The following is a 71,772-nucleotide window of genomic DNA, read 5'->3' as shown; positions in this document are numbered from 1 at the left end:
TGGGAGGCACATATACAAACTGTTGTAATTCCTACACTGTTCACCTGATTTGGATGTAAATACCCTGAAATTAAAGCTGAAAGTCTGCAGTTAAAGCATATCTTGTTCATTTCATTTCAAATCCATTGTGATGGTGTATAGAGCCAAAAAAATGAGAATTGTGTTGATGTCCCAAAATGTACTGTATATGCTTCGATTTTGTAACTGAAGTATGACTACCAGTATCTCCCACCCTGTAAAATAAATAAAACAATAAATATTGGGGAAAAGATTAATGAAAAATGACTGGAGAAATATTCATGGCCTCCACCATGTGAATGAAGTTAATGACAGAGACTCAGCATGACTGTTTATTCAGATACTGGCCTTTGGCAAATTTAGCATCAACTTGTCCTTGAATTAAAATCACTTATGTAAAATTATCGGACAGCTGAATTTTAATTTAACCTTATTTTTCCGAGATGAATCATGTAGATTGTGTAGGGTGACTATTGGCACTATTTGCTGGGGGTGGGGCTCATTCGTAAGCAATGACCATGTGGTACAGCTATACTGCCACCCAGCAGTAGCATAATACTACCTTCTGGCATAGTGTGTCCAGTAGACCAGGGTCAAATACAGATACTAATTCAATATTTGTATTTGAAAATGCTGTTTACTCAGCTTAAATTCAGCTGATTATTGAAGGCCATTTCAAAATCCCTCACAGTCGCAAGTTTACTATAGGACAGGATATCTTATTTGTAAATATTATTTTAAGTGTTCGACAGATCGTGAAATGTTTGAAACGCGTACTTCATCCAGGTCTGGTATCCAGACAGGAACTGCATGTCTGTATGGTGGCAGATTGTGTCAGAGCACACCATCTTACTCTTTATGAAATGATCCACAGGCGTTCCATAAGGGAACACGACAACAGGAATCAGATCAAGCAGCCTTCCAGCAGCGGCTACTCAACCGACTCTTAACATCATGCAGGATGCTCATACTGAACGACTGTGTCTGCACTGCGCACATTCACACAAAATAACAACTAAAAAATAAACATATCGACAAAAAGCAACTGATCTTGGCACTTTTAGAAGAATCTATTTAGCATAGTAAGTAAATGCCACTGGAGCTACAGGACGAGCTCATTGCCATTGTCGGGGTACATGGAGACATCTGTTCTTAAATTTGATGTGAAACAAAACAAAATTTTATTATGTTTTTTTTGTGTGTTTAGTTTGGGCTCACAGTTTTCAGGCTGATTTTGATCCGGAGAGCTCAGGGCAGTTATCCAGCTGATTCAAATGCAAACGAGCTGGATAATGACATTCCTGCAATTTTCCACCCGGGTGCCTGGAAAATATTAAACAGGGCCGAGTATAAAGATCGCAGTCCTGTCCATCACACACTGTTGGCTCTATTTAGTATTTAGTCATTTCATTCTGTTCTTGGAGCCTGGGGCCTGTAAGCAGAGGGGTGTGCTACCGGCCTGGGCCCCATCCACTTGCTTTCATAATGACGTACTTAGACGTCTGTGCGTGATTAACCAATCTCTCAATCACACTGTGGACACAACTCTTCATTTTACATCAACACAACCCACTTGGGTGTACCCTACAACAATATTACTTTATGTATCCCACATGGGCAATGGAAGTGCAAATAAGAGAGAATAATCCCCTTATGGCTTTGCATCACACGGAAAAGTCCTTTGATAGTTAAAACTATTATACATATACACCGATCAGCGACAACATTAAAACCACCTGCTTAAACCAGTTTTTTTATGATAAAAAATGCATTAAACTGTATAAATATTTAATATGTCATTATATGACATGTATACTTATATAAGCAGATAATTATAATTGAATTATTTTTTCCATTGGAATTACATGGTACTGCATGTGGATTCAAACATTTTGAATGCAATTCACTTATGATTATCTGCTCATATAAGTACACATATCGTATAATGAAATATTAAGGGTTTATTGCCAGGTTTATACAATTTTAATCCTGAACAACTGGTTGAAGCAGGTGGTTTTAATGTTGTGGCTGATCGGTGTATATAAACTAATATGCAATTTTAAATCTTACATTTAAAATGCATGACAACACTTGACAAGCTTGGAATGTTCTTATTTATCAACAAACTAACTATGAGACATAAAAAATGTGGTATTCTATCTCTCTCTCTTTCACACACACACACACACACAGGGTGGTTGGACTATCCTAAAATAGGATGCAATTACAGTGCAATTACGGATGTGGAAGAAGTTTTTCCACATTTGCTTTGTTCATTGTCTCAATGTTCTCTCATTAACAGCTCAGCAAACTGCAGGCTTTTATGATGTCATCATTTCTGCATCTAATGTTCCTGGATAGGAGAGTGCTCAATGCCATGGCCCTCTCTATCTGATCCGCTTTAGCTGTCGTGTGTGTGGGAGAGACGAGAGTGAACACATTTCACTAAATCACACAATAGCACTGCAACAAGGTAATTCAAGCAACAGAAGATAATGTAATGGTTGAGAGGAGCCATTTCATGTTGCATTATTCTGCACTAAATTAATGGAAATCTCAATTAGCCTTGCCATAAAAATGCAAATGTAACCCAATAATACCATGTCCTACTCTAACAGCCATAACTGCCAAGAAGTATATTATCAATCATTTATTATTTAGCAATGGCGTGGTGGTGTCTTATTGATGCAATAAGAGAACCAGTGTTTTTGTCTTTTTTCTTTTCTAAGAACAACCTTCACGTCACATCCAGTATTAAAAGAAATATCCATTCCAAAAGCAGACTGGGATAAAAAAAAAAGGATTTCTGAAAAAGTCTTAAGATCAGGTGTTTTAAATATCTTCATTAAAACAATGTATAAATTGCAAGCAGCGATTCCTGGGGTCCAAGCACCCATTCTGCCATTGATGTGTTTTAATGATGACAGAGTATATAAAGTTTGAGATCCATTTCAAGCATAGTGACTTCACTGACTTCGGCCATATCCTGCAGATTTAGCCATGGCATTTCATCCCCACCAGCTTTATCTAAATCAGGGGTGTCAAAATGAAATCCTGGAGGGCCCAGTGTCTGCTGGTTTTTGTTATGTGTCAACATTATTTTAAGCCACTGACCTTGTAGTCCACACACATTGTTCACTGTGACCCTCCAGGACTGGAGTTAAACCTGCAGACACTGTGGCCCTCTAGGACTGGAGTTAAATCTGCAGACACTGTGGCCCTCCAGGACTGGAGTTAAACCTGCAGACACAGTGGCCCTCCAGGACTGGAGTTAAACCTGCAGACACTGTGGCCCTCCAGGACTGGAGTTAAACCTGCAGACACTGTGGCTCTCCAGGACTGGAGTTAAACCTGCAGACACTGTGGCTCTCCAGGACTGGAGTTAAACCTGCAGACACTGTGGCCCTCCAGGACTGGAGTTAAACCTGCAGACACTGTGGCCCTCCAGGACTGGATTTAAACCTGTAGACACCCCTGCTCTAAATGTTCAGCAGCCAGAGGTGACAGTATTGAGGACGGCCCTCCAGGTCCAGTACCCAGAAGGGATCTTTCTGTGCATTCACCGCGCAGTGGGGGCCATAAATCTCACCTTTTTTTCAGAAGCCGAAGGACATCAGTTAACCTATCGAACTGCCCCCCACCGGTGACCTTAAACCCGTTCAATATCTGACCGTTATCAGCGGTTATAGAGCTGGAGAGCAGCAGAGCCACTCAGGGAAGGTTCAGAGTCCTCTAGAGACGCCAAAGATGCCAAAAGAGTCCCCTTTCTGTCCGTAACACAGTTTAACTATTACCAAAAGGGTAAAGCCATTTAAGGACTCTGACTTTTTAATCAGTTTTTATTTTTTCAACCATACCATTAGCACATAAATGCATGCCTTTATGAATAATGAATGTGTTTTAATTTGTGATTGCAATCCACATTTCATAACAGCATGCATAACATTAATAGTTTAATCTGTAACCCTCGTTTGTAAATGTGTGTTACAAGACTAGCATTGCTGTTGGTCTCACACACTGACTTTGATGGATTGATTTCCATGAGGAATGATAGTTCTGCAGTATATTAGAGCACCTCTGCCTCCCTTCTGGGTTCAGTTATGAATTGTGACACCTTTTAAAAAGCGTCTCTCTCACTCGCCGTTATGGGGAACATGTTCGTTCATGCATTTTTCATCTGGATTACTGATTTATTCATGTTCAGAGAGCTGGCTTGACCTGCTGGTTTAAAACCCTCTACATAAAACACCCCAGTGAAAATCTGGTCAAAATATTAAAAGAAAGCACAGAAGCACGTTTCACAGCAGTGGTCAATTATTGAAATGGAAGTCGGGGTCACCTTGAATATTTCACCTCCGTCTCCTGCTTTGTGCCGCACTCATGCCACCACCGCACTTCCTCTGACCACAGTAACTATGGTTACGATGGGCCATGGAGGGACAGAGGTGGGCAGGGAGATTCGGGAGGCCACTGCACTTCTCCGGTTTAAAAATGGCTTGAGTGTCGGCGAGTGTGGCTGAACCCAGGCCGTGGTGTCATTGTCGTTTTCATCCTAGTGTTGATTTTTCTCATCTGAGCGGTGTCACCGTGAAACAGTCCGCCGGTCCACTTCCTGCCTGTACGCCGCTGCTTCCTGCCCTGTTCCGTGTGCCACACATAATCAGCACTGTCATTCCAGCCAAAGGCCCAGACCAGGGGGGCAGACAGGCAGCGGAGAGAGAGAGAGAGAGGAAGAAACAGAGGGAACGGGAGAGAAAGAGAGTTGAAGAAACAGAGGGAAGGGGAGAGAAAGAGAGTTGAAGAAACAGAGGGAAGGGAAGAGAAAGAGAAATTAAGAAACAGAGGGAAGGGGAGAGAAAGAGAAATTAAGAAACAGAGGGAAGGGGAGAGAAAGAGCAATTAAGAAACAGAGGGAAGGGGAGATAAAGAGAGTTGAAGAAACAGAGGGAAGGGGGGAGAAAGAGTTGAAGAAACAGAGCGAAGGGGAGAGAAAGATAAATTAAGAAACAGAGGGAAGGGGAGAGAAAGTGATCACGAAAAAGAGGGAAGGGGAGAGAAAGAGAAAGAAGAATGAAGAAATGGAGGGAAGGGGAGAAGAAGAGAGAGATGAAGAAGTGAACAAAGGGGGAGAGGGAAATAGTCAGGGAAATGGTTCAGAGAGAGAGGGATGAAGAAACAGGGAAGGGGAGAGAAAGAGATATTGTGGTTCAACTTGTGGTTCACAAATGTTTGTGGATTTACTCCAAACAGGGGGAAATTTTAATCTTAGAGTTTGGATTATCTATATATATATTTTTTTTAAAGACTACCCACCATATTTCAAAATGCATGGGATGTTTTCTACATAAGTTCTATCACATGCAGTACCATGTAATTCCAATGGAGGGAAGAATTCAATTATAATTATCTGTGTGTGTGTGCTGTTCTCAGTGTGTTTAGTGCCCCAGGCCCAGGGGCCATGGAGGCAGGTGTGTGTGTGTGTGTGTGTGTGTGTGTATGTGTGTGAGGGCGTGTGTGTGTGTGTGTTTGAATTTGTAACTGTATGTGTGTGAGTGTATTTGAGTTTGTGATTGTGTGTGTGTGTGTGTGTGTGTGTGCTTGAGTTTGTGAGTGTATGTGTGTGAGTGTGTGTGTGTGTGTGAGTTTATGAGTGCGTGTGTGTGTGTGTCTCTGTGTGTTTGAGTCGTGAGTGTGTGTGTGTGCGTGCGTGTGTGCATGTGTGTGTGTGTATGTGTGTGTGTGTGTGTGTGTTTGTGCTCAGAGGGCTGTCCTTAGTGTGTTCAATGCTACAGGTCCAGGGGACACAGAGACAGATGGGACAAACCAAAAATATTCTGGAAAAAGAAACGGTTTCACTGAATATCTGAACTTGTTTGATCAAAAAGTGTGTGTGTGTGTGTGTGTGGCATGTACATTTCTTGTGAAGAGAATGTAAACTTAATGCTAGTAACTCTCGTTCTGCCAACAAACCTTAGGGGATAACCCCTGACTATTACAGAAGTCGAGTTCTATCTTTAGGACCAAACCGGCAGTGCAATTACCTACCTGTCATTCACCACATCCCCACCTCAACTCGCCTCCTCCATGCACTTTTCAGATGTCCCGTAATTACACACACATCCCCAGCACATTTCAGATGTCCACTACCCACACACACACACACACACACACACACACACACCCAGCACATTTCAGACAACCCCTAATTACACCCCCGCCCCCAGAACCATTCCTCAGGAGGGATACTTTCACAGACCTACAGTCCTGCACTTCTGATAAACAGGGGGGACCTTCTGACCTTCTGACAGTCATCATAAACATCATCGCTGCCATCCCGTTTATAAAAATTGCATTTTATCAATGCTTTATGGCGTCGGTGCGCATACAGCCAGTTCCAGTCACTCAGCCAGTGGTGCATGCCCAAGGGTGCATTGCTGGGACTGCATTTTCAAATGTTACTTTAATTTCCTCCTGCTGTTATTTTGCTGACAAAATACATTTTAGGTGGTTTTATTTTAAGCAGTAGGAAATGCTCAAAGAAGCCTCTAGCCTGGAGCCTACCCCTACCCTAGAAAAAAAGAACATCTTGTTTCCTAGCAAGCGAGTTTCATTTTCAGTCACTTTCCTTCTCTTCATTACAGTTGTTATTGCCTTCTGCTGAGACCGTCTCATTCCATTATTGAGTTTTTTCACCAGATATACTTTTGTATGGCATTCAAATAGAAAACATTCTCAATGAGCCAAACATCTGATATCCTCTGCCCTACAGTCTAACCTCGTCTGAGAACTGAGGTGTGGTGCATGTGAATAAGCAGTCCGAACTGCATGTCACACGGACCTATTGCTGCGATAATGGCGGCATTCTTCACAGAGGTGTTTACCGATTTCTGGTTAAAATGCTTGCGCTCAGTCATGAACATGATTTCTGTTAGGTTTTTTTTTTTCGGTTTTTTTTTCAAAAACACAATACATTTAATGAAAACCTGTAATGAAATCACCCAGAAGGCACGCAATAGGCCTCATGCAAGAACCACTTGTAAGAACAGATTTGTTCTTGAATTGCACATACAATTGATTTAATATAACTTGTAATTAGATTAGATTTACAATTGTATTCTATGTGAAAGTGAGTGCTTGTGTTAGAGTGATTGCCCATCTACAGTGATGATTCTGATGGACAATTTACCTGCCCTTCCTGGCCACTGCAGTAGCTCCCTACAATCAGCCAATTCCATAAACTTGTCTCAGCTGCATGTAACAACCCCAATTGGCATTAGGATTAGCCTTATGGCTAGGAAAACAGTTTGTTCACGCTTTATATGTTAGCCTGTGTGCTTGAACACCATGATTCTCATTTCTAGTTAATGAAAAAAAAAAAAAAGTATACAACCACCAGGCTGAAATCAATGAAACATTATCAATTTCATTAAGAAGAATCTATTTTACATGTAGTCTGATGTCCAAAACGAGTTTCCCCCAAAGAGAAAATGGTTTATTCTGTCACGTCCCATGGCCCCACATTCCTGTCATTTCCTGATTTCCCTGTTTTATGTATTTTCTTAGTTACATATTCTGTTTCATGTTTTCCGGCCACATCCCGTGCCCCCATCTTAGTTTGTTTCCTTGTTTCCCTATTTCTTGTTTTCCCTCGTGCCCGGTTACGTGTCCACACCCCCCGCACCTGACATGTGTCTCCTCATGTGTAATTGTCACACCTGTTTCTTGTTGTCTCATCAGTAGTGTTGCATATAAGCCTACCTGTTTCCTTTGTTCAGGGCCAGATTGTCTTGTCCCTAGCCTTGTCTCTTAGCCTCTGTTCCCGACTCCCTGCATGTTCCAGATACTCTCTCAGTTCCTCAGCTCTGGCTTACACCTCGCTCTCTACCCAACCCTCTGCCTCCTTTCCGGCTCCCAGCTCCTTCCCTGCTCCAACTCCCATTCCTACCCTCATTGGACTGACTTCCAGTTTTCAACCATCACTTATCCCGTTACCACATGTTTTTCCTGCTTTGACCATTATCTGTTATACTCTGATTAAAGCCTGCCATTTACTACATCTCTGAGTCTGCATGTGGTTCCGATTGGTTCTCTTCTCGGTAACATTATTCAACAACCATGGTAGAAAAAAAATAAAGCAAAACCCTTGTAGATAGTATTTCATTGCCAGACAGAGAGCACAGATGGTCAGGTGCAAAGAACAAACATGTATTTTACCCAGGGTGACTCGGGGGGGCTCCATACAAAACAGCTCAATACCTGTGTTGTTCATTTTAACTTTATAAAGAGTGAGAGTGATTCTGGACCAGAGTGCATGAGAGATGGCTGTGACTCAGTGTTTATTAAGATTCTCATCAGATACACCAGTGCTGGAGTGTCAACCTTTTCTTTTTTTCAGAGAAGAAAAGTGGTGTATGTGAAAGTAGCTGGGTGCATTAAAATAATAATTTCTCTGGCTGATCAGAATTCATATTTCCTGGCATACAAAGTAGGCTCAGATAAAACAAAATAAAAAGAAGAAGAGCAATATCAAAACATAAGTTTATACCCTAGGAATGTGTTTAAAATCACATTTCCATATTGTTTGATATTTTGATATTGTTTGTTATTGTGCTCAATTTATGGCACAGCTCCAAGCTGCTGAACAAGCTGTATATTACAGTTTTTTACAATCGTTTTCACACTTTTCTCAATACCATGTCCTCTTTTTCAAAACTCTTCACACAGTGTGCTTTTGAAACATACACCTGAGCACATCAGTTAACCTTTGGTGCAAAATGCACTTCAACCACCAAAACACTTAATATTTCACCCAAAAGTGACTCATGCTGCCATAACTATAGCATATGCTTTCTCCCATAAGACTACTTTGTCACTCAATGTTCAATGAACTACAAAACACAAACAACTTGAAGCATTGCTAAAGACATATATTATGTGTTTCCCTTTCCTCTATTTTTGCATCCACAAATATTTCAAGCCAAGCAGCTAAAGAAACTTTTGATCTGTTGGTTTGCCTCTCACAATAGATGTCATGACTGAGTGTGGTAAATTTACAGTAAACTGTAAATGAATGGAAGTTTTACTATATTGGAAACCCAGAATAACATATTTTTACTGTGTAATGTAAAACAATATATGATAAAGAAACAAATCACAAAAGCAACAGTATTCTTCAGAGGGTTTACAGTATTTTGACGTTTGTTCTCACAGTGCAATATACTGTAATTCAGAAAAGAAAAATACAATACAATCAATAACAAATACATCCCAAAAAGCAATATTTTGACACATGCGCACACACAAACACACATACACACGCACATACACACAAACACACGCGCACACACACACACACATACACACATGCACATACACACAAACACACACACACACGCACACACACATACATAAAGAGACAGACACGCACACTTATACCTGCTTTGTCATTGAACAACCTCCTTTGAAGCAAGACAAATAAAAAAATTACACAAAATGCAAGTTTGGTTGAACCCTCAACCTGCTTCCCTCAGGGACAGACCATGATTTATCACATGATCAATGACTGTGGCTCTGATTTCATCAAACACAACTGTTCTTGCTCTTCCACGACGTGCTCTTCCACGACGTCTTCTTCCTCAACCTCTGGCTGCATCCATTTTCCCCACCAAGGCTAAAGAATGCAAATGCCAATCCAAAGGTGGCCCCTTTTGTATATGTGGTAACGGGGCACAAACAACAAACACCTGGGTAGGTTGTTCACTGAAATAACAGCCAGGTGTTTCAGCAATACATATACAGCAGTAATCGTGGAAAAATCTCTTCAGTGACAACTACATCTATATTTACCCTATATACATGCACATTTCAATGCAAGTATGATCACTTTTGTATAGATGGTAACAAGGCTGCAAACAAAAAAAATTGAATAAACTGAATATACTTTCTGCTCAAATCAGAATGATCTGTCTTTCGTATTTCAAGCATATAGTTTAATTTATCTGCCAAAATGCAGCATATTTCCTTCCACAATGATCAGAATTTTATTGGGTTTTGAACTGAAAATTAACTGTTTTGAACAGAGTATCTAAATGTCTGCAAAATTTTCTGTATTTGTACAAACTTTTGCTGGTAGTGAACACTGACTGAGAGAGGTATTCATGAATTTTGGAAGAAGTGGTGATTGAATGCCTTTAGTATGAAAGCAATGCAAAAATATCCACAGTTTAGTTCACATAGTCTAATGATATGGTGAATGTGTTAAGTGTTTTGAAAAAGTGGACATGGTATTGAGACAAGTGTGAAAACGATGTAACATGCACACACACAAACACACAAACACGCACGCGCACACACACACACACACACACACACACACGCACACACATGCGCACACACAAACACACGCGCACACACACACACACACACACACACACACATACACACATGCACATACACACAAACACACACACACATACACACAGACACGCACACACACACACACATACATAAAGAGACACGCACGCACACATGCACATACACACAAAACATATATATATATATGCTGCACTGCTTTACCACATCTGCATGCTTTAATGCATTTAGTTGCTGCACATGATTGGCTGATTAAATATTTGCATTAACAAGCTGGTGTACAGGTCTACTTAATAAACTGCTCACTGAGTGTATACACACACTTATACACAGAGACACACGCACACTTATACCTGCTTTGTCATTGAACAACCTCCTTTGAAGCAAGACAAATAAAAAAAATACACAAAATGCTTTTCTCTTGTTTCACATACTCACAGTGACAACACTCATATTTACAATAGCACAGTAGCTAAACAATAACTTTCATGGCAGCTAAAAATGATATTTTATCACAATGAATTTAGCTAAACACCAAGTTTCATCACCGTAAACTTAGATAAAACTTTTTACAGCAGTGAGGTTAGCTAACCAGTAACTTATCACAGTGACGTTCCATACATACTAACATTTACCACAGTGAAGTGGTATGTACCACAAAGTGCATGTTTTTATATACCGTAAATCCTCAAATTGTGGCCGGGGTCTTTTATTTACTTAGGCTGCACAAAGCACAGGCCTTTATTTGGGGCAGGCTTGTATTCGAGGCAGGCCTTTATTTCTTATTAGGCTTCTGTTGTAGAATTTTATTCTTAGAAATAAAGTAAAAGGCTACACTTAAAGTGGGCCAACACTGTTCACTTCCTGTAACCGTTCAGAAATTAGTTTAGGCTAATCAGGAACACGGTTTGGTAAGTCATAGTCAGTCTTAACAGACAGTTAACAGTTTATTGCAAATATTCTCAAACACAATAAATCACATGCAAGTCCAGAATCCATAAAATAACAACTTGCCAGACACGCCTTCATGAACAATAACAAATTGGCGTAAATGACAGCAAGTTAAGGATCTTTTTTTCTCAAGTGCGTTTTATTGTGAGACATGCGTTTCGTTTGGAGCAGCATATCGGTAGGCTATCAAAAGATTTTCGCTTTGGTTTGGGATTTAATTTACTTTTGGACTGTTTGATTCTATTGCTAAATGTTGGGACTGATGGGCACTGAAATCTGGGGGGTATTTGGTGGTTCACTGTTAAGTTTTATGTAGTTGAAAGAGTGTCGGGATTTCCACCCGTCTGTTTATTGCGAGCCAAGGCAGCCGCTTTCATTCATTCATTGAACGTGCGCTGTGCTGTAAATACATGGAAACCTTATTGCGTAGCCAAGTAGCCTAAATTGAGTTAATTTTTAATTTTGCCTGATTTACTTTTTATTAAATTCGTAGGCTGGAATGCCTCGCGGGGACAATTGTGTTTAAATGTATACTGCTTCAGCCTTTGGCAAGCTACTCAGAAGGGAGCGGCAAGCGACTGGTAGCTTGAGAGCAACGTGTTGGAGACCCATGGTGTAGGACAACGACTTTTCATTGGCAACAGTATTAAACCAACCAACAATATAAAATATTAAGAAGAGTTCTTTTATTTCATTGAGTTAAATCGAAACAATGTCTTCTAGTGCTCATGGACTGATAGCCCTACTGGTAGGGTAATATTACCCCGGCTTGTATTTGGGGGCTGGCCTTTATTTGTCCGAATCGACCACGCCCCCGGCTATTATCCGAGGCCCGGCTTCAAATAGAAACACTCTTCATGAGGCAGGTGTGGATGTGTCACCGACTACTCTCTGCAGAAGACTTCATAAACAGATCTACAGAAGCGACACTGCAAAATGCAAAACACCCATTAGCTGCAAAAACAGGATGGCCAGATTACAGTTTACTGAGTAGCACCTAAAAGAGTTTCGGAAAAAGGTCTTCTGGACAGATGAGCCTCACTTGTATCAGAGTGTAGAGTGATGAAAAGCAAAGTGTGGAGGCTGAAAGGAGCTGCCCAAGAACCAAGAACCCCCTCATCTGTGAAACGTGGTGGGAGTGTTATAGCTGTCACAGGTGCTGGCTCACTTGTCTTCATTGATAATGTAACTGCTGATAGCAGCAGCAGAATGAATGCTGAAGTGTGCAGAAGCATATTACCTGCTCAATACAATCAAATGCCACCAAACCCTTTGGATGGTGCTTCGTCTGACAGCAAGGCAATGATCCCAAACATACACCAGTGCTCTTTCTTCTTAATTACGCTCCAAACAGTTTGTTACAGTTACAGTACAGTTTGTTTGGCCTATGTCTCTGACTGTTTTTGTTCTCATTTCTCAGCCTCATAATGGCTTGATGTTCATTGGTGCAACTCTGGTCCTCGTGTTGACGAACGCCAATAACAAAATCCAAAAACAATCAAAAACCTAGAATCAAGACTAGATACTGAAAGCTTTCTTTACTTGCATGAAGGAAATGACTGAATACAGCTGACTAATCGGAAACTGCTGAGAATCTAACCGTCCAGTTACTTTGGGTCTGATAAAAAATATTTAAAAATCCAATATGCTGGAGTAGAGAGCCAAAAGAACATAAATTGTAGCATATACCGACTGCATAGCTGCCAACTCTCACGCTTTCGGCGTGAGACACACGCATTTGCCTGTTTTCACACGCACATGCAAATGCAAGTCTCACGCCAAAAGCGTGAGAGTTGGCAGCTATGCGACTGTACTGTAGCCTATATCAGTCATCTCTTTGTCATTTTGTCATGTTTCAAGTTTTCCCTTTCTCAGTGCATTTAATGTATGTGATTTGCATACACGTTGACCGGAGTGTGCACCTCTTTGAGAACCAATCAGTGTTTTGGTCTCTTGTGCGGTTTTGGGGTACCATCGTTAACTGGTTACTCACTAGGCACATTGATATCTTCACAAGCTGGATGTGCAGCTGCTCCAAAGAGGCTGTTAGTTTCAGTGTCCAGATGAATCCTAGTGATGTTTCATAAAATAATATAGGGGTCATGTTCTGGATATTTCAAACCAGATAGATAGGTCTCCCTGTAATAGCTGTTGAGACAGAACTTTCAATAGTTTTAGAAAGTTTGTCTATAGTTGTTCTTTTAGGAGCTGTCACATTGCAAATCAGAATCAACATATTTGCTACAGCCAATCTATTGATTAATTAACTTTTTTAACGTTTATGTCACTTCTTAACAAAATGCAGGTTTGTCTTGTTATCATTTGACCTAAGCACTTGTAAATCGCTTTGGATTGAAACCGTCTGCCAAATAAGAAAAATGTAAATATAAATGGAAATTTGCGTCATCTTCGAATTCTTCATTAACGACCAAACGGTCGACCGGGTGTCAACAGTTTCACCAATCAGGAGCTTCTTGATTCACCTCAGCTCTAAGAGTACGCAGGATCGGATCTGAGACCCTTTTTTCCATTTTGTCCAATTGTGTTGAATATGTCCAAATGTGTTCAAATTGAAGTCTCCGCTTTAAATCTATTACAAATAAAGTTTATATGCCAATGGAAATGGCTGCAATAAGCACAACAACTTGCCGGTGATTCAAGAGGAAGACCAAGAATGACAGGCTCATGCTCATCTACTGGGAAATACTTTTTTAAACCCATCACCTCAGTTAGATACTGCCCTCTTGTGTCCAAAAATGGAAACTACGTTTAATTATCATCCCGTAGTTCAGTTGATCACAAACACGATTCCTTTGAAATGACTGATCAAATTAATGACTCAATTAATGTTCAGTTGGCTTTTAATTAGGTTGCTGAACGCTTGTGTTTCAGTTATTTATTTATTTTCTTCCGTAGCAGAATGCAGGTTTGTCTTCGGATGCTTCATTATCTTCCAAGTGGTTAGTTTTAGTGGCCATGTGTCCACACTTCCACCAATTAGACGCCTATTGATTCACGGTTGTCTTTGGTAATTTAAAATAACTTCCGACCTCTTTTTATGTAATTCTTTGCAATACAGTACACTAAGCACAATAGAAGCGTGGACCTTTAATTCTTCGTAGTATGCATTACAAGATGTGGCTTAAAATAGCAAATGAGCCCATTAAACGAGAAAAGCACATTTTAAGAAATTTAAGAAACATTAACAGCTTATTACAATTCTGTGATTCGAAGGGGTGCTTTGAACGAAAACCAGCGTAACCGGTTCCCCTTTGGCAAGCACCGCTTGGTTATGACTGACTGTCATTTTCTCCGTGCGAATACTAACTGCACGATGTGATAACATTCCCATTGGCCCTTCCCACACCCAACACAAACCTTCAGATTTGTATATAATTGTCTCATTGATTTGATTCCAAGCAAACCATCCCCACTTTCGGTAAACATTTGGTTTAATTCATTTACGCAACCACTGCCCATGCAAATGCTCCTACTTCTAGCAACCTTTGGTATTAAGGACTTCGAGACACAGGCTACTCTTTAGTAATATTATGTCCAGTCTGAAAATATCTTGGATTTTTTATAAAGAAACAAAGCATGTCCTGAAAATGGGCTGGGCTGTTCCGCAATCAAGCCTGGTTGACGTGCACAGGCTCTCTATGCACTGTGCTCTGATTGGCTAAGGAAAACACCCCCGTAGGTCAAGAGTACTTGTTGGCCCCTTTTCTTTCTGTGCAACTCGAGCGTGATAATGGCGACGGCTGGACAAGTAAGTGGAACCCTGCATTATATTTATATTTGTAAAGAGTGACGGAGCGCAGGATTTATGTGCATTGTGTGATTTAGCAAAAATAGCGATGTTTTTAGAAGCATTAGAAATCTACTGAAATGTTTTATTTTAAAGTAATAATGGCGGCTATGAATGGGCGCTGTCAAAACTTCTTTGCACACTTTTCTGCATGTATTAGCTACTTACTGGATTGGAGTTCGTGTTCGCTTAGTAAATATTTTCCAGAACTGACTGGAATCCCTGCATACAATACCGTTGCCTGTTTCGGCTGTGCCACGTTCGTTTTGGCTAAATGCACGCAGAAAAACTAAAACCAACTGGCCATAATTATAGGGAAGTTTAGGAAGATTTTTTTTTAATGCCCACCACATAGCGGCGTGATTTCCTATAACAACTGAACATTGATATCACAAGATTGCGCAGAAAGGGCAGCTGTCAAAGATTGAAGTTCACCAGTCAACTCTTTGAATAGGCTGTAATGCGATAGCTCATTTTTCTAATGTTGTTAACTTGTGTATAGTTCACCATCAGAAATGAACTCTGCAATTGATGACTAGTGGTGTGTCGTTCGTGAACGATTTGTTCCTTTTGAATTTTAGCACTGAACCGCTTTAGCGGGGCTTGCCCTCTGAGCCCCTCCCGTCGGATCGAAACAGTCCATGAAATGAATGCAATGCGGCAAGGACCGAATCCTTGAATGATCGAATCCGTGAAGGAACTGGAATCAGTAAGTCGGAGTCGGATCCAGTCAACTCTCGTTCTCGTTCTCGTTCACCAGAAGTTGAAAGGAACTGGAACTGGAACTGGAACTGGTGAACGGATCATTTAGGGAACTAAGTCAAAGCAACCCGGTTCGCGCCACTATTGCGAACTTGTTAAAATATTGGTAGTGTAAATTATTTTACTGGCACAGTGCTTTGTAATGGATTACAAACGTGCATACCTTGTGTACACTGTGCTGATTGGCTCTTTTTTTATGATCCGGAATAACTTGAACTTTGAACGGTCATTTTTTAAAGGTACAATAGGTAAGATTTTTGTGTTAAAATATTAAATATTATTATAAAATATTGTTGCAAAACCATTTTAAATCCCTTCTTATCACTGACATGTTGACTCACCCTCTACCTGTGTTTATAGTCCTTAAATTCGGGTTCCAAAATATGCCGTTGAAGGGCCTGCTCATTGGTTGAAAATTGGTTCTAATTGGCACAGCAAATGGCGTTTCAACGTCAGCGTGTTTACAGAGAAGGGGGAGTGATACAGTGTTGCAGTTTGAGCGTATTTGTTGCTGTAATTCTTCTCCTGACTGTTAGAAGTTACCTATTGTACCTTTAAAAGGGATTGTGACAACCGTTCTTAGTTCAACACATTCAGAAATTATTAGTTGCGTCTGAACTTTGTTCCTTGATGTTTTTAAGTAATGTTAGATCCTGTTATGGTGACGGTTGGAAAAATAAAGGCATTAATGCTTTCTTTAAGCACTATGTCGCACATTCATATGCAGTTATGTCACTAACCAACATAAGGATCTTGGTGAATAGTTCACTTGGTAATGTCAGTTTCTGCATCAATCTTGACATAACATACCCTATGCCTTTGTATAGCTCTTGTATAGGAGCCTTCAAATAAAGTGTTACCCTATTTATTAAGCATGATAAAGCCCAGCATGTATGTGCAGTGTGGGGTTTTTTCCTAAAATTGCGATATTTGTTACACAGTATTAGACTGATAAAAAGGAAACATAAAGGTTTATGTAATCCTCTGGGCCTGATTGGATGACCACATAATGATGAGCAGTTGCATATCCAGTATTTGTGCAAACTGTATCTTTGTTTTGCAACACTGCTAAACAGCTCCCTTGTTCTGACCCGTGTAACTTTTGCACAGTCGCATCTCAGAAGTATAAGACTGGTCATATCCATAACGCAAGTTATTTTTCACATTTTGTCTTCCTTTTGGCCCTTCCCCTCAGCCAAGCGGGTGCTATGATAATATGTATTAACATTGTTGCATCAACATTAACATTTTTTATCATGTAAGAAGAGTCATTTTCTTTGTCATTTTGTGTCCATGCTGGAATTGCCCATTTATTGATACAGTGCCCTGCACTGATAGGCTTTGTGGATCTGTACTGTGAAGATTGCTGAACAGTTAAGCGGTTTGATGCAAAATTTGGATGCATTTCAAAAGGCTTATAATAATAGAAAATACGATTACTGTGGAAAGATTAAAATAAGAGAAATAGGCCTACTCGGCGGCGTACCTGTCGCGGAGAGTCGAGATCTGTTCTGTATGGCCCACAGTGCTTACAGAAGCAACATTAACCCTGTTTTTAAAAAACATCGCAGACTGAACTTTTTAAAAACTGTTAATCACTCTCAGGTGATCTGGGACCCACGGCTCAAACCCAGGGGTATTTTTGGAGGACATATTAACATCCGTAGCCTCACCCCAAAGGCTGAACAAGTGCATCATCTTCTTAGTAACTCTAACTTAGATTTTCTATGCCTGTCAGAGTCGTGGTTACATAGCAACTCTCCATCTGCTGCATTACATGTACCAGGCTATAACACCTTTAGACAGGACGGATCTAAGGGAAGAGGGGGTGGGGTCATGATCTATATCAAAGACCATATCAACTGTCATCAAATATGCTGGCCTTTTAATCATGATTTAGAATGTATTGGACTGAATATAATGCTCTCACCTGAAATGTCCTTTGTGCTCATTGTTGTATATCGTCCACCTTCTTCCAACAATGATTTTTACATCACATTTAAAAAGCTGCTTCAAGCCTGTGATTTCAAAACTGAGGTAATACTACTTGGTGATCTGAATTGTAACTGGCTAGATGAGACTAATAGGAAAGCCCTTAAGCAGGTCACAGATAGTTTGGATTTTACGCAACTGATGGAAGGACCAACTAGAATAACTGCATCCTCCCAGACACAGAGACTTAATATTCAGCAACAAGCCTGAAATAATTGTTAAGACATTCAATTTTATTACTGGACTGTCCGACCATAACTTGACATTAATGTCAAGAAAACTCACAAAGAAGCGCTTTCATCATTCTCATAAACCGGTGGCGCAATTTAGGATTCCAAAAAATGAAATGGTCAATTTTGAAAGAGCAGTTCAGCAGACTGATTGGAAAAATATACTTACTGGGAGCAACGTAGAAGCAGATTGCAAAACGCTTACAACCAAGTTACATAGTTTAGTTGAGGAGTTCACTAGAAAAGTGAAAGGAAAGAAAAAAAACAATGCACTTCCTTGGCTCAATACTGAAATATTTAACCTGATGAAGGAAAGAGACTCTGCATTGAAAAGAGCTCTGAAGACTAAATTAAATGGTGATAGGCAGAGGTTCACCTCATTATGTAACAAAGTAACCAAAGCAATCAGAAAGGCCAAAGCCAACTTTTTTATAACAATTATCAATGAGGCAAAGGGTAATACAAAGCTGATCTGGGAACAGATTAAGAATGTAATGGGGATCAACCACAGGCCTAGGAACCAGTTAGAGCTGAAACTGAATGGTAAGCTAATGCAAGACCCAGCACAAATAGCTGTAGCCTTTAATGAATATTTTATCAATTCTGTAGCTGAAATCGCACAGAATTTCCCCTTAACAACAGAAAATATTATTAAGGTTGATGAAAGCAAGCCTTCCTTCAGCATTCAACCCATCTCTGAACTTAAGACTCAAGCAATCATTAATTATCTTAGAACCTCAACGGCGAAGGATATATATGGTATGGATTCTATAATGCTTAAATCTCTGAAAGAATACATAGTCCCCCCTATCACACAAACTATTAACCTGTCAGTATTACAGGGGACATTCCCAAGTACCTGGAAGACTGCAATTGTATCTCCCATATTCAAGTCAGATGATCCCCAGAACATATGCAACTATCGCCCAATCAGCATTTTACCTGTGATTTCCAAGGTTGCTGAGAAGTGGGTATCAGAGCAGCTTGTTTCTTTCTTAAATAATGGTCCATTTAATCTCCATCCCATGCAGTTTGGCTTCAGGGCCCATCACTCCACTGAAACAGCTAACTGTTTCTTCTTAGAGAAGGTCCACGCAATGGTCGACAAAGGAGGTGTTGTCGGTGCTGTGTTCTTAGACCTTCGCAAAGCTTTCGACACAGTCAACCATAAGGTCCTTATTGCCAAACTGTCTGCTTTTAACTTCTCCTCGTTAGCACTCAAATGGATTGAGTCATACCTAACTGGTAGAAGCCAACGTTTCTGTGAACAACCACCGTTCATCAGCTCTTAACCTATGCACCGGTGTACCTCAAGGATCAATACTTGGCCCGCTTCTGTTTAGCCTATATATTAATGATCTGCCATCTGTCTGCCCTGATGTTGAAACACAATTATATGCAGATGACACTGTAATGTATGTGCATGCCAAGACCAAACATCTGGCTGCTGCCAAACTCATCACAGCTATGGATCAGATCACAAATTGGCTGAACCGTTCATGCCTTTAACTTAACGTATAAAACTGTAGGAATGTTTTTCACTAAAAGACAATGTAACACCGTGTCCAATATATCAATCTCAGGTAAAAATATTAGCATTGTGCCACAATTTAAATATCTGGGTATCATTATTGACTCCAATCTGTCATTCAAAGCACACATTAAGAAAGTATGCCAAAGAGTCAAGTTTAGCCTAACTAATTTTAAATACATCAGAAATGTAATGCCTTTTAATGCTGCCAAATTATACATGAACGCCATGATTATGTCACATCTGACATACTGTTTGACAAGTTGGGGACAAACTAACAGCTCGTCACTCAAACCACTAGCAATTCTCTACAAGCAAACCCTTAAAGTCCTGGACCAGAAGCCTAACAGCTCTCATCATTGTATCATCCTAAATAACCGTAAACTTCTGAGCTGGGAAGATGTGATCAAATACAAAAACATCTGCCTGGTCTACAAAGTCTTGCATAACACTGCTCCTCCTCCTCTTAACTCATTCATAATCCAATGTAACAATACCAGTCAGATCACCAGAAGCACCACACGAGGCGACTTCTTAGTCCCATTTAGGAAAAGTACATTTGGTCAATTATCATTCTCTGTTATAGCAATACAAAACTGGAACTCAATACCTACCTACATAAAAAATATACATACATACTCCACCTTTACAACACACCTTAAAACATGGCTTTGCGATAACTACAACTGCATACATTAATCTGTCAGATGTGACGTGTGTTATGTACACCTCCATCTTTGCTACCCACCTGCATATGTCTGTGTGTGTTTCAATGTCTGGATGCTACTGTCCCTGTATGCTGCTGTGTCTGTATGCTACTATGTCTGTATGCTATTATGTCTGTATGTTGCTGTGTCTGTATGTCTGCTATGACTATTTGCTCTTCCCTTGTCCCCTTGTACTGTTTTATCTCATGTACTGCATTGATGTTGCTGCCATTTGTGCTTGCATGTCTTGTCTCCCCGCATGTTTGTGCTTGCTCCAATTGTGCTTGATATGTTTGTATGTCTTGCTCCATTTGTTTGTGCTTGCTGCAACCGTAATTTTATTATTTTTTTAACTAATGTATTTTAGGGAGCCTATTGTCAACTGGCCGGGGACTACAGCTGGAAATTAGTCATGTAGGCTAAAGCTGCTCCATTTACTGTTTACAGTTAATTAATGGGGACTGTCCACGACATTATAAACAAATAAATTCAAATTCAAATTCAATTCAAATACTCCTCGCACTTTTGCCTACTTTGTTCTCCGGGTGAATAAGTATTTTTAAGTTGAGAGTTCTATTGAGAGCACACCGCAATAGGAGTCATTGAGGGTAAGATGTCGGACACTGTAAATGGTAGGCCTAAATGGTCTGCATTTATATAGCGCCTTTATCCAAAGCACTGTAAAATTGATGCTTCTCATTCACCCATTCACATACCAACGGTGATTGCCGTGCAACTAGCTCATCAGGAGCAATTTGGGGGTTAGGTGTCTTGACATACCCAGGGTGGTATTGAACTGCCAAGCCTCCGACCGCTAGATGACTGCTCTTACCTCCTCAGCCAATGTCGCACAGGTGTGTAATAAGGCTGCAACAATTAGTCAACATCGATTTGCATATTCATGATCCACGAGTCGCATTGATTAATTGGCAGATCACAGCAGCACATTAAAAGAAAGCGTCCAGGAGCTGTGACGCTAGGTTATCTAGCTTGCTATTGTTATGTACTGGTAGCTCTAACGTTGTCAACATTGCTATTCTCAGACGTCATTGAATGAAGTGTTGATTGCGTGATTTTAGTGAAATTAGCCTAAAACCCCACGCATGTCTGAAATCTAGCTAGAGCTCTTGTATTAATGTAAATACAGTCATATTTGTTGTAATTGGACTGGACTGTTGTCATTGTTATAACGCCACATTTACACTAACGTGATAAAGCCCTATTTCCACTGCCGAGTTATGACGGCTCCAGCCACTTAGCGTTACGCATACCGGTAGCAATATTAGACTACTGTGTAACTGCAAAACTTTGACTACAATTTTACATTTCATTAATGGCATCAGTGATCAAGCCTTTTTGTAAGGCAAACAAAAGGCAACATCAGCAGCTGTTCTAATTCTCAATGTAAATGTGCGTATCCCGTTTCAAAAGCTGTCTTAAAAAATCTTGTCTAAATGAACCAGTTGTAAGGTTAGTTTTATCATTTTACTTATGTGCTGTCTTTGCAGTGGAAATAGCAGACGTTCAAAGTCATGACATGCTCAATCTATTGCTGCATGACCCCTCCATGTTCTTGGAGCATGTTTAGATGACCTACTTCTCACCTGTTTTCCAGGTGATCAAGTGTAAGGCGGCAGTGGCTTGGGGGCCGGGGAAGAGCCTGTCACTCGAAGAGGTGGAGGTGGCCCCACCCAAAGCCCACGAGGTCCGCATCAAGGTAAGACTAATGTCCCAGAGTCGTCGCCACGGTCAACCAACCACAGACAAACTAATGCCTGGCTTCCCTAAACCACTGAATTACACCCCAGCACCAAAGGACCTCAATAATCCCCCCCCCCCCCCCCTCCTTCCCCTTGCAGAATGCTAAATGTCCAAAAAATTAAATGGAATACCGCCACAAAATCAGGTCAGGTAAACCTGACATTATTTGTCATGGTGACAGTAATGGGGATTCTGTGTGATTACTACAGTAATTATGATGGTTGTGGTCATTTTTCTGTTCCAGCTCTTTGCCACGGGAATATGTCACACGGATTCCTACACTCTTAGTGGGTCGGATCCGGAGGGCCTCTTCCCGGTTATCCTGGGTCATGAGGGGGCGGGAAAGGTGGAGAGTGTTGGTGAAGGTGTCACAAAATTCAAAGCAGGCGAGAAACTTTGGATTAAATGGCTTTATAACGCATAAAATATTGATCAAAATGTATTGATGGAGTGCTGATAATCTGCTCAGAAAACTTTCTTGCAGAAGCAAATACTCCTTATGGCAATTTCATAGCAACAAGTACATTTTTGAATTTGAGTGTATTTTTATTTTTTGATTGTTTTGTTTAAGGTGACACTGTGATTCCCCTGTACATTCCTCAATGTGGGGACTGCAAGTTCTGCAAAAATCCCAAGACCAACCTCTGCCAGAAGATCAGGTAGGGAACGAGGGTCAAAATAGCTAGAGATCTCGCTAAAATGCTAATTAGCCAAATTTGGTGTGCCAAATTAGGGTTGAAGTGAAACCCTACAGGAAGGTAGATCTCCAGGGACAGCTACAGGATGGTAGCTGGATCTCCATGGTTAGTTACCTACAGGACAGTAGTTTTCAAGAAACAGGGTCAGGTGCCAACAGGACGGTAGATCTCCAGGAACAGGGTTGGTTACCGACAGGACGGTTGATCTCCAGGAACAGTGATTGTAACCTACAGGACGGTAGATGTCCAGGAACAGGATTGGGCCGCCCTGATCTAACCTCCCCTCTCCTTGGCAGGGTGACCCAGGGACAGGGCCTGATGCCGGATAAGACGAGCCGGTTCACCTGCAAGGGGAAGCCGGTGTTCCATTTCATGGGCTGCAGCACCTTCTCGGAGTACACCGTGGTGGCTGACATCTCCCTGGCCAAGGTGGACGAGAAGGCCGCCTTGGACAAAGTGTGCCTCTTGGGCTGCGGTATCTCCACTGGGTACGGGGCCGTTCTCAACACTGCCAAGGTGAGCGACACCCTGAAAACAAGGCACTTTTCTGGCAAGGCAATTCTCTGAACAAACTACAGGACAGGAGGTGGGTGACAAGAGGTTGACTGTACTGGACTGGACCTATAACTTATTTGATGGATAGATTTCAGGTATATTTGGGTCTTCGAGGTGCAGGCAAACACACATTCATTCATATCCATACCCTCCCATGGAGGAGAATTCCATTAATTTGCAGGTTTGTTTAGATGTCTGCTTCTAAACAGCCATTAAACTACACTGTGTGTGCAGTTCAACCGCCAACCTTCCAGGTCCCAGTCTTGCACCTTAGCTGCTAGACTAGTGGTCTTTACTCCTGGTCCTGGAGAGATTTCGTTTTTCGCCTTAATATCAGCTGCCAATTCAGACCCAAGAAACCATGTGAGGCGAGTTGACTATATAATTGACTGCTTTAATTGATCAATTAAGTGCTGAGTAACAACACCCTCCTGCAGGTGGAAAAGGGGTCCACCTGTGCTGTGTTTGGCCTGGGGGCTCTGGGACTCGCCGTCATCATGGGCTGCAAGGAGGTGGGGGCGACCCGGATCATTGGCATCGACATCAATCCTGACAAGTTTGAGAAGGCCAAGGAGTTCGGCCTCACAGAAGCTGTGAACCCGAAGGAGCACTCCCGCCCCATACAGGAGGTCTTGGTGGAAATGACTGATGGGGGGGTGGACTACTCCTTCGAGTGTGTGGGCAACGTGGGCATCATGGTGAGACCGCTTAACAGTGCTTAAAATAAAAAACATATTAGATTAGCACATTCCTTTATGGAAAATGACTACACATACAGTGGATTTGCATGTGCAACTACACTCAAGAAGTTACATTGTGCTTTTACCTTTAAGAATCTTGAGATGCATTTTGTGTTTGGTTTCTAAAAATAAAATAAAATAAAAAATAAAAAAAGAGTAGTCGGTGACATCTTGGCACTGGAGGACAAGAACATTTCTACCACTGGCGGTTTGTGTTCCACATAGCTTTACTTTCCGAACCCTAGACGGAACCGTGCAGTTGAGACCTGTTCAGATGATCAGGGACCCTCACATCTGGCCCTCAAATCCAAATCCAGCCCTGGATTTCTTTCCTGTCAGGGGAATAACTGCACAATTGGTGCTAAGTTATAATCAGCCAGACTGGCTTCCTTTCATGTGTGAGGTAAAGGGAGGGTGGAAAACTGGAAGTTTTGGGACCGGGGGACTGAAGTGATTTGTGTGGGCTGTTTTCATTGTGGTGATTGTGTAGGTCAGGGGTGTCAAACTCCAGTCCTTGGGCCACAGTGTCTGCAGGTATTTGTGGTTTCCTTTCAATCAGCAGCCGATCGACTGAGACTGTGAAGGTAGACCAACCATCTAATCTGGACCTCAAATCCAAATTCGCCCCTGGTAATCCTTCGTCAGTGTCTAGAAACTAAAGACGTAAACGCTGAAACACACTGAATACCAGGAGACACTGTGACCCTCCGGGAACGCAGTTCCCTCCGCTTCGCCGCGGTGACGCCGTTTCTGGTCTGTGTTTCAGAGATCAGCGCTGGAAGCGTGCCATAAGGGCTGGGGCGTGAGCGTCATCATTGGGGTGGCCGGGGCGGGACAGGAGATCTCCACTCGCCCCTTCCAGCTGGTCACGGGGCGCACCTGGAAAGGAACTGCCTTCGGGGGTGAGGAAAGCGGACCCACTGACCCACCCAAGTCCGACACCACCGATTATGGCAGGGGGTGTCCAATTTTATCCGAAAATGGCTGGCATGGGTGCAGGTTTTTGTTTTTGCCGAGCGCTAAAACACCTGATTGAACTATCTGACTAATCATAGTCTTGATTCAGATACATCAGGTGGGTTAGTGCTGGGCTAGAACAAAAACCTGAACCCACACTGGCCTTTTTTATTTTTATTTTATTTTTTTACATCACATTAGGTTTTGATCGAGTGTTTCATTTTAGGCTTCAGGCTGAAAATGTTTTTCTCTCGCTGTTTGTATGGTGCATTCCTATCCTTCAGGATGGAAGAGTGTGGAGAGTGTGCCCAAGCTGGTCGATGACTACATGAACAAGAAGCTCAAGGTGGACGAGTTTGTGACCCACACCTTGCCCTTCGACAAGATCAATGAAGGCTTCGATCTCATGCATGCTGGGAAAAGGTAAGCGGGAATTCTCAGTCCTTTTGGATGTTTTTCCTTCATTAGGGTAGAGCTCTAACCCCTCCCCAGTGGTCCACTATTAGGAAAGCCTGATTGAATGTGGCCATTACCCACAATCCACTCGACTCACTAATTCAGCCACAAGCCCCCTATTCTTCCCACACATTTCCAGTGATTGACACTGCACTCACAATCGGGTATATTAATCTTATTAATTAATTTAGCTGACACTTTTATCCAAAGCAACTTAGTTGATTAGACTAAGCAGGGGCAATGTGGGGTTCAGGGCCTGGTCTGGACCTGATGGATATATTTCAGGTAGATTTGGGTCTCCAAGGTGCAACCAAATGCACGTTAAATTAATATCCAACCCCCACCCCATGGAGAATTCCATTCATTTACCTTAATGGCAGGTTTTATATTATTGGCTGTTTCGAAGTGTTCTTGCAGTGGGGGATAGGGTCCTTGCTCAAGGGCCCAACAGCTGTGCAGATATTATCGTGGCTACACCAGGGGCTTGAAGCACCAACCTTCCGGGTCCCACTCATAGGAATATACAAATAGGAATATACAAATATAATGTATGTGACAGGAACAGTACATTTAGTAACCTTTATTCATACAGGGTAGGTAGCATGCATGTATTTTACAGCAAAGCCCTGTTAATGCCCCCCCAAGTAGCATAACCTGCATGTCTTTGGATTGTGGGAGGAATGTGGACAGCATAGCTGTGTTCTAGGATTAAGTTATGTTAATCCTTTATATACCATTCATAGCCAAAATGTGGAGTTTGTTTGGTGCTTTTATTTCATACTCCTGTTCCTTTTCTCACCCAGCATTCGGGCCGTGCTGCAGTTCTAAGCGTTGGATTCGGACTTGAGGTGCTTAAGAGAACACCACTTGTACCACTTTGATAATCTTTCACGTTTTAGAAAATAAAATCCTTCAACACCCAGTGTTAAATGTGGTGATTTTGCAGTGTTTACATTTACTGAAAATGGTCACTGAATACAACTTTTTTTGCACTTGAATAAACAAGAAACCTCACAACGGGCACAAAGTTTTTGCTAGCTGTCTAGAATAAAAACACAATCTTACTCCACCACTGTGGTATCTGCTGAACTCAAGTAGTTTTAGCTTTTGCTGACTAGTCCTTCACCAGGATTTCAAATAATCTGGATATTTTGATGGCACAGGATTTGTACATGCATGCCTGACACCAGTATTCATTTCAGTTAATAGTTTGAGGATCATGTGACTGAATGGTTTAATGTGCAGGCATAACTTGCATCACCAGCACTTAACCACACCAGTGTGCTGGTTTAGAATATCACTAGTCTACCAAATGCATAGTTTACCACCAGATTTCCACCAAGCAAATCATAATTGGCATGCCCAACCCAGGTCCAGGAAAGCCACAGGAGGGGGTTGTGAGGAGAATAACGAGTGTAATCGGCTGATTAAATTGATCAATGAAATGCCAATCCACAATGAATACATTATTTAATGTTTGTTTGAATCAATACTGATACATAAGGAGTGTTGTACTTCCCGTGGTCTGTCGCTGATGGGCACATTGAACACCGAATGACTTCACACAACGGTGACACAATGGGGCTCGGCCAATCAGAGAAAGAGAGGCTGAGGAATGCCCACAACCCTTATCACTGAGACCCCACCGACACCCATAGCCTCAGCAACATCACTTCAAAGTTGCATTTAAAAAAAAACAAACATAAAAACGTAAAAATAACATCTGATTTTGGTAGAGTAAGTCAATTCTGAACTGGCAGAAGCAACATAAGTTTTTATTTTGTATCGCTGATTGTGGCTTTACTACAGGAATGGGTGACGTCTGTGGTGCAGTCTAACATTCAATGGTCTGCCGAGGGCGAACGTCCACATCAAAAGTACCAAACGTACACAAATAAAAAGGTATTAGACAAACACAAAGAAAAGGCCTGGAAACGATACGGGATGATTAGGGTTTCGAAATAGCAAAAACTGAGGACTGTCGTACAGATAGATGTTCAGCGTGAAAAGCATACAGCTCGATTTGACCAGAATGCCAATGTCGGTAAGGCTGAACGCGCTACTCCGCGCTCCGGCGGAAAACAGACAGCCGTCGCCAAACTAATTAGCTCTCTACATTTCTGCTGCTAAAGCAATGTGTTGCGATGTGTGGGCACACAACGGTGGGAGAATGTGGCAGCACAGTGTACATTCTAACACATTCTAAAGTACAGCACCCCTGTACACTCACGTCTACACTATCCGATATCAGTGGGCCAGGACGACGTTCTTAATACATCAAAATACGTGCGTCATAAATAAACTCCACGCATTATAAATAAGCCTTTAGCAATATTTGTGTTTAAATAGCAATCTTTGTCTTAAATGATATCAGCAGACAATATAAAAAAACGTCACCCTACGTAATAAAATATCCCACACAGTTCATTTTGATTCCAGATGTATTCAAGTATCAGCGAAAAATCGATTGAGAAACGAAAGGCCCAGGATAGTGTAAGGGCACGGCCAGGCGGTGTAAACAGTGCTCTGTCACAGTTCTGTGTGTGTGTGTGTGTGTGTGTGTGTTACTGGTGTATCCATATGTGTATGCGTGTACATGGGACTGTTGGGGTCACCCAGGTCTGACTGATTAAGTGTCTGTGTGCATGTATGTTGTGTATATGTAGCCATGTATCAATGTGTGTGTCCGCTCTATATCAGGCTGATGAAGTGTGTGTATACATTTGTGTGTGTGTGTGTGAGTGTGTGTGAGTGTGTGTATGTGTGTGAGAGAGAGAGAGAGAGAGAGAATGACTGTTTTAGAACTGGCTGATGAAGTGTGTGTGTGTGTGTGTGTGAGAGACAGAGAGAGTGTATGACTGTGTGTGTTTTAGAACTGGCTGATGAAGTGTGAGAGAGAGAGAGAGAGAGAGAGAGAGAGAGAGAGAGAGAGAGAGAGAGAGAGAGAGATGTATGACTGTGTGTTTTGGAACTGGCTGATGAAGTGTGTGTGTGTGTGTGTGTGTGTGTGTGTGTGTGTGTGTGTGTGTGTGTGTGAGAGAGAGAGAGTGTGTATGACTGTGTGTGTTTTAGAACTGGCTGATGAAGTGCGGGCGCCCATTGTCCTCCAGGCGGCGGGTGAGAATCTCGCAGCCCGTCTCCGTCACCAGCAGGGTGTGCTCAAACTGCGCCGAGCGCTTTCCATCACGGGTCACCGCCGTCCAGCCGTCTGGCCACGTCTCGTCCTGCCAGCCACCTGGAGAGATGAAGGGCTCAGTCCCCCATGCGCACAGTCAGCCACAGAGATGCTCAGCTGGAGAAGCAACACCACACGCACACTCACCTTCGCAGATCATAGGCTCGATGGTGAAGACGTGACCCGGCTTCATCACCCCCACAGCTTTATTTTCTACAGAGGGAGAGGGAGGAAGAGAAAGAGAGAAGGGTAGGGAGAGAGAGAGAAAGAAATAAAGAGAAAGAGAGAGAGAGAAAGAGAATGAGAAATCGAGAGAGAGAGAGGGTGAGATAGGGTTGCAGTTTGAGTCCTACTTCTTACAATATTTACATAAATGATCAATTTACATCCAGTATTACTGGAACATCTCCTGACGTCACTAAACAACAAGGAAGTAAAATGCCTACTCTATGCAGATGACCTGGTGCTGCAGTCAAAATTCCAAATGTTTCTTTCTGAAATCACACAAATGCATATATGCAGCTTTGCTGAACAGCAGGGGGCAGTACTCACTGGCGTAGTGCGGTACGTTGGGTGCGGTGTGGAACAGCTTATGGATGCCGTGGCCACAGTAACTCCGGACCACAGAGAAGCCACTGGCCTGGGCATGCTTCTGGATGATGTTCCCCAACTCCCTATACCGCACACCTGGCTTCACTGGGGAGGGAGCGGTGCACTGGTGCTCATCATAATAATTAAATTATTTATTATTTAGCCGATGCTTTTATCAAAAGCTTTATCCACCGTTCATTAGACTAAGCCCCCTGGAGCTGTGGGGTTAAGGGCCTCAAGGGCCCAATGCGATGTGCAGATCTTATCGCAGCTACACCGGGGGATTTAAGTCAAAACACCACTGTGTTATTAGGGGCCAGTTTCACAAACACAGATTAAGCTTCATCCTGGACTAAACTGAGATTAATATTATTATTATTTTTTTTAATCAAAATTGAATTTAGTCCAGGATTAGGCTTCTGCAGCTGGCCCTACAAGGGGATAAAAGACAGAATCCACACTATATAGTTCTATGAACTATTGATTATGCTTTATTTGTGATAAAATAAGCCTATTTCAATTAATTGGAAGAAAGTTGCCCCCGAAGAAAGTTGATGCCACAAAACATAAAATCGATTCTTGCCATGAGAAACACAATATCACAGTCAGGTGGATGAACCTCTTTCACTGTAAGTCACTCCGGATAAACATCCTAAATTAATGCAATAACATACAATCATAATATGACAAAGAAGTTATTGCCACCACCCCACCCCCCAAAAACAGCGAAAAGGCTCGAACCCGCGTCGATGGACTGCATGAGGCACTCGTAGGTCGTCTGGACCAGCTTTCGCGCTCCTTCCTCCACTTCGCCGATGAAGAATGTTTCGTTAAGGTCTCCATGGTAACCATTGCGGTACACTGTGATGTCCACTGTAAGGGGGTGGGGGGGGGTTGAATGGAGAGAGCTTACAGTTACCACGACCTCTGTCATTCGCAGAATAGATGGCAAAACATCAGATATAGATTTGATTAAAGGAATGAGAAGCCTCTGGCTTCTCAGACATTTTCTAAAAATTTCAAAGTGTCATATAGCGAATAACACTGGTGCACTCTGGTCTCCCTGAGTCACATCTCACTGAACACAGACATTTGAGGTTGTGTCGTTTGAATAGATGCTGAAGTGGAGTCATTTCATTGCACCTTGATGTTCCTGTAACCTTTGTTTGAACCTGTGTTTTTTGTGGAGATTGGGTCTGTTGTTAGGAGCCATTGACTTTAGATTTTAAATGGGTCTGAATGACCTATACTGGAGCCAACTGCAGTGGTGCGAATGAGCATCCGCTCTCTTACCCCTCTCAGCATAAGCAGGAAATGAGCATGGAAAAAGAAGCCCGGTTTTGGCCGCTTGGGGGAAACGCACCGTTGAGAATGTCTCCCTCCTGTAGGGGGCGGCGGTCCGGGATGCCGTGGCAGATGACCTCGTTGACAGACGTGCAGCAGGACTTGGGGAAGTTGTAGTAGTTGAGGGGGGAGGGGTAGCAGTTCCTTGCTGTGCACGCCTGGAAAGAGAGAGGATCCAAAGGTTTCATAAGGAAGGGGGGGGGGGGGGGGGGGGCAACAGTAACCAGGGGAAATGGAAAATAGCCCCTTTACCAGGTGCACAGCATGGTCGATCTCCTCGGTCGTTATGCCTGGTTTCACCATCAGGGCAGCGATATCGAGGACCTCACGGGCAAGCTGTCGGGAGCAGAGCAAAGAGCAGAGCACAATTATGGGACCTCAAAGCCATCAAAAACTGTCAACAAACAGGGCTGGACCTCCTAAATAGTAAATCCCCAAACACCGTTTACAGACCCTGAGCTCTTTAAGAAGTGAACATAGTGCAGGCCTTTGGAAGTTTCTTGGGCTAAGACCATCTGCTAAGTGGTTGTAGTGTAACAATTAACAGTTGAGGAATGTACTGTAGTGCAATGTAGTACAAGAATGGAATGTAGCGTAATGTAATATAATGTAGAGCAGTGTCATTTAGTGTAACGTAAAGACTTGGACACTCTAGCTGGGTATAAACAACCATTATGAATCAAACGGTCACCCACTCTGAGCCTTATTGTCGTCTGAGGTCAGAGGATATTCTGGGATTTATTTTTAGTGTCGAGTCCTAGTGCTAAATGGAAACTAGCATTCTAAACCAAAGGGTCACGGGGTAAACTGCAAGGGAATCTGGGGGATCCTGTTCCATTACACAGCAACCAAATCTCGAATCCCTTCGGTATCCCGCAGCTTAGACAAATACACACAAATACAGTTACAACACAATAAAAGCTTAAGGTTTATGGGTGCTGCGTATTCTCTAAATTTCTCGCAGTTTACATACCCGGCACACGACTCTCATACCCTCGATGTCCTCGGGAGAGAGGATCTTTATCTGGGACGTCCCCTTCATGGTCTGTTCAGACTCCGACATCCCTGTAAGAAACGGCCACAAAATGGCTTCCGTGTCATTTTCACAGAACACAGAGAAGGCTGAGCAGTCCATCAAAATGGATTTCAAACAGGAAATGTTATCTGGTTTGAGACTGGGACGACCTGATAAAACTGAAATAAACATTTTGACAAATCAACAGTGACTGAAATGAACTGAACCAAAAAACTAAAAATAAAACACAAAACACTGCCGCTTGTGACGGTACCTCCGAGTGGAACTTCATAAACTTCTTATGAACCTTATAAAATTAATGAATTAAATTTAACTGAACCATGCAACAAACACAAACATGAAACGCATGCTTTTGTATGCTGCACTGGACTCTTTTCGTTCACAGGAAACATAAATAAAATAAAAAGGCATAAATTAAAAACGACAACAGAACAGCACCCCACTCATCGTACGGAAGCACACGCATGTGTCACAACACCATGACACGGCGGGTGAAGTTGGCGGAGGGGTGGGGATGGGGGTGTGGTTTCCCCCTCGGCACTCTAGGACATACCTGCGATGAGGCCCACCTCCGAGGCTGCCGTAACGAGCAAGGTGAGAAGAGAGCTTCAGAAAAGGGCCACAGCGCCTCCTATCCTACAGGGGGTGCTAGTGCAGGTAGGGGTGTGGGGGGTGTTCTATAGGTGTATTACTATACATGGAAAGTAATGCCTCCATGTTAGGAAGACATGGAGACAGAAACACTAAGGAGTTCTGAAGACCAGGCTTGATACGGTGCTAAATACTATTTACAAACTAAGCAATAGGTACACTTTAGTGCAGTGTTTCTCAAACTCGATCCGGAGGGACCCCTGCGTTTGCTGGCTGTTGTTACAGCCAACTATTCTTGCTCAATTAAGGCTGTTGAACACAGGAGTAGGTTCTTTCGTATTCCTTTCTTAGAATTAACACAATGCAGGTTTGACTCGTTATCATTTATCTTGAATTCTTTATCTACCAAATGGTTAGTTTTTGTGGCCAGGTGTCCACACTTTTACCAATCAGAAGCCTATTGATTCACCTCAGTCTTTCATTTGATATCTTTTTTTTTTTTATGTAGCCGTAGCAAAATAACACAAGCACAATATGAACATGGGTCATTTATTCTTCATAGCATGATGGCGTGCATAGCCATTTTTAAAATGTTACAAAAGAAGGTAAATAATCCCTTGAAGCATGAAAAGCATCTAATAAAAAAAATATTCACAGCTTGTTCAAATCCTAGGATTGCAACTGTGGCTGAAACAAAAACCTGCATACACAGGGGTCCCCCAGGACCAAGTTTGAGAACCACTGCTTTAGTGGTTGGAAAAGGTGAGCATTGCTGGGCTGAACGGCCCGTTATGTTATGTTACTAAAACCTCCTTCATCGAAATTGCCCGCTAACAGGCTCTATATAAGACGCAGGAGAGAAGCCTAGGGGGCTAGCATATCAGGGCTAGCTTAACATGGTCACACCTTAAGACAGGGGGTAGCCAACCCAGGTCTGTTGCTTTTTGTCATTACTTTTCACTTAATTGATCAAATAAAGCAGTCCATAACTCAACCCGTTTCTCGGGTCTAAGGTTAAAACAAAAAACCAGCACACGGCGGCTCCCCAGGACCAGGGTTGGCTGCCACTGCCTTAAGATAGCTTACCAGCACACCTGTTAGCTACTAGCCAGCTACCCAAGCTAACCTAACCCACTAGCCAAGCAATCATCGTGAGTTTAAATGGCATTCTGGCTCTGAGGCTTTGGAGTGCCCAACGACAATGTCCTGCAACACCAACGTGGCACCCTTGACCCCCTTAAATAAACCTCTTTTTCGACATTTTGTTCGTTATAGCCAGGACAGGTTATCTGTCAAGTGTTAATTACATCAATACTCCACTTACTGATTATTAATTGGCTTCTGAGCCTTCTTGGTGATGGGCCTTTTAGTATTCCTGAGAATAACAATGATGCTCTCCACTACTGCACGTCTCCCGGGATAAGTGTGATTAGTGACTGTAATGTAATATACTAGCTGTTAAGTCAGAAGATCCATTATTCCCGCAGTGTATTAGTGTCTATCTACTAACTAGGTACCCCACATTCCGAAACGCAGGCCTGTAAACTCCCACAAAACAAATTCATCCATACATACATAAATAATCAAATCATATGCAAAAAGAAAAGAGGGAAAGGTTGGTTAAAAAAAGCACAAACAGCCGATTTCACACGGTAGAACCATCTCACACCAGACATGTCTCTGCGCATCGTTTCTGGCACATGATCAGTGACAAAAACTAATTAGAGAGAGCAATACATTTTTATTTATTTCTGTTTTCTAAATCACTTTTCTGCTGTGGTATTTACACTCAGGTCTGAAGACCCCAGGGTTGAATACCAGGGCAGGTGAACCTTGACCTCCCTACATACTCACGGACCAATGGCACAGCTGTACATGGGAACATACAGAGGGTCGGCTCCAAACACGGTTTCCACTGCATTACATTACAAAAAAAACTAGGCCTTAGCCATGTGCCGTATTTTGGCTACTTTCCTTTTAAACAATTTGCTCCAAGCTGCAAGCAGCAAGCCAGCTGATCACAGGGTTTGGCATTGAATTGGGATGGCCCTCAACACAGCCAAACCTTCTTATTGGTTCTTACATGAAAGCAGCAGATAATTGGAAGACTCCTGTCAGTGGTATGAGCAGAAATGGTGCATGCTCACCTACACAAACATGATATCATATTTTTTTCCTGTGACGGCCGCCAATATTAAGAGGAAATTATAAACCTTTCAAGGGACACACATGGATGGGGAAGACGGTGTGGCACACACTTCCTTGATCTGACATTCACACACAGCTGCAGTACAATGGTGGATGCGTAAGGCTGAAAGAATGTCCAGGTTTAATTTTTTAACTTCTGTACACTTTCAATGACCACAGCCTGAACACCCACACACACAGGCAAGACCCATGGAGAGGGAGAGGGGGAGGGAGAGGGAGAGGGAGAGAGAGGGAGAGGGAGAGGGAGAGGGAGAGGGAGAGGGAGAGGGAGAGGGAGAGGGAGAGGGAGAGAGAGAGAGAGAGAGAGAGAGAGAGAGAGAGAGAGAGAGAAGATAGAGGGCCAGAGAGCACACAAGTGCAAGAGAGTACTAACTAGACAGCACTAGTTACCTAGTGGATGCTCTGCATAGTCAGGTCTCTGGATATTATCGGGAACAGGCCGCATCGGGGTCTAAACAGGGAGAACATCACACATTTGAATACTAAAACACACGACAGGCCAGAGCATAACAGAGATCAGTATCCGGGCAAGGGGTCTGTCTGTGGAGCTGCGTGTGAGTGTATGTATGACTGTATATGTGTACAGTGGGGTGAGGTTTGGGCACCCCTGATTTAAATGTCTGTTACAATAAATCTTATTAAAAGCATACCTGAAGTATAAATAGATACTTCAAAGATTATCTGCAAAGATTACTTTTATTTTCATTTTTTTACTGTTTAGAAATTATATTTAAAAAAAGGAAAGGGCCCAGACCCAAGTGTTTAACTCATTAAGGCTTCAATGAGTCAGGTGAGTATAATTCCAGGGCGGAAATGTTTATTCTGAAGTAACATGCCTTTTAAAGTATCCAACTGCTGTTCTCTCATGGGTTCCTTTAAACAGTCCAAGAATTTAGATTTTCATCTCCACTAAGAAGGAGACGGCGACAAAAAACTAAATGTTTCATACTACCGATTACCGCTGTCAGAGACATTATTAGAAAATGGAAGATAAATGGAACAGTTGAAGTCAAGGCAAGGTCTGGAAGACCAAGAAAGATTTCAGATAGAATGGCCCGAGACCAGGGGAGAAATGCTCAGAACAACTCGCATCACTGCAAGAGCTGCAAAAAAAAAAAAAAAAGTAGCACGTTTCGCTGTTCATAGGACAATACAATGCACTTTAAACAACAAAGACCTACATGGCAGAGTTGCCAGAAATAACTACCTCAACACAAAACTAAGTGTCTTAAGTATGCAAAAGAAAACATTGACAAGCCTGAAGCCTTTAGGAACAATGTGGTTTGGAATGTTACTTTTTGGCCACTACCAAAGAGGTATGTTTGGAGAAAAAAGGGTGAAGCCCTTGTAGGGAAGAACACCTTGCCAACTGTGAAGCATGGAGGTGGATCCATTATGCTTTGGGGTTTTGTGGCATCTGGGGGTGCCGGAAATATTATGCGAGTGGAAGGAAGAATAGATTCCACCAAATATCAGACTTGAATATTATTGAAAATCTGTGGAGAGATCTCAAGCATGCCGTACATGCAAGGAGGTCAAAGAATAGTTCTGCCAGGAAGTGGAGAAAAATTTGCCAAAAGCAAAGACTCTGCTGGCTACAGGAAGTGTTTACAAGCGGTTATAGTTCCCTGAGGAGCAGTTACAAAGTACTAACTGACAGGATTCCCAAAGTTTTGCAGAAGGCATTTTTCCTTTTTTTATTTCTTGAAATTTTAAAAAATGTGTCATGTTTAATATTGTACCATTTTGAGGCCAGGTTCGCTTCTGTTCACTTAGATTATAGTAATTGTAAAAGGCTTTTTGACCAGGGGTGCCACATACTGCATATGTGTGTGTATGAGTGTGTGTGTATGTGCGTGCATGTGCGTGTGTGTGTGTGTGTGTGTTGTTGGTGCATATGTACAGTACCAGGGGGTAGTGGGGGCGCAGTTTGCCGGTGTATCGGTATCCGGGCCATGGGTCTGTGTTGACGTCGTTCTCCACGCAGCTCTTGGTCTCATCCTTGCTCTTGTCTTCCTCTGTTGCAGAACAGACTGTTATACAGACAGTAGGCGACTAATCTTACAGGGACATCTTTATTATATGAGAAATATTCCACAATATTTTAGAAAAAAAATTCAGTTTTCAGTGTCTGCAATTCTTGTAAATATGTAAACAATTAAATAAAATTAAAATAAAAACACTTGGGGGGGACTGCCAAACACGGACAAATATTTATCCAAGAAATGTTGCTGAAGGACAGTATGATGAGTGTCTCCTTAGCCCTGATTACAATTATCAGGAGGAATTCAGTAAAACAATTACATACATAAATTATTAAGAATTACAGTCACATTCTCTCTCTCGCACTCACACTCACACTCTCTGGTATATTCACTATTGGGACTGACTGACTACTGCATGTTATTCGTTTTTGAGTCATTGGAAATTACTTCTCCACACAAATGTGTACAAATTATTTTGAGGAAGACTTTAAAGGGGAACATACTTGCTTTCTTGTGGAGCAGCTTGTGAGTGGACCAGCTTCCCTTGAAGCACTCCTGAGAAGATACAGAGAAGAATCAGGTGGGAGGGTCAATGTTCACAAGACCATGGATTACACATCCTGCAATTTCCTAAGAGTTGGGCTAAGAATTAGCAAACAGCACTGAACACACCCCGTCTGACTCCAGAGTTCACCAGGAATCACATTTACAGACTGTGTTCAATCTGGAGGGAGTAACAGCATAGTTACAACCAGAACACTGCCACTGTGCCCCATGGCACCCTGGGAAACTGGGTTACCCCATAGAGATTGGTCTCTGGAGTGAGACACACTGGGCTGAGATATTAAAGCATAAACCTCTGCTTCATAATCTACAGAACGATGATTAAAAAGCACTTCAGTCCTGTGTTTGCGATGCTAATCCACACAGAACTGAAGAGGTTGAGGTGAGCCCTCAGTCCTGCAGGGAGATTTTAATCCGCTATTCGCCCAAATTGGGCGGCTTAGCCCACCCTCCCATTCCCTGTCTGCACACACCACCCCGCAGTCTGAGCAGATGAACAGGGCTGATTGGCTATGATAACGACCACAGGAGCCAATCCATACCAAGAACGATAAATATAACAACTAAAAATATGTTATTGTAAAAATCATTCCAACTCAAGTGGATGGCCAAGTCCACATCAGAACTATAATGACAATGACAGTGAGAAAAGGATATCGTTGGGATCAGTTTCAGAGCAATTCTTTTCCAGCTGCATGAACAACAGAAACAGCTGACCAAAATCCAACCAGATTTCCAGGGCGTCATGTGTAAAATGGCAGATGACATAACCGAGAGGAGCACATGACTAACTGGGATGCATTAGTGAGCTCCTACATTTTTCCACTAAAGAGCACAGGTACCAGTCCATGAAACAAAGGTCAATCTGGGCATGTTGGATATATCCCAGAATGCCCCTCTTTGGGTGAATCTGCAGGATAAGCACTGCTCCTCAGATCCTCTCGTCCATCAGGGGCTGCGGCTAACCTTGACGCAGGAGAATCCTGGTGACCGCTGGAGCCACTGAACCAATTATCACACAAATCTATAGCAATAAATCCAGCTAGGCAGGGGCAGGCCTATAGGGCAGTCTGAGCGAGTCGCCTCCCCTGAGGACAACACGAGTCACTAACGGTCATCAGGGAAGCCAGCTCCTCAGCAGCTTTTAAACTTATTTCTCGGCACTCGAAAACTGTAAAGACGGTTGACTATTCTGCATTATTCTGACACTTGATTGTGTTTCATGAAGACATTTGTCACCAATAAAGACACTTTAAAGCATGTTCAGTGCTGAGTATGTGTCCAAGATTGTGCATCCAGGTGACTGTGTTCTGGAAGGTGAGCACACCTGTCCTCCCAGCCAAATGGAGGGAACCACAAACCAAGCCCTGGAGGTCACAGTGCAGCTGCCTGATGTAAGATACAAGGGGCACATTCTACCCTGCAATTGTGAATTACACCACCCTGCTACAAAATACACAGTTCAGCATTTGTATCCGATTACTCTCCAACATGGGAGTGTATGCGTTTAATCTGTGGTTACTCCTTAACCACGCTCTACTGACAGAACAAACATATTTAGCAGCAGACATCAGCCAGCCATTTTAACATCAGCGTCTGCTGGTAAAAAATACCATGTGTTGCACAAACCGCCCAGGTCAATTGCAGTGTGCTTAGCTGGAGTTTAAAACTCAGGTCTAAACCTCTAGACCACAGAACTGCATCAACTGGAACAAACGAATCCTGATGAGCTTGCATAGCTGTTGTACCAGTTGTAATATAGTTTTGTGGGCAGTGGTCTCCAACCCCGATCCTGGACAGCTACAGGGTTTTAGGTTTTCACCTTAAAATTAGCAACCCATTGAGACCCAAGTAACCAGGTGAGGTTGTTCAGTATAATCCACATGGCTCAGGCAGTAAGAGCAGTCGTCTGGCAGTCAGAGGGTTGCCGGTTCGATCTCCCGCCCGGGCTGTGTTGAAGTGTCCCTGAGCAAGACACCTAACCCCCAAATGCTCCTGACTGCTGGTCGGGCCTTGCATGGCAGCCGATCACCGTCGGTGTGTGAGTGTGTGTATGAATGGGTGAATGGAGAAGCATCAATTGTACAGCACTTTGGATAAAGGCGCTATATAAATAAATGCCTGCCATTTATAATCAACTGATCCAATTGATTAATTAAGTGCAGAGCAACAATAAAAACCAGCAGACCGAGCGGCCCTCCAGGGTTGGGAGACCACTGGTCTATGGGTTTAAACCGGAGGTTTCAACTCCAGCTGAACACACTGACTCCTCTACTCCAGCCAAGAGCAAAAGAGTGAGTGACGCCCTGTGCTCGGAATTTTCTTAATTGTGTGGCAAAATAATTCTATCATCACAGAGGGGACAAATGTGCCAGCTTCTAAAGTCCTCCTATGATCCTGGCCTGAATCCAGTTGTACTGAAACTGGTGACCAGAGAAACTAAGCACTCTAACCTAAGAGGAGGCCAATCACTTCAGCTTCATTTGTTGAATACTGGCACATAGATGTAAATTCACTCTGGAACAAAAGCTTCTGTACAGGATTATGTGATATAAACCTAGAAAACTAAACAACTGGAACATAACACACTAAAGAATTGTCAATGTAATCTAGTCATGATACCTACATATACAATATTAAAACTTGTGTTTATGATAGTTAAGAACAGCACCAGAATACAACCTTAACAGCAACAAAAGTTAGTTCACTCCTAACGAACGAAGAAACTCAACATGCACAGGTACAGTAGATCGTAATCCCGGAGTGTGTTGCATATCTACACAGCTACTGCAGATACTGCTATTGGCGGCATGCATTTCAGGCATACGTACAAATGCCAGTTAAAATTAGAATAAAATAAAAGCTCAGATTGATCTTAAGTTAAAGGTTAATTGTGGAAAATCGCCTAATGCCTGATGGAAATCTAAACATCTTGTCTGGTGCAATGGTTCCTCAATTACCGGTGGCTGGATTTCCCATACACTTTGCGTACCGCGTTAAATTACCACAGATTCTAATCTGAAAATCATGGGAACTGTTTTTGAGACCCCGGCGTCATTTAAACCTATTCTATAGCAACGATCCAGTTAACTAAACGCATCCAGTAACGCTCGCATGGGGAACGCCGGTGAAAGTAGACCGCGTGGTGGTTACCGTATGCAAAAGTACAGACTTCAACAACCTGGTTTTTCGTATACACTGCCTGGCTAAGTGTTAAATGCTCAGATAGTTTGCTTTGATAACTTTATTATATACATGTAATCTACAATTCTAACATGCTCGCTCATTAACGCCAACTAGACCTGAAAGCTAACGTTAGGTAACGCTGAGTAAGGCTCGCTAATGTTAACTAATAGCTGTTACGTAGGAGACAGAAACCCTTGGGCCCAAGCTGCCGGCGAACACAGCTAGCGGGTTGATGCTGACACCCAGAAACAACTGCACAGCAAGCAAACTACATAATTGCAACTAGCTTATACAGGGCAAAACTGATTACTGCCAACACATGACGGAATTAACTTACGCCTGCTGACTAGAGCTAGCTAGTGAAATTAAGATAAGTTGCTAACGTCTGGTATCAAACTAAATGATACAGTAACCTGCCAGTGTTTTATAGCTAGCTGACAAGATTGTTTTTTTTTGCTAATCTCCACGGACAGATGGGGGGATGTATCAAGCTAAAAACGAAAAGTATGAGCGCATCTGAATTGGCTAGCTAACGCTAGCTAGCTGGCGCCTCGGGACAGCTAAAACATCTGCAGGCAGACAGGGCTGTTTCTCTGGAAGCGACCGCTCGCTGGCTACCTGGGAGCAGAAATAGGAGCCCTGGATTCCGAGCTTGATGCAGGTCGGGCACTGCAGCTTGGCCTCGCTGCTGCAGCCGTCTGTCTCACATTCTCTGGGCTCCATGGCCGCCATGCTGACACTGGGAGAGGAAGAGCTGGAGGGAGGCGGGGACGGGCAACGAAGAGCCGAGGACCCCGGCCCGGGAGGGGCGGCAGAGATGGTGCACACCTAACAGATCCTCAACTTCGCCGCAAGTCGCGTCTCAATTGCCAAAAACGGAAGTGTTCTGGATTTAGTTATGCATATGCACACAGGGGCGTGAGTACACAACGCCGCAGCAATGTATGGTCTGCTTTATCGTCACGCCTTTTCTTATGAATATTCACAATCTGTCATCCTTTACCAACCGGAAGCTTTGTATCGTTAGGTCGAGAAAGCGGAAGCACCCAAGATGCTCATCTGGATTTTAGTGTAGAATCTATGTGGAGTGAGGTGCGTGGACAGCGACTGCTGTCCAAAGTTTTGCCTACCTGTGAATTCCAAAACTACGGCGATTAATTTAGCTAGCGTGCACCTCGATCATGCTACATAGGATCATGTCTATTTATTTTAAGTTTAGGATGCTGGCACAGTCAATAGTCGTCAATTGTATTTATATATATTTTTTCTGAAAGCGATTTAGTAAAGTGCACAAGATGCATCCTTGCAAAATCCAATTTTATAAAAATAAATATTCTTGAATGAATAATTCAATGCATAGAAAGGAAATGTCCCTCTGCTGCAGAAAAAAAAGCTCAGAACGTTGCATAATTACATGAATAAATAAACAAATAAATTTACATTAATTATTAAAATACTTTTGAAGAATTCTTCACTCACATTGCCTGGTCGAGGATTAAACACCGTGTGCAGTCAAACTCATCACTTTTAATAGTCACAGCATAAAGAATGCTATGATGTAAAGTCTGTTTAATTCAGTTACATTTTATTTTATTGCTTGTAAAAGTTCCTATACTGCCCACAACATGACACATTTGCGGTCAGCTTTAACACTTATTTTACACATAAACTATAAAGGTACATCTCTAATGCCATTGTGTCTCCTTATGGCATTGTGTCTGTTTTTATGGTATTTGTTCTTCACTGCTGTAAAGCAATTTGTGCTGTATACTCTAAAAGTGTTACATAAATAAAGTTATAATTATTTTCTCAACAGTACAGTGAATAAATAATCATTTATTTTTTACAGTATTTTACCATGGAATTTAGTTTTACTCATTTTTCCACAAATGAGAAAAATGCTGGATAAACTCGGAGACCGTAGCAATATTGTTCCCTTCGCTATGCGCGAGGGACATTTGGAGACTACATATCCAGTCACCACCGATGAGTTATTTTTGAGCATGCGTAAATGGATTTCCATGTTTGGGCCTGTCACGTTGGAAGACTGGGTCCAATCGGATTTTATGCTCCCAGTAGAGGCCTCTGAATCAGATCGATATAAGATGGCGACCGCGGAACCGGTGAGTGAACTTTCTCTGCTGACACATATGGCCATGCAGGCCACTTAACGGCGTCTTTTCGTTAACTTTCGCCACGGACATTGTACTAGAGAAATACAAGAACAAGAAAAGTGTTGTCCTGGTCGTGCTTGCGGGAATAAAGTGGCCCAGATAGTTTCGGGAATGTGGTGCTTTACGGTGTGTTTCTCAGCCACTGCATCCCCAGTACCGAGTGTTTGTAGAAGGGGACGGCAGAAACATGGGACCTTGTTGGGGGAGTCAGAAATATGTATCAGGGTTAAGCATTCAAGCACCTTTTCGGTGTGACTAACAGCTCTTCCAGCGAAACTGTAGCCTACACCCGGGCCTGTACAACCGCACGCCTACATGGCACATCGTACACAGGGGTGTTGTCACTGTAGAACGGGACTAAAGTGCATTGCAACCGTGAACAAAAAAAGCACAACCCCCTTTTTCTTTTTTTTTTTTTAAAATCGGTGGACAGCCATATGGTGTTCGGCTTGTGGGTGAAAACACAGGCCAACGCTCCGTCAGCACGCTGGTTATGAGTGCCTTGCTTTAATTGCCCAAGTAGTGTGACGTTAACGTTAGCCAGTTTGCAATCCCCCAATTTGGATGATTTCAGCTGTACTCTCCACTTCGAGAAGAGACGCTTCGTTCCCGCAAAGCTAGGCGGTTACTCCGCCTCGTACAGCCGGGTAACCTGTTAGACAGCCTCGCCAATTAAGGAAAGTTTTGCCCAGCCGATATGTAGCCAGCACATTTTGGGTAATATAGCTAGCTAGCCTATGCGTGCACGGTTAAGCTAACTCAGAATACTTAATTTAGCCAGATAATTTCAAAATGAGAACAATTTTGAAATGTCATTTAGATTAGACTAACTAGCATGCAGGCTGGTTCTTAGCTGGTTAGCTACAGTAACATGTTACTGGTTTTGCCTGTTCATTGAATTGCTGCTATAATAACAATAATATAAGTATTATTGATTTGCTGATTCCTGGTAAGTTGTTAAACTAACAGGGTAATGTTGGCTAATTTCGTTAGCCTAGCGCACAATCACCAGCACTTGCCAGTTTCACGGCAATTGGCTAACTTTGCTAGTTTTATCCTGTTCTCCTGGTTCGAGTGCATACTGACAGTTAGACTTACAAAAAAAAAAACAATGAGCCAAGGGTATCATTACATCAAGCATGTGTTGGAATATAGCCATAACAAGTTTTGTTTTGACCAAGAATAAGCTTTGGATCAATACATTACCATAGTAAATGGTAAATGGTTGGCATTTATATAGCGCCTTTATCCGAAGCGCTGTACAATGAATGCTTCTCATTCACCCATTCATACATTTGTATTTGGGGATTAGGTGTCTTGCTCAGGGGAACTTCGACACACCGACTGAACCGGCAACTCTCCGACTGCCAGATGACTGCTCTTACCTCCTGAGCCAATGTCGCCCGATGGCATGAAGTCCTTCCAACTCAGAGAACAGTGACTTGGCATATGAAATGCCATGCCTGTTTACTAGTACATTGTACCAGATGAGACGTCATCAGAAAATAATTGAACTTGGAGAGAGCTCAAATATTGGGCCATTAACTCCCAGATTCTGTTTAAGAATGCTAGGCAACATGAAGCCAAACCCGCGGAGTTTCCTGCGGAACCATTCGCAAGAAATTGAAATAAAGGTTTGCCAAAACGAGCAGTGAAAATGGTTTGTTCAGGAGATTGGAGATGGAATGAATGTTGCTGTGAGATACAGATTGTCTCTGGTGTTCATGGGAAAGCTTGTTTGGAGATGCCCGCAAACCGTACTGAGGAGTATTAGATGTGGGATATTTCCCGAGTGGGCCCAAAATGAAGAGTTTATTAATGTTCCTTTTACCTTCCACCCCATCCTGCAGGAAACCACTTCAAACCCCCAAAATCCTGAAGAAGAAAAAACCGAAGAAACCAGTCAAGAGATCATCAGTACCGAAAGCTACATTAAACATCCACTACAGAACAGGCGAGTTTCCTTTGAACCAAAACACCTTTTTATTGAGGTAATTGTGGCCTCCACACCATGGTATGTCTCCTTGGTAAGTGTACAGATGCTATGTATTGTTCTTTGAAATTCGCCATCTTATTTACCGTGTCTGAATATATTTAATGTTCATCGATCACCATGGTTATGGTTAGGGCTGAGCGTGGCGTGTGGCCATTGAGTTTTTTTTCCCCCCAGGGTTTAATTTAGACATTTTTCGCATTGCTCAACATCGATTTCAACATCCCGTTAGCGCTGCATATTAAGCTGTAAATGTGAGTATTCATCAGTTTTGGGAGAATGTTTTTGCTATTTTTTGTGTTGAGCTCCTCTTGATGGAAAGCATAGGTCAGCATTTGTGATTTTCTATATCCGCATGCGGTGTCAGGTCTGTGTTTAGAGTAGATTTTAAACTTGTATAGTTTTATAATCTCAAGGCTGGATATTTATATCAGCATTATATTAAAAGCTGCTGAACTAGCCAAAGTCCTGTCAGCATTTCGGTCTGCCGTGAAGAACTGTTCTCTCCACCCAAAGTGGCTGCACCACTGAAATTAGTAGCTACCTGCAAATATATCATTATGACAATGAATTGTCGATTGCGTTATGAAGTTTTTTTTGTTAAAGTAGCGGGAATCTCTTTTGGACTTACCTGTGAGCTGTTCAGGTTGTTTTAATGTGCATGGCAGTGCCTGGATAGTTGCTGCACACCAGTAGGAGTGTGACGGGCTCCTCTGTAAATCTGTGATCTGCGAAAGTGATGCTGTAGGGGATGGATGTGGTAACGGCAGGTGACACGGTTCTATATGTTTAACACTGCAGGTGGCCTGTAGGATGTCAAATAGTCACTGGCTCTCCCGTAGTACTGCGTGTGGCCTGTAGTGTAGTGTAGTCACTGGCTCTCCCTTGCCTAGGAAACAGTAGCTTGATGTCCTCTATATCTGAAGTAGTATGGGTAAATTACGGCATGTAACATGGGCTTTCTCTCTGCAGATGGTCTCTTTGGTTCTTTAAAAATGACAAAAGCAAAACCTGGCAGGCCAACCTCCGTCTGATTTCCAAATTTGACACAGTGGAAGATTTCTGGGCGTAAGTACTTTCCTGCACACTTCTGAATGCCTTGGACAGGGCTGCAGAAATGTGAAATTAATGCATGGGTGAACACAAGCTATTTCTTTTTGGGCTCGTAAAAAGTATGAATCTCAAATGATTAGTATGCATTATGTGTCTATCTCTTAAATGGATGAGTGATTTAGTTTGGAAGTAATAAATGGCACTAATTGGTGATAAGTTCAAAGCATTATGATAAAAAAAGTGCTTGTAATTGTCTCCAGTAGTTTATACCAGCAGACTATTTTATAATAAATATACTGATAAATAGTATACATGCAGGTCAGGCTGTAGGTGAGTAGGCATGGAAACTAATGAATTCTCAGTGCCAGATTGTCAGATAATTATCTGACGGAAATTATGTATGGGTGTGGCTCTGTATATGTTGCCACACTTCCCGTGTTTATGACACAGGGTTCTTTCCAATCTCTTCTTTTTCACTGCCTTCCTTTTTATTTTTTTATTTTCTTGCTTTTCTTGCTCCTCACTCCACCCATTGTGGGAGGCAAAAAAGTAGGAAGCGAGAAAAGGAGGTGAAGATGAGGGAATAGAATATGTGAATGAGGCAAAAGGAATGCCCATGCTCCTTCAAATGTCAGTTGGAAGCCACGTCCACTACAGATGTGACAGATGCGTGACAGATTGGGAGAGGTGGACCCAAAGGTTGATTATTTAAATGTCACGCTTTCCAAAAAAAAATTTTCAGCCAAGGATGCGCTTTGTGTTTCTGCCTCAGTAAAGCTTCAGGAGCTTCCTTGCTTCTCACTCCTAGAAGGAACATTTAATGATGAAAAATTTCTCCATCAGGCAAAGACCAAGGAGATGGGAGGTGAAAAATAAGCGATTTGAAAGATCCCACTCTCAGTCCCACTGATCTTTGTGTACAAAACCCTGTTTGTTTTTTGGAGTGACACTGCAGTTACAAGCGGCCTGACAACAATAACTTGATAGCTGCAGGTTTTAGACTGTCTGTTTTATTGGCATATAAAAGTGATTAGGCTGCCTTTAAAGTTCCAGAACTCTATGGAGTGCTTTGCACCGAGTGAGAGGAACTGACATTTGATTCCACATAAAATAACTTTAATAAATGTAGTGAAGGTTCAAACCTGTTTCTGCTCTGTAATAATGCCGGGATTGCGTCTGACATTTTGTGTTTTTGTGCATTAAATGTGAAGTGTTTTCTCTGCGACGCGGAGTTAACGGGTTTGCTCTCCCCAGTCTCTACAACCACATTCAGCTCTCCAGCAATCTAATGTCTGGCTGCGACTACTCCCTCTTCAAGGTAGGACGTGTTTTTATCTGTTTTATAACCCCAGCTGAATGAAGATGTAACATTTCTGAACATTAGCAGCACTGCAGTTTATACAGCTGAAATGAGCCCTAACAGGTGTCCATGTGCTCTGTACATTATGAAGAGAGAGCTGTCATTACAGGAGCTCTCTGAATGTGGCACACATGGTACTGTGGGATTCACCCATTATCATTCTGAGCTGGAATGATCCAGTAGGTCATCTCGCTCCAGTAGGTCTGTCGGATGCAGTTTATCTGGTAGGTCTCATTGATCTACTAAATTATGGTGGATCTGGTGCCTTCACACACACCTGGAGTAAGGTCTGTGACATGCTGATAACGGTGCCTCAGAAGGTCACACGCCATCCTTCCCACGTGGCGTCCACCTAGGTTTCATATGGCATCACTGTCAGTCTGGACCCAGTGAATCCCATATGTATGATGGATTCTGGATTCCAGTGGCTCCTCAAATATGTGGTGGATTCTGGGGCCTGTGGATCCCCTATGCATGATGGATTTTGGATTCCAGTAGATCCATATGCATGGTACATTCTGGGCCCAGTGAATCCCCTCCCCTGTGTGTGGTGGATTCTGGACCCAGTGGATCTCATGTATGATTGATTCTGGATTCCAGTGGATCCCCGATGCATGGTGGATTCTGGGCCCAGTGGCTCCCCTATGTCTGGTCCTAAAGCTTGGCCCTTTGAGATTCCTGCGCTAAACATACAGGAGCAGAACCAGCTCTGAGGTGGCCTTTCAGTGCCCACCGTGGCTTCACTCTCTGGAGGTCAAACGGCTCTATATCCAGTCTGCCGCTGTGTGTGTGTCCAGGGGTGTGTGTGCGCGTGCATGTGTGTGTGTGTGTGTGTGTGTGTGTGTATCTATCAGGGATGTGTGTGTGGTGTTTCAGCTCGGAGGAAACTGAACCCATCGTTGTCCCATAATTAACCACGGAGGAGCTATTTTATGTACCTTTCTCTTTCACAGAGTAAGAGAGTTTGATTCAACACTGAAAAGCGACTCTCTCGCACACACAGACACACACGCCCCTAGGAGAATGATTGAAGCCAGTTTCTCTTTTGACAAGTGGAATGCCTGTAAATGATGTATATTTGAGCATCTATTTAATTTAAGACCTTGTGTTTAGTTTGGTTTCCTGTTTTATTGGGTACATCAGTGTCCGTTACCTGAAGCTTTAAGCGTTTGCTGAAGTAAGTGAACTTCTGCACTCAAGTGTGTGTTCTCTAGTCTGTGGAATTGGCTGCTAGTTGCTGCATCTATCATTTTTAAAGAAATTATTACATTGAGTTACTCTGGCTTTCCAGAGAGGAGTTGGTTTTGGCAGACTTTCCTGTTTCAATAAAATCTAATTGGTGTCCAGCACAGTAGGTGAAATGCAGTTTCTGCATGCACTGGGGATCCTGCAGGCAAGATGGCCCCTTTGCTCTCAAAAAAAACAGTTCTGGGAAATGATTAAAGATATTACTGCCTATTTTAAACCATTAGAAGGTTGTTGCTCAGCGCTTTGTTGTGAGTATGTAGCAGGTAGCAGGCATTAGGCATTAGTATGCTTGAAATGGGGGAATTGGGTTGGGCCGCTGTCCCACTTGTGAAATGTGTTAAAGCGGGTATAACAAAATCACTCTTTGCATTGTAATTAGTGTGTGTCCCCTTTGGGATCATTTGGGTTTTTAACCCTGAGGAGTGTATCATTAGCACGTTGGCAACATTATGCCTTCTTTAAACTGCATGCATCCTGTGCTGTGATAGGACAGCATTGAGACACACTAACATACATAACTCTGTAACATGCTGTGCTGTAATAGGATGGCTTTGGGCCACCTGGCTAACATCCTGTGCTGTGATAGGATGGCATCAAGCCACCTCTCTAACATGCTGTTCTGTGATAGGACGGCATCGAGCCCATGTGGGAGGACGAGAGGAACAAGCGAGGAGGGCGATGGCTGATCACGCTCAACAAGCAGCAGCGTCGGGCCGACCTAGACCGCTTCTGGCTGGAGACAGTGAGTTAACAACCCCCCACCCTCGACCCTGCCTTAGTTTGCTTCCTCTCCCCCTATAGTGCCCCAAATCTGTCCACCATCCAAGTCTCTCCCACTCTCTCCTCTATAGCAGTGTTTCTCAACTCCAGTCCTCAGGGACCCACTTGGCAGAAAGTTTTTGTTGTATCCAGGAACTCGCATGCCTGATTTAACTGATCAAGGGCATTTTTGGTGGTTTGGTTGTTCCAATGAGGTGTGTGAGTTCCTGGTTACAGCAAAAACCTTCGGGAAAATGGGTCCTAAGGTCTGGAGTTAGGAAACCCTGCTCTATAGCCCCCCCAATTACCTCCAAATTCTCTCCTGTTATAGAAGCATCAAAAACAGTGGACCTCACTCCTGGTCCTGGAGAGCTGCAGGGTGTGCTGGCTTTTGTTGTTACTCAGCACTTAATTGATCAATTAAAGCAGTTAATTACTCAGTTAACTCCCCTCGCCTGGTTTCTTGGGGCTGAATTGCTTGCTGATATTACATTACATTACATTACATTATGTGGCATTTAGCAGACGCTCTTATCCAGAGCGACGTACAACAAAGTGCAAATCAAACACAAGAACAAGTGCAAAAGTGGACCTGAGAGGACAGTACAGTTCCGAGTCCTAATGTAAACATACAGAAATTCAGAACCCTTGAAGAGTAATATTAAGGCGAAAACAATAACCAGCCATACCTGTGCCGCTCCAGGACCAGGAGTGAAGGCCTCTGATCTAGAATATTCCTATGGGTTTTGAAAGTACTTTGTTTCCAATGAGAAAAATGTGAGGCAAAGAAGGTGCTTGGATTTTGCTTGAAGGTGCTTGATTGTCTGTTATTTCTCAAGAGTCTCCTTTCTCTAGCTAAAGACTTATAGTGTAAATCAGAGGCAGATATTTTATCAGATGTACAGTTTTAAAAAGCAGTGCATTTTGTGCTGTATGTCTTATGCGAGCATTCACTTGTTGGTAAGACCCTGGAGGACTCTGAAGTGTTGTCCTTGCAGATGGTTGGAAGCCCTTACCGGCCTCAGGTCTGGTTCTACAATACGATTATAATTTATTTTTGTTTTTCTTGTGTCACAAGTGTCAACAGTTCCACATAATCACAACAGACAAACACTATGCTAAATAATAATTCATATTATTTTATTTAGCTTTTATCCAAAGTGACTTACAGTTGAATAGACTAAGCATGGGACAATCCCCCCGATGTGGGGTTTAGGGCCTTGCTCAGGGGCGCAACAGCTGTGTGGATTTTATCGTGGCTACAGCGGGCTTGAGCCTCCAACCTTCCGGCTGCCAGTCATGTACCTTAGCCACTAGGCTACAGGCTGCCCCCCCACAAAAGATATTAACAGGAAATACATCTGAGTGAATATAAAAAAAAAAAAACCCCAACATTAAATGTGAACAAAACCAACATAGACCATATATTTAACTGTGCGGTTCTGCCCTAGCTTCTGTGTCTGATCGGCGAGGCCTTCGATGACTACAGCGACGAGGTGTGTGGTGCGGTCGTCAACATCCGGACGAAAGGAGACAAAATCGCTGTGTGGACGACTGACTATGAGAACAGGGAGGCTGTGACCCATATAGGGTGAGTGACCTTGCAGCACTGTGAGCCTGACCAGGCTGCTCATAACCTTACAGCACTATGAGCCTGACCAGGCTGCTCATAACCTTACAGCACTGTGAGTCTGACCAGGCTGCTCATAACCTTACAGCACTGTGAGCCTGACCAGGCTGCTCATAACCTTACAGCACTGTGAGCCTGACCAGGCTGCTCATAACCTTACAGCATTATGAGCCTGACCAGGCTGCTCATAACCTTACAGCACTATGAGCCTGACCAGGCTGCTCATAACCTTACAGCACTATGAGCCTGACCAGGCTGCTCATAACCTTACAGTATGGTGAGCCTGACCAGGCTGCTCACAACCTTACAGCACTGTGAGTCTGACCAGGCTGCTCATAACCTTACAGCACTGTGAGCCTGACCAGGCTGCTCATAACCTTACAGCATTATGAGCCTGACCAGGCTGCTCATAACCTTACAGCACTGTGAGCCTGACCAGCTGCTCATAACCTTACAGCATTATGAGCCTGACCAGGCTGCTCATAACCTTACAGCACTGTGAGTCTGACCAGGCTGCTCATAACCTTACAGCACTGTGAGCCTGACCAGGCTGCTCATAGCCTTTTTCACTGCTGCTATAAAAAATAAATATGACATTTATTTGTAAAAATGTCTTAGATTTGAGAGTGTGTAATGATTGACAAGCTTCTTGTTGCGTCTCTTCTCTCCTGGTCACAGGAGGGTGTATAAGGAGCGATTAGGTGTGCCACAGAAGCTGACCATCGGCTACCAGTCCCACGCCGACACGGCAACCAAGAGTGGCTCCACCACCAAGAACAAGTTCATCGTCTGAGAGCTGCCAGACCCATACTTTTTTTTTTATTTTACTTTTTTTTATTTCATTTTGTTTGAGATGACCGCGTCACGCAATCCACACCCAGGTTAAACCAAAGCTTCTTCAGAAGCAGAACGGACTGCGTTTGATCGAATCTGGAGAAAACTCTGATCATACAGTCACGCCACCTCGACTCTGTTCCGCCACACAAGTTCATCCTTTCAGCAGTTTTTCATACGACCTAAACCACAAAAACAAACAAACTTGGGTTCTCACACTTGTGCAATTAAATTTGCACATTAACCTCATACGAAAAAAGGAAAAAGAAAGTTGATGTAACGATGTCAATAAAAACCATGTTTGTCTTTTAAATCTTCTGTTGATTAAACGGCAGACAGCGGGAAATTAATTTTTGAATCTTTTCAAATTGCTTTGTGCTTCTCTTTACAGCAGTGCTTTTGCTGTAATCCTTAACACTATTAAAGCCTTTTAATTTATTTCATTCATTTTCGCCAGAAGATTTATGTAGCCTCCGCCATTTTGGTTGTTTTCAAAGCTTAGTTTGGTTTTGTTTTAGAGGGGTTTGGACTTTATAAAGAGTGTAATCAAGCTAATGTGATTTTCTGTAGCTTCATTTTTTCTTGAGCATTAACATAATTAAAATTGGTTTTGCAATTCAATATAGTGTTTTTTTTCTTAATGATATTGTGGATTTTTTATGTAACTTGTAATTTTTACATTCCTTGCTATAAATGCTAAGATATATGGGGGAAAAATACTTTTGTTTTATGTTTGGCTGCCTTTTCAGACATGTATTCATTTTGAATATAATTTGCTTTAATTGAATGCCTCAATTTGAAATCCCCTTGTATAAAGACGAAGAGGAAAAAACGTCTGTAAATAAACGTGTACATTGAACTGTTTTTTTTTTTTTAAAGCTAAACTTATTTCGCTTCATACAATGGAAAATTATTTCTTTAACTTTAGAAAAGAAGTGTTAAGCAAGTGCTCTTTTTTTGAGTATTGAATTGTGAATTTCAATAATTTAATCTTCAATGGTCATGTATTTATTGTTTGTATTGGGACAGAAAGTATCAAACGCTGTTAAAGCTTGTGAAGCTCACACTGGGTTGATTTTGACTGACAGGTCTGGGTATTCAGGAATTGGTTTGTTCTGACAGGATTGAGGAGTTTCAGGGCAGAAGTATTTTTTACTGTTGCAGTGAGCTGTTCATTACACTGAATAGTCTCTTAATTGCAGTCTCCCTGTTCCGCTTTCCAGCTTTACATTGTGCTCGTCTAATAACAATTGGTGGTGGCCTTCGCTTTCTTTTGGAGCTGGCATTTTCCCAACATCATCACAATGTTACTGAATCTTTTCTTTTCTTTAACGTTGGTTATAACCTTGTGAAAAGGTTTTGTGTTCGTGAGTTTGTAGCACACTTGGGTAAGTTTTCTTTTTTTCTTTTCAACGCTGCTAGCTAGTGAGCAGTAATAGTCTGGGTATAATGTGGAAAGGCAAAACGTAGAGACTATTACGCGGGACTGGGGTTTTAGGTCTGTTGGTTGTTTTCCCAGAACCTTGAAGTTAATATGTTCTAGATCAGCGAGGCCAACCCACCACCCAACTTAGATCACACTGCCAACCCACCACCCAGCAGCCATTCTGGAAACCAAAAAAGAGCATCATTCTGGAAATCAAAACAACGGGACCATCCTTTATTTCCGTTTGTCACAACAATGCACAATAGCACAAAGGAGACAAGCGGTTGTTCTAGCTGGTTTGTTACAGTCGCACGTTGACTGGTATTTCACTGACCTGGACTGGTTTGGCCTCTGTAGCTGTTCATCGCTTTCACAAAATTGTTAATTTTTCACTTTTGTATAGATTCCCACACACTTGTTCTCATCCAGATCTGCACACTGAATATTTCACCATTCAACACAAAAAGGAACGTTAACATGTATGTTGTGCTTTGGTGAGTGGGGGTGGGTTCTTTCTGACCAGCTATGCTGTTTTCCCGGAGTGGAATGTGCGGGTGTGTGTGGTGGAATGATAGGGCAGCGGCAATATTTGTTTTGCTTGTTGCCTCCTGATTAAAACGCGATTTGACGCTTGTAATTGCCCCGCGAACGCTGCCGTTAACGAGTTAGCATTCGGTGCATTAGGTTGCTACTAGCAGCGGGTTGAAAGGAGACGTTAAATTCGTTATCGCTCTTGAGGAATCCTGTCTTAATGGAGAGATGTATCGGTGTCAGATTTTTATTGAACGTAGGTCGATGCCGCTTTCCATCGTCTGCAAAGCGGAACTTCACGTCGCAGTTTCAACAGAGGATAATTCATTTAATCTGAACAAGTGACACTTTCAAGTCTCATTTTAACAAAGGCGATCAAATATCCACCGTCTACATGGAACAGCTGGAAGTGGTCCAACGGTTGCTGATAACCAGGCCTGTGATTAATTTTCTGCCTCAGAGCAGGGGCCTGTATCACGAAGCAGTATTGCCAAATTAGCTACAAAATCGCACTAAAAAAGCTCCTTTTTTACTTCAGTCCATGTTCCAGGTGTTTTGGTTCTGGGTTGTATGTGGTGCAGTTATCCAGCTAACTAGTAGGGTGATTCTGATTTATGAAATACCCCCCTGGTTCGTGGTCCCCAGGGGAAGTAGGACTCCATTACTAGGCAGCCAGTGTTTACCATGGAGCATACATGTATAAGAACATAGAGTTAATTGGTGTGTGCACTAGCTCTGGCTCTTCTTACTTAATTTATGATTTCATCCAGGTCCGATGCAGCCTGTAGCTATGTCTCATGGCCTCATCATTGTGACATCAAATAAAAACATAATTAGTGGTAAAAGCATAATTAGAGGGATCAATCATTCCATTGAATCGATCCCAGCTTTATTGCATGTTTTTCAAAATAGTTTTTTTATGTGTGAGGAAGTATGTTTGAGATCCTTAAAGATTACTGTGAGACATTAGCTCAGGAGGTAAGAGTGGCAGTCAGAAGGTTGCCAATTTGATCCCCCATCCTGGGTGTGTCCCTGAGCAAGACACCTAACCCCCAATTGCTCCCAACGAGCTCATTGCATGGCAGCCAGTTGCCATTGGCGTGTGAGTGAGTGTGTGTGTGAATGAGAGAATGGGTGAATAGTACAGCGCTTTGGGTAAAAGTGCTGTGTAAATGTCGTATGGGGGAGTCTTGGTCTAAAGTAAGAAAATACACTTAAATGGACACAGAAATGGCTTGTACACGGTGTACATGTGTCCACAGGCTGTACATATGAGATTAACTTAATAGCGTTTATTCACAATTATAAACATTAAACTCAAGACTTAATTCCCTCAATTCCCCTTTCTTACTTGTAAAACCCAAGGGCCCAAGCAGAAATATTGATTTCAGAAGTCAAAACACAACTTCCTTCAGCACAGGTCATATGGCCATAGGAAATGTTTCCAATCAAAATAAGATGAAACGCTTTAATCTTTTGAAGAGTTACCGGGCGATATACACACATACAAGTTCTGGAGGCATATAAGGTTGCTGTTCAAGCTTCTTTGGAGCGACCTGCTTTGGATCAAAGTAACATCTGCCTGGCCGGTTATCTATAGCTGTAGAGCTATGTAGCAATAATGTAGCACAGAGTAGAGCAGAGTCTGAGGAGAGGGGTCAGAGAGAGGGCAGATCTGATGGGGGTACAGAGTCTGAGGAGAGGGGATCAGAGAGAGAGGGCAGATCTGATGGGGGTACAGAATCTGAGGAGAGGGGATCAGAGAGAGGGCAGATCTGATGGGGGTACAGAGTCTGAGGAGAGGGATCACTTCAGAAGTGGTGGCGCGTTGAGCGTCCTGTTGCAAACCGTGGGCGGACTGACTGAACTAGTGCGGTTTGCTCCTATGGCGTCTGAGAATGCCTTCTCTGGGCCTTAAAGCATTGGTCAACGTCATTATTGATTCAGGCTACACCCTCAACACACCCACCAAATGGGAGAAAAAAACATCCCTCAAAGCCTGTTGCACCTTTGGGAGGAAACATATTTCAACCCAGAAACCATAGCAAAACATTTTCCAATTGAACATGCCCCTATTCTTTTCATCCAGTGAAAGGGATGTCTGGCTTTGCACACCCACTCCGAACACTAGATGGCGGTGTTGCTCCACGTGTCGTGTGGAACGTGTGGGCGTGTCAAATCGATCCGCCACAGACACGGTTGAGTGGAGCGCTGTTTTGGGTCGTACTGTCGCCCGATCACGAGCGAGAGCGTTGTGATTAGGACATCAGCGGCTCTGCGTCTGTACACAGCAGCTGCTCCTGGAGTGTTTAAACGTTCCTGGAGCCCCGGGGGCGGCTGGGGAGGGAGAGAGGCAGGACAGGTGCCTCGCGGTGTCTGCTTTGCTGTGTGCGCGTGACACAGACCTGAACCGCCGCTCGCAGAGGTAGAAGCTCAAAGCTCCCCCCCCTCTCTCTCTTTCCCCCTTCCTCTCTCTCTCTACCCCTTCCCCACTCTCTCTCTCCCCTCCCTACAGATGGAGAGATGACTGACTGTTTAAAGTGGCTCCATCTGTGGGGTGATTTTAAAAGAGGCCACAGTGCTGAACTCATACTCACCTCATTCAGGAGCCCTGAACCCCCTCTTCCCGAGGGCTACCTGCAATTTCCCCGATTCCTCTCCGAGCCCCAATCCAGATCCCCCTCCATAATGCCCAGCACAGATCTCCCGCTGCCGGTCCTGGTGATGATGTCAGCCTCATTAGAAGGCGTGTTTTAAAAATGGCCGCAATGAGGTTCTGTAAAAGCCCTGCCCCATTCAGCTGGGGTCAGAGGTCAGCGTGTTCCACTGGGGGGGGGGGGGTGGGGGGGGGGTGGAGCAGGTGAACAGAGATTAACCTGCCTCCCCAGCTGCATCTCTCTCTCTTTCACTGTCCCCTGTCCATTCCCCTGACCCTCTCACTCCCTCTCTCCCTTTTACCACTCCCCCTCTCCCTCTCCTTCTCTCCCTCTCTCTTTCTCTCTCCCTGGTTGTGTGCTTGCATACTGTATGAGTTCCATCATAAGGGTCATTTCTGACTGTAGAACTCAGCTGAGGCAGAACTGTTCTGCTGAATTACTGTGTCAGATGAGCTTTTTTCCCTGCACTACTGCAGTCAGAGTCTGGGGCAGAGAACGGCAGTCTCCCCTGGTGAACAGGCTGTCAGAAGAAGCCCCCGAAACCATCCGTCTTCCCCGAGCTCTTATATCACACCTCCGTCTCTCTTTCTATCCGTGTGCTGCTCTGTGAATCCGATATCGCTTCATGAATAAAGAGAATACAATTTGAGCCTTTCATAGTGTTGGACTCTCTATGTTATTTAGAAAATATGCTTTATTTTGTTATTTGGTTTTAAAGGCACAGTTCAGTTTTTGTGAACAGTGAAAGATATTTTAGATTGGTTTCTCATATGTATGGCACATACAACCTGACACTAGGGGCCTGTTCCACAAAGCTTGATTACTAAATTAGCTGGATAACTGCACAGCTCTTCTTACTTCAGTCCATGTTCCACTTTTGGGAGGGTTCCGGGTTTTACTCGGTGCAGTTATCCAGCTAACTCAGCAATCCTGCTTCATGGAACAGGGCCAAGAAGTACTGCCACAATATAAAAAGTGATAATTTTGTTTAGAACTGTGAATAAACAGCATACACCTAATGTTTAAATAAGTGCAGCCTCTACAGATATACTGTACAAGCTGTATAGCCGTCTGGAGTGTACTGAAGTGTACTGTCTCGCTTTAAACCTCTTTTAAATATCCTTTTAAATATCCTTCCTTGCAGACAGAAAACTGCCTGGGTCTATTTAAAATATAGCACTATAGCACTGACTGAAAAACTGAAATAAATGTAAAACACAGAAGGTGAACTGTCCATTTAAAATGATTCACATTTTAAAAATAATCTTAGAAACCTCTTAAAGATTACTTCCCCACTAGCTTAGGTAGTACGGTAGCATGCTAACGTGAAACCGTGAAATGGTGACTAACATTTTCACCAAACACCAAGTTATGAAGCACCAAACTTGAGCAGGCTGATCTGCTAGCTTGCTAACACAACTCATTCTCAAGACTAGCTGAAATCAAAATCCACTTTTTCCTCAATTTAGTTTAGTTTTCCTGGAAAACAAGATTTTACGAGATTTGACGTTATGGTGTACCAGCAAGCGTGTATTTATTTCAAATGTCTGTCAATTTACTGTTCCCCTCCAATCAATATCCTTTCACACAGCTGTGCATATTCTTCCCCCCAGAGCCATAGGCTCCTGCTCTGCTTCCCCCTCCTCCTTTACCATCAATCAAATCAACTCCCCTCCATCCAAAAATTCCCCCTGATAGAGCCGTTTCACTTGTGTATACGTCATGTTGTGGAAGCTTGTGCTGCTCTAACTTCTGCACCCTCCATAACCTCTCTGTTCTGGCCAATTGTTCTTCAGCATCAGTGTGTCCAAGGAATAACCCCTCAGATCTACAGAACCACTCAAACTCAGGCAAATTTGGACGCATAGCTGAAATAAGTAATTACCGCACTTAAGTATACTTATTTTAATATTCTTAGTTTCAAAACTGTGTTATTGCTACTTCCTGGTCAGTTTATCTGATTAATGTACAAGGGTTCAGGTTTCTATCCATGTGATCACTCTAGCACTTGGAACTGTACTTAGCTCTAGGGTTTCCAGCACTGGTATCTGATTATGATTTGTGCTTTATTGTTCATCTCTGTTGATAGGATAATCTGCAACATGAGTGTAATGTATTGTAATAGTCAATTCTGATCTGTGACAGATTTCCTTTAAATTAAAAAAACACAGTCTTTCTGCTTAGATTTCTGAAACAAGATTTTGTTTTTCCAATGCTCTATAACTAAATAATAGTGTACCTGAATTGGGTTCATCCGTCAGATTGAATAGAGTATCTGTGAGTCAGTGCCACTGTTTGCAATCTGTCAGTCTACTATGGTGTGCACTCACTATATGAAATGAACCATGTCTAAAAGCTACAAGAATAAAGGGTTAATTGCAATCATCATGTGCAAGTCCAGTACATCTCTTCCTGCATCTTTTAAAAACATATCTTTAAAAAGTTCAGAACATTTCTTGGAGGATATACAAAGTTTGATCATTTTTACTTCATAATAAATTCATTGTTTTTACATGTCTATTTTAATATTTATAGATCTCACTGTTCATCCTTTGTAATGTAATTTTTTTCACACAGGATGTGATGTATGTGCCATTTCGCTATTGAAATTAATATATCATTTATATTAAGTTATGCATTTTTATTTTTTTCCCCCCTTATCACTGTGTGAAAGCCCCCTCCTCCCTGTTATCTAGTTAATTCTAGCCTTGCAGCGGAATCTCCACCAGCTTTTATTGTGGTAAAAAATCACAGCCTTATTAATTTACCAGAAAATGTGCAGATTCTCTGGGAAATCTACACATCTCTCAGGGAAGTGGGAGATCTATATCTATTTGGAGTCTTCATTTGGAAAATACGGAGAGGGTCTTGTTTGAAACCAAAGAAATGTCACCTTAGTAATCGCAGTAAAAGACATTACACAGAGTTTCCCGTATAAAGGCTGTATCTGTTACTGATAGCTACAGCAGTGTGTGTTTGGTACATTATTATTGTCGATATTTAATGCTTCTACAGTGGATGGGCATGGCAAACTGTATGTTCCTGGAGTTTAGAACTAGTATTTCAAATCAGACCCAGCAAACAGGGTTATGTGAGAAATGTATTTGGACAGTACTGGTGATGTTTGGTCTATGTTTGTGTTATAGAGGACACTGCCTGCGTTGCCAGATTGATAAAACGGGGATATTAAACTACATGCTTTGAGATGATTTTTGAATGAAGCATTCCTATGATCAGGAGAAACCTTCCTCACGCCTTATACTGTCAGCATGACGATGGTCAATGTTTGGTCTACATTTGAAACTGTGTTGTAATGGAGACTGTCTGGGTTGCCAGATTGTGAAAACTTGCATGCTTTTAGCTGATTACTGATGAAGCATTCCTATGGTCCGAACCCCCGTCAGACCTTACACTCTCAGCATGACAATTGTCAATGGATGTTCTACGTTTTAACTGTTTTGTAAAGGACTCTGTCTGGGTTGCCAGATTGAGAAAACTGGCCTATTTAAAGATATTTTTTAATGAAGCATTCCTATGGTCTGAACCCCCCTCACACATTACACTCTCAGCATGACGACGGTCAATGTAGATTACGGAGGTGAATGGCAACCGGCCGTTTAGTCCGGTAATGAGAAAGAGCATGTTAATTGCCCCTGACTGCCGGAGGTAAATTAATTATTGATTGTTTTCCTCTCCTGTTCTGTACATGCACACCCTTACAAGTTCCTCCGTCTTTCCCTGGTGTAAGTACACTTCCTGCTGCAGTATTTATGCAGAATGCAACCCACGGGCAACAAGGAAACCGATTCGCTGAAGCGTGTCTCCAGGCAGGGTGGGGGAGGGGCTTAGAGGGCCAGAGGGATAAAGTGGACCTTGAGCGATTCTTTTTCCTTCCAGCAAATCTGTGCTGAACCTCGGCACGTCAGAAAGAGCCGCTCCCATTATTGGCCGCCCGTCACTTAACCCGGGATGAAATTATGGTTTTGGCATGAGATGTTTGGAGGCGACATCCACACCGGCGATTACAAAATAAAAGGGGACCAGACACACATTACAGCATTTATCGATCCCCACCCACACCCATGCCCCCACCCCCAGCTGCATTTTTATTATTTTTTTAACGCAAAAGAAAACAAGATGAGCCCTTATTTCAGCTGTTCTGTCAACCTGTCCTTTGAATTGCTCTCTGAGCTCATTCTGCTGATCCCCCTGGATATTAAACCCAGGGAAAGAGATCTTGACGTACCAGCTTCTAACATTTCACTCCTGCAAAGGATGCGCTAACATTTCAGTCCAGTATAGACCTAGCAACACCAACATTTCAGTCCAATATAGACCTACCAACAGCTAGCATTTCAACATTACAAAAACACTAGTTTTTTTTATCATTTATTTTGTATTTCTAATTGGATATACAATATTTTGTCATCTTTTGATACCCAGGATCTAGATTAACAAATTTCAGTCATCCAAAAATTTTGTCACAATAGATTAGTATGTGTTTTTACATGTTCAAAACTACTAGATAAATGTTCAACCAACATATGACACACTTTGGAATCACTGTATAGAAAATTTGTTAAAATGACACAAATGTCAGAGCATGGCACAGTCATCAGTTTTCCTCATGCTGCCCTCAGAGGGTTAAATGACAAGTATAGAGCCTTTTGTTTGTTTATTAAGTACACCTCCTTTCAGCACATTGTTTATCTGATTTACTCATATGTCTCAGAAGTGTTTATATAAGGACATTAGGCCATTTACCACAGCTAATTCCACACTGGATGCATGTGCATTGAATTGTGAATAATTGGGATTCATCATCAGATGAATGAGGGGTGAAAGTAAAAATCGGGCTTCTTTGTCACTGTCAAAGAACAACGTAAATTTTTCACAGAGACCAAACTATGGCCTTGACTGCGGCCCAAGGTTTTGTTATCGAATCACTCAACCCCAGGTATGAAATAATGCAACTGTGGAAAAAAACGAAACAAACTAAAGCGTGCACGCAATTGGGCCGTGGCATTCCAATCTGCTGTTTCTCTTTTGCAGTCAATTAATAAGACGATCAAACCCCAGGTGCACTAGAACCTGAAGGCTCTTGTATCTCTGTGTTTGTGCAGAATTACAGCTGTTTGACTGAAATACAAAGCCCTGCGCCTCCTTGGCGAAAAACAAACCAGCCAAAAGTGGGGATTTCTGTGTGTTTTCCTTTGATTTGTCACACATTTACTTTCTTGAACTTATTTCCAGGCAGTGATGAAATGCTACTTTGCCAGGATCAGAAACCCTGATTCGCTTCTCTGCGCAGCGTACTGTAACATGGCCACCGGCGGTAAGTAGTTACTTGTGTTCGTTTCACGGAAGCGGGAAAGCAAACGGGCGGAGGCCTTGAGGGGGTGGAGGATGTGCTTTGCGTAAACAAACATCTTCGGATTTTAGTGTCACGCAACAAAGTGGCTTCCTTACCTCTTCTCCACATCAACACTGAAACCCAACACTGCAGAGTCAACACTGCACTATCAACACTGAAATCCAACACTGCAGAATCAACACTGCACTATCAACACTGAAATCCAACACTGCAGAATCAACACTGAAACCCAACAGTGCAGCATTACCAGTAAAATCCAACACTGCAGAATCAACGCTGCAGAATCAACACTGAAACCCAACAGTGCAGCATCAACACTGAAATCCAACACTGCAGAATCAACGCTGCAGCATCAACACTGAAACCCAACACTGCAGCATCAACACTGAAACCCAACACTGCAGAATCAACACTGCAGCATCAACACTGAAACCCAACACTGCAGCTCAAAACGAGGAACCAGGGAGACAGCGCTGATGCGTGTGGGACTTGGAGTGAGGGAATGATGGAGATGACTGAGGCATTTGTCACTGTCATATATTGGTCACCACCAGGTGGCAGGTGTTGTGCAGGCAGCAGAATTAAACACAGGAGCTGTGATGTATAAATGAGGAGGGCTCGCAAGCTCCCATCAATGGCTGTTGCTCCACAGTCAGCCAACGCTTGCCCCCAACAATGGTTAATTATTTCCAAATATAGTTGATAAATAATGACTGTTGACTGCTAAACTGGCCTAAATATGTGAAATAAAAGTATAAAGAAATAAAGTGTTCCATGAGAGTAAAGTTAGAGCTGTGTAAGAGTATCCTGTGCGTCGTACCGCACAGGAAGATGAAACGTCCCCAGGAGCAGCTTGTGCTGCACTGAGCCGGAGGAAAGATCCAGAATGTTCGCTTGGGTGGGAGAAAGGTCCAGAATCTTCTCTGAGGTGGGAGAAATGTCCGTCATCTTCTCTGAGGAGGGAGACATGTCCGGAATGTTCTCTGAACCTAAAGAAAGGTCTGAAATGTTCTTTGCGGTGGGAGAAGGGTCCAGAATGTTCTCTGAGGTGGGAGAAAGGTCCGGAATGTTTTCTGAGGAGGGAGAGACACACTTTCATGCACCTCAGCCTCAGAAAAGCAGCTGCATAATTTATTCCCTTTGTCAGCGTGTCATTGATTACTGAAGCTCATTTTATGGGATGAAAGTGTCTTTGTGTGTGTGTCTGTGCATGTGTGTGTGTGCGTGTGTGTGTGTGGTGAGGGTGCTAGGCAGTGCTTCATTAAGTGACAGGCCTGGGATTTGTTTACACTGAACATAAGTGCAAATATGAAATGGATCACAACTGTTCATTATTTATACTCGGTATACACGGCCAGTAAAAATATCTCCCACACCACAGTCCTACAGAAATGGCATGTTTCATTATTTACTTCCTATAGAGGACACCCTTCCTCTGGCAACTCTCCTGGCATACTGTCCATTTCAAGTTTTGCATATTGTATTATCTGTTCAGACAGCTGGGTATATACTGCGGTATTTCAGCTACAGTACTTTGAAGTAACTTATATCTCCGGGGTACAAGAGCGATGCCCATTCCAGGAACTGGACTATGATTAGCAAACCTGTGATTACAAGTGATTTCCTGGCCGCAGTTTTACAGTTTTGTCCACCTCCATCAAACAGGCTAATGCTCCGCGTTCAAGATGCTAAAAAAGATCCAACACAAAATTTCACTTAAGGAAAAACACTCAGAGGGACTGAGTAGGAAGTAGGAAGATTTTTATTCATAATTTTATTAGTAGGTGAAGAGGGATCAGGTGCTGCTTCAATCTAAGGCCTATGGTGTGTTTTTCCTTTCCACCAAGTATTTATTTATTTATTTGTTCATTTATTCATTGCCATTATCTAACTGGAGCAAATACTCAAATGTGTTGAAGTCACTGGGGGGGTTTCAAGACCAGGTTTGATACGGTGCTAGATACTATCTAGCTTTTAGGTAAACTAACCAGTAGGTACAGTTTTGCGGTAGGAAAAGGCAAGCATTGCATTGTTATGTTATCTATATTATATGATATTGTGTTATGTTATGTGATGTTATGTTAAGTATGTTATGTTATCTTATGCTATGTTATGTTATACAATGTTATGTATGTTATGTTGTCTTATGTGATGTTATGTTGTTTTGTTATTATGTTATCTTGTGTATGTTATGTTATCTTATGTTATGATGTGTGATGTTCTATTATACGTATATTATGTTATGTTATATTATGTTACGTTATGTATGTGATGTTATGTTATAAATAGACGCCATGGGGGGAAGTAAAAGCTTCTCATGAATCCCTGCAGACAGATCAAGCTAAAGACCATCCACAGAGAGCATGTTTATTGTTCAACACCTTGTAGTTCTGGCTTCTGCACTTTAGAACATCTCCCATAGTGCGAATGAAACTTTCCCTACCTGCAGCCCAGCATACCAAGGAAGTTTCCCTGTGCTCCCATGTCATGAAGAATGCACCTTGTACTTTATACTAAACCTAGCTGAAACAAACAGCTCAAACTAGGTTATGAAACAGCTGGTAGCTGGTTGACCAGTATAGACCAGCTCCATACTCAACATGGTTTGACCAGCTCAAGCTACAGTATGTTCAAGCTGGTCAGAGCTGGATTTTACTCCAGGGAAATTAATAAGAAGACCTTGTTGAATCTTGTACTTTTCAAACCGGGAATCCGCATTATTTGCATTAATCTCATTTTAAATGTATTGCCACAATCTGTAATTGAAGAGGAAACGAGAGCAGATCCGTTGACCTTCCACTCAAAAGAACATAAAGGGTCCCTAAATCTCTCCCCACCACCTAGTTCATCCGTAAAAAAAGCACTATACAAGTGCAATTAAATGGAATTAAATGGAATTAAAATCAGATTGATTAAATAAGGATGATCCCTTTGGGAAACACACATTCATGCATTCAATCGAGATCCAGGTAAAATAATTACACAGAAATCCCAAATCCAATATACATTCCCACAAAAACAATGAAACGGAACACTACTGCACACATAAATGGCATATGAAGCTACACCACAAACACAAACAGACTCAGTAGTGATCTCTACAGCCAGGCAAAGAGAGAGAAATGGGAGAGCCACATTTTTAACCTGTTGGGTTGTGAAGAACCATTCACTTGTTCCCAGGCAAGGAAGTTACATGTTTTAAATGGCATTCAGAAAAAAAGTTAAAAACTTTGAACATTTGATCAAAAGTCAACAGTAATAATAATAATAATAATAATAATAATAATAATAATAATAATAATAATAATAATATTGGCAGCATGCATAAACGGCAAACATTTATACCGATTGAAAAGCTGCACATTCTGTGTGTTGTGGTTGTTTGGAAAAAATAAGTCCTGGGAGAGGAAATCATGATCCAACTTTTGAAAATGAAGATAAACCAATATTTCCCTTTTCATACAGCCCACCAATCATGGTGGCTGAAACTCTCATTAACACCGCCCCCGCTGCGCTGAGGCTGATGGGAAACGGCCTGGGTGGCCCATATAATAAGTTACAACCTGGCTATCGCTAAACCTAAAAAAAGATTTATCCTTTGCTCTGACTCAAAGTGTAAGGGAAATATAACTGTATTCATTCACAAATGAAGGCCAAAATCAACTGGACAATCTGCATCTGTGAGGAAAACATGCACTGCATCCTGCCGCTGAAAGAACAGGTTATATCCAGACACGTTTCCACGGTACTTATCATCACGGTAACACGCCAGGCACCCTCAGGGTAAGGTTTTTTTGTCAGGGAGAGATATGCCTTTTCTCCAGTGTGCCTTTAGCACCGCGAGGCCTGTAGCTTGCCAACTAATCACTGCGGCGCAGAACACAATCACCATTCGGCCTTCACTGCGACACGTATTCAATCAACATCTGTCCTCTGCTTTCACTGACAAGTAAACAGAAGCGCTATACTTTTTATTCACAAATTCAGGAGTCACACTTGTTTCAGTTGAGATTATTTGGATGAAATGCTTAAATTATGAGTGTAGGCATTGCTAAATATGGGGCAAAACTTCTCAGGGCAAACACGTCCAGTGAATCTCAAGTCTGTGTTACCTAGAAGGTAACAGGCGCTCAAACTCCACCCTTGAATGCAGAGAGTAGGTTATGGTTGGCCACCCAGCCAGGCGATTACTTGACACTTCCACGAAAATTGTAACATTGAGATGTAGTTTATGATAAAGTAATTCTGGTTTGGTACTTAGACTTAGAAATTGAGATATTCAGTATTAAACTATAAGTACATAAGAAATTTTGTCATTTTTTGTTTATGTAGCTTTAGTGTACACTGTATGTACATGCTCTGATATAATTTTGTTCTGTTTTGAATGATACAAGCCTCTTCTTAATTTAAGTATTATGCCATGTGTGTGCAGTAAATAGCTTTTGAGATATTTGACACTTTTATAGGACTAATACAAAATAGGCTGACATTGCCTTCTTGGGGGCCAAAGTGGGAAGGGTTAAGGGTGTTCTCTTGTTAATAATGCATGTTGCCTCTACAGTGGATCGACTTAAGATAAAACGTGCCTTTGGTATGCTCAGTGCATATTTGTACTTGATTAAATTTTAAATCCACATTTGACCTCAATTTAGCTCATGAATAACGTATTCCCTTTTTCATCCACTAAGCATCACCCCTTTTCTTGACACAAGCTTGAAAATGACATACCCAAAACAAAATGGTTACTATTCTTGAAACCTTTTGACGACAGGCAAAATCCTGGTATCTTCTGAAAGGTAGGGTCTTTGTTTTTTTGTTTTTTTGAGAGTCAAACTCAGTATTACTAAAATATTTTTTTATCATTGAACACTGCTTTTCAGTGTGCATATTGAAAATGCTATGGTTTTGTTACGCAGGCAAAGAAATGCTGTGTTGTTTTATGCAAGCCAAACAAACTATACACCACTGGAAACATAATGTGATTCTGAAATGCTTCTCAGTCCTTACTTCAAATCCATACCACTCAACAGTTCTTGAAGGAGCTGAAGTTATACTGTATTTTTTGCTCACAGATGGGGATCACGCCTTTATTGTGAAACTGTATTATTGATACCGGTCAGATAAGCTCATATATGGGCTCATCCTGTTCAAGAGTCATTTTAGTCATTCTTTGTAAAAGAAAAAAGTAAACAATGGACATTATATCGACCCTTGGTGTGAAAAGGACACTGACAAACCCTGCGGGAAAACACAAAGGTGCCAAACGCCGACATATTACACATTGTTTTTGGCCAGTAGGTTATATGTTTTGCGAATCACAGCACTGTACCTTTTCCCCTAATTTATTTCATTCAATCTGAAAAAAACAAAACACAAATTGTCCTATTGTTTCTGGATCCTGATATGTTTTTTTCCATCACCGTGCTATTGTCATGTTTTGTTGCACGGTTAAACAGACTGCAGGACAATGAAACAGCTGCTCCAATACAATCCCCTCCTGACTGCATGGCTATGAACATTCATTTCCTCGCATATTTTATGCTCAGATAACCGTACCAGCAGGAATTTTAAGGTCCTTCATCATATTATCTGTACTTTTGGAGATTAAAAGTTAATTGGCACATAATGTGTGTTCCATATAGTAAATTGTCACCGCCTTTTGATATAAATGCATTTGGTTAGTGCCGTAAGCAGACGCCATATGTCACTGTAACGCTGGTAGAAAGCTCATGAGCAGGTGAGGTTAAACGTGTTGGGTTGCAGCCAGATCCTTCCATGGTTCACATACAGATAACATGCGTAATTACAGATAACATTCATAATTACAGATAACATGTGTAATTATGGAAACCATGCACTGGGGCCCCTGGTCAGTCTTTCTGCAGTTAGTTTCAGAAAGGGATATACCCAACGCGCTTCAAGCCAGCTAAAAAAAAAGGAGGATCCAATAGGTGCTCTACAACCAGGACAGATGGATTATATGAGACTCCTTACCCAGACAACTTCAGAGGGACTAGCTCGAAATACGAGATGGTTGAGAACACTGGGCTCACAGAAGTGCACTGTTTAATGGACAGGGGAGACTGACGTTTCAATGCCAAAAATCCCTTCCTCCCAAAAAAAATGAAATGAAAAATAACCCAAATGAACTCACCCAACTCTATGTGAGTCAGAGTTTTTCGGAGTGATATTGTAAAAACAAGAGAGTCATTTTTCTCTAAACAGCAGACACACAGAAATGTGTGCTGTTGTGCTGATAGGCGGTGGGATTACAGAGGGCAGAAGCTGTTTTATTCCACCCAGCCTGGCTGAGTGCCTGTGGAGCTGTTGCCTCAGTTTGATCATTTCCGGAAACATCTCTTAAAAACAGTGTCACAGCCCCCCAATTAGGGCAGGACCTGCTGTCGCGCACACCCCGGGGATATTTATGTAAATCTGCCCCCTTTGGAGCAGCCTGTGCTCTGATCACAGAAAACCTGATAGATGGGACTCATGACCGCAAAAACACAGCGTACTTTTTAAAATTCATGTTCTTCTTCTTTTAGGGGACGTGTTCTCTCATGTCTGTATTTGGTGTTGCCTGAGTCATCATGTAGAGTACAGAGCTGTAATCATAGCTTGATGAGGATGAACTTTGATTATTGATCAGTTACAATCAAACTGCATTTACAGCAATAAGCTCAATCAGGAGCCTTGCAGGAATTTTTGCAAATGAATGACGGACTCAAAAACACTTAGTCATGTGATCTATTGACAAGCCTATGCCATGGAAACAGAATTTCTGTCCTTCACAGATCAATCACATCCATATAGCCTTGCAGATCCTCTAGGCAAGCTTGCCCGTGTACAAAAAACAAAAACAGATACTTAGCCAAAGCCGGGGTAGAAGACACCTTAATCAATGGTGAATTGTAAAACTGTATTTGGCAGATGGTCAAAGATCAAAGGCACTCAAAAGAGTATCGCAGAAGTTAAAAAGCTTTAATTTAAACAGGCAAAAGCATGCACTGCATAGACCCAGTGCTTTGAAACTAACAAGCCCTCATCTTACAAGAGAAAGTTAATTCTGTATCTAAAGGGCATGATGGGAAATCAGACAGGAATCCAGGGAGAGTTGGTAGTGAGTAAGAGAAGAGAACCTACACTACTTTTAAAAAAGGCTGACATAGCTCCATGTTTCACAGGAATGCAGATCACATCCTTTTGCAATTAGTGAATGTATTTCAATAACAATAACAGTGCATTTTTTACGTTTTAGGAATTTGGCAGACACTCTTATCCAGAGCACCATACTGTGAAGTGCATACCCATACCCAAGAACAAGTGTGCTGAAAGACCCTAGAGGAAAGTACAGTTTCAACTGCTAAGAATACAATAAAGATAAGGACTCGGGCCTAGTCGATTCACCTAACGGATTATATCTATAAAATAACACAATGCAAAATAATGATATACGCTTACATAGGAACAACTATAAACAGCTTACATAGCCAAACAATAAAACCATCCTAGCAAGGTCTAGTAATAATAACACCATTGCGAGGTGAAAGTGCAAAGGGGGGAGGTGCCAGGCATCCTACCGTGGCTGAACGAAGTGATCTGGCAGGCATGTAGGGTCTGATGATATTTTGGAGGTAAGCTGGGCCTGACCCCTTGACTGCCTGGAAAGCTAGCACCAATGTTTTGAATTTGATGCGAGCCATAACAGGCAGCCAGTGGAGGGAAGTGAGCAGGGGGGTGACGTGGGAGTGTCTGGGAAGGTTGAAGGCCTGACGAGCTGCAACATTCTGGATGAGTCGGAGAGGTCTGATGGCAGATGCTGGAAGGCCAGCCAAGACAGAGTTGCAGGCGGGACAGTAACATTGCTTGGACCAGGAGCTGGGTTAATAGGGGGTGAGAAAGGGGCAGATTCTCTGTTGTCCATCACCACTCCGAGGTTCCTGGCACAGGGTGTCCCCTAGGGAAATGGAGAAATCAAGAAGGGGAGAGGTTAGAGCAGGAATGAAGATCATTCTGTCTTGCCTGGGTTGAGCTTTAGATGGTGGCTGTGCATCCAAGGCAAGCTGAGATGCGAGCTGAAACCTGTATCAGGTTGTGAGAAGGAGAAAAAGATTGGGTGGCATCCGCATAGCAGTATTAAGCCAAACCATCTGCAGTAATAACAGGGCCAAGGGATTTAGTGTAAAGGGAGAAAAGAAGGCCTGAGCCCTTGGGACGAGGTGCTGATACTGTCCAGGCAACCTGGAAGGAGTGACCAGAGAGTATGGACTTAATCCAACTTAATCGGGGGCGAGATGGCTCAGGCAGTAAGAGCAGTTGTTTGGCAGTCGGAGGGTTTGCCGGTTTGCCGGTGTCGAAGTGTCCCTGAGCAAGACACCTAACCCCCAAATGCTCCTGACGAGCTGGTCGGCGCCTTGCATGGCAGCCAATCGCTGTCAGTGTGGGAGTGTGTGAGTGTGTGGATGAATGGGTGAATGAGAAGCATCAATTGTACAGCGCTTTGGATGAAGGCGCTATATAAATGCCAACCATTTACGATTTACCATTTAATCCACAGTGTCGAAGGCAGCAGACGTCTAGCATGATCAGGACAGAGGCAAAGGAGGCTGCTCTTGCATCATGAAGTGATTCAATGACAGAGAGGAGTGTGGTCTCCATCGAGTGGCCAGACTGGTGGGGGTCTAGCAGGTTGTTCTTGGAAAAGAAAGAAGAGAGTTGGTTAGAAGCAGCTCGTTCAATTGTTTTGCATAAGAAAGGAAGAAGAGATACCGGATGGTAGTTCTGGATGATGGAGGGGTCCAGAGTGGGCTTTTTCAGCAGCAGGGTCCACCCCTAAAGGAAACAGCCAAAAGACAGGGAGTTCAAGAGGGAGGTGACAAATGGGTCTTTTAGATGATGTTGGGATAAAGTGGTAGTGTAGAGGGCTCATTGAAGTTATTTATTACTGGGAATCGATATATGATCTGCCACTTATGATATTCACCCCATATAAGAAATTAATTTTTATCTTATTCAAACATTTTATATATTGATATTAATGTGGCATCAATACCCGCTGCATTATTGTTTATGCTTGAGGTATTTCTAATTTGAGGTTGTGTATACTAGTGCATTTTGCATGTGATGAAGAGCTAGGTATTGCATACAGCTCATTTCTTAATTCTGTTTTTTTGTCAGGCATTTACAACAAAGTAAACAGAAGACAGCATTGAGGTCCATTGCATTGTTACTAAAAACGAGACCAACTCCATTCCCATGCCATGCATACAGCCATTTTTAATAAGAAAGTAATTTTATACACTCAAAGAAGTAAAGGTACAAAAGGTGTCTAAAAAGGTACAAATGTTTGTTGCTGAGGCAGTACCATCGAGGTACATAAAATTCCATGGCCAGCCATATATAATTAATTTGTACCTTCTTTGTCTAGAAAATGTCCTGATTTGCGCCCAAAGAGAACATGACTGTACTTTCAGGGTACATTTAGGAACTGATCCTTGAAAAACAAAACTGTATCCCTACTGCCACTTTGTGTTGGAAATGGTAAACATGTCTTTGTGCCCTCTCAAAATTAGATTATATTACATCACATTAATGACATGTGGCAGACGCTCTTATCCAGAGCAACGTTCAGTTGATTAGACTACGCAGGAGAGAATCCTCCCCTGGAGCAATGCAGGGGTAAGGGCCTTGCTCAAGGGCCCAACGGCTGTGCAGATCTTATTGTGGCTATTCGAACCACCGATTTTGCGAGTACCAGTCATGTACCTTAATCACTCAATGCCAGACCAGTGTGTCAGTACAAGCTGACCACTGAATACAAATCCACATAATACATTTTATTATTGCATATTTTTGGTATTTTTCTTTAAATATGAAAGCATAAAGGCCATATGAATTGTATTTATTGGTAAATGACACTGAGATTAATTGACTTGAAGGAGCTGAGCCTACCCAGTCGAAACAGTTTTTAATAATAAACTATGTAAAAACCCAGCATTGGCCTGTTATCTATATTTTTGTCAGATAGGTTTCATACGTGCAGTTTTTCCATTAAAGTGTCTGCCTCACTTGGCTCCTTATTACAATGGCTTTGCTCTCTCTATTGTGCAAATTGAATTAACAGGCCAGGAACCAGCCGAGAACCGTGAGCAGATTCTCATTGAAAACTGGCTTTGTGCAGATCTCTGGAGTCATATTCCCTTCTCCGTAATGTCCCTTTTTATGCACAAATGTATCTTGTTGTAGCTGGACCATAGAAGATTACATCATCTCGCCTAATTACGGAGGAAACCAAGTGGGTACTCTTTACATGTTTGTGCAACATCACTAATTATGGTATGGAATTATTAACATTTAAAAACACTGCAAAATGCTGTCCCCCTTCCAGGAAATTGTGGCAGACTGATGTCTCCATTGCCCCTGCCTCTGATTACTGTACATGCAGCTAATTACAGCGTGCAGATGAATCCAGGCAAAGCATATTTACATATATTTACAGCTAGACCGTTTATGCTGC

At 42.4% G+C, this 71,772-nt stretch overlaps 3 protein-coding genes across 6 annotated transcripts; 2 read left to right on the top strand and 1 right to left on the bottom strand.

Annotated features, from left to right (window-relative positions):
* The first annotated feature begins 14,956 nt into the window (after positions 1-14,956).
* On the top strand, positions 14,957-26,459 carry LOC133130050 (alcohol dehydrogenase class-3). 2 transcript variants are annotated; one of them, XM_061244273.1, is made up of 10 exons: positions 14,970-15,109; positions 15,730-15,857; positions 21,986-22,087; positions 22,376-22,517; positions 22,703-22,790; positions 23,126-23,345; positions 23,822-24,082; positions 24,891-25,026; positions 25,366-25,504; positions 26,341-26,459. In XM_061244273.1, the coding sequence occupies exons 2-10, from the start codon at positions 15,828-15,830 to the stop codon at positions 26,363-26,365; spliced, it is 1,143 nt and encodes a 380-aa protein (XP_061100257.1). In that variant the 5' UTR covers positions 14,970-15,109; positions 15,730-15,827; the 3' UTR covers positions 26,366-26,459. The 2 variants fall into 2 exon arrangements, with proteins under 2 accessions (XP_061100258.1, XP_061100257.1); XM_061244274.1 differs by lacking the exon at positions 15,730-15,857 and having other exon boundaries at positions 14,957-15,109.
* An 832-nt stretch (positions 26,460-27,291) lies between these two features.
* metap1 (methionyl aminopeptidase 1) lies at positions 27,292-41,091 on the bottom strand. Of its 2 annotated transcripts, XR_009708901.1 has the most exons (12): positions 40,836-41,091; positions 36,971-37,022; positions 36,391-36,500; positions 34,873-34,933; positions 31,621-31,712; positions 30,900-30,983; positions 30,667-30,805; positions 30,045-30,176; positions 29,265-29,408; positions 28,860-28,925; positions 28,526-28,772; positions 27,292-28,429 (listed from the first exon to the last, which is right to left on the bottom strand). XR_009708901.1 is itself a non-coding variant. In XM_061244272.1 (11 exons), the coding sequence occupies exons 1-11, from the start codon at positions 40,947-40,949 to the stop codon at positions 28,606-28,608; spliced, it is 1,161 nt and encodes a 386-aa protein (XP_061100256.1). In that variant the 5' UTR covers positions 40,950-41,090; the 3' UTR covers positions 27,292-28,605. The 2 variants fall into 2 exon arrangements, 1 of the variants encoding a protein (XP_061100256.1); XM_061244272.1 differs by having other exon boundaries at positions 27,292-28,772; positions 40,836-41,090.
* A 1,125-nt stretch (positions 41,092-42,216) lies between these two features.
* LOC133130843 (eukaryotic translation initiation factor 4E-1A) lies at positions 42,217-52,132 on the top strand. 2 transcript variants are annotated; one of them, XM_061245743.1, is made up of 7 exons: positions 42,217-42,340; positions 44,242-44,345; positions 45,357-45,452; positions 46,692-46,755; positions 48,674-48,787; positions 50,256-50,395; positions 51,113-52,132. In XM_061245743.1, the coding sequence occupies exons 1-7, from the start codon at positions 42,221-42,223 to the stop codon at positions 51,225-51,227; spliced, it is 753 nt and encodes a 250-aa protein (XP_061101727.1). In that variant the 5' UTR covers positions 42,217-42,220; the 3' UTR covers positions 51,228-52,132. The 2 variants fall into 2 exon arrangements, with proteins under 2 accessions (XP_061101727.1, XP_061101728.1); XM_061245744.1 differs by lacking the exon at positions 42,217-42,340 and adding an exon at positions 42,372-42,517.
* Positions 52,133-71,772: the final 19,640 nt, after the last annotated feature.

The sequence above is a fragment of the Conger conger genome, chromosome 6 (genome assembly GCF_963514075.1).
Source record: "Conger conger chromosome 6, fConCon1.1, whole genome shotgun sequence".
NCBI classification, from domain to species: domain Eukaryota; kingdom Metazoa; phylum Chordata; class Actinopteri; order Anguilliformes; family Congridae; genus Conger; species Conger conger.
Note: the sequence above shows the minus strand (reverse complement) of the source record. Positions and strands in the feature narration are given on the sequence as shown.

What these genes read in the sequence shown, in the direction of transcription:
- metap1 (XM_061244272.1), bottom strand. Translation starts at nt 40,949, where the DNA reads ATGGCGGCCATGGAGCCCAGAGAATGTGAGACAGACGGCTGCAGCAGC. An exon ending in CATGCAGTCCATCGACGCGG is followed by an intron (nt 29,409 to 30,044) that starts GTTCGAGCCTTT and finishes CTCCCTCCCCAG; the next exon opens with TGAAGCCAGGTGTGCGGTAT. An exon ending in CGAGCCTATGATCTGCGAAG is followed by an intron (nt 28,773 to 28,859) that starts GTGAGTGTGCGT and finishes TCATCTCTCCAG; the next exon opens with GTGGCTGGCAGGACGAGACG.
- LOC133130050 (XM_061244273.1), top strand. Translation starts at nt 15,828, where the DNA reads ATGATCGAATCCGTGAAGGAACTGGAATCA. An exon ending in TGTCACAAAATTCAAAGCAG is followed by an intron (nt 22,518 to 22,702) that starts GCGAGAAACTTT and finishes GTTTTGTTTAAG; the next exon opens with GTGACACTGTGATTCCCCTG. An exon ending in CCGTTCTCAACACTGCCAAG is followed by an intron (nt 23,346 to 23,821) that starts GTGAGCGACACC and finishes ACCCTCCTGCAG; the next exon opens with GTGGAAAAGGGGTCCACCTG.
- LOC133130843 (XM_061245743.1), top strand. Translation starts at nt 42,221, where the DNA reads ATGCGTAAATGGATTTCCATGTTTGGGCCTGTCACGTTGGAAGACTGG. An exon ending in AGATGGCGACCGCGGAACCG is followed by an intron (nt 42,341 to 44,241) that starts GTGAGTGAACTT and finishes CCCATCCTGCAG; the next exon opens with GAAACCACTTCAAACCCCCA. An exon ending in AAACATCCACTACAGAACAG is followed by an intron (nt 44,346 to 45,356) that starts GCGAGTTTCCTT and finishes TTCTCTCTGCAG; the next exon opens with ATGGTCTCTTTGGTTCTTTA.